Source organism: Callorhinus ursinus, unplaced genomic scaffold (assembly GCF_003265705.2).
Source record: "Callorhinus ursinus isolate GAN/ISIS: 27379988/994484 unplaced genomic scaffold, GSC_fseal_2.0 scaffold12, whole genome shotgun sequence".
Taxonomy (NCBI): Eukaryota; Metazoa; Chordata; class Mammalia; order Carnivora; family Otariidae; genus Callorhinus; species Callorhinus ursinus.
The window spans coordinates 22648877-22713184 of record NW_027397074.1 but is presented as its reverse complement, the minus strand read 5'-3'; the positions used below and the strand labels follow the sequence as shown (position 1 = coordinate 22713184).

General features: G+C 40.5%; 2 protein-coding genes across 2 annotated transcripts in view; both read left to right on the top strand.

Annotated features, from left to right (window-relative positions):
• Positions 1-16263: 16263 nt before the first annotated feature.
• On the top strand, positions 16264-43806 carry LOC112824918 (serum paraoxonase/arylesterase 2). Its single transcript, XM_025872917.2, has 9 exons — positions 16264-16408; positions 25775-25845; positions 32210-32265; positions 36587-36752; positions 37290-37416; positions 38885-39085; positions 41607-41688; positions 42430-42558; positions 43178-43806. Exons 1-9 carry the CDS (start codon positions 16335-16337, stop codon positions 43334-43336), a joined length of 1065 nt encoding a protein of 354 aa, XP_025728702.1. The 5' UTR covers positions 16264-16334; the 3' UTR covers positions 43337-43806.
• A 17384-nt stretch (positions 43807-61190) lies between these two features.
• The window catches only part of LOC112825302 (serum paraoxonase/lactonase 3), a 29219-nt gene continuing 26101 nt past the window's right edge, over positions 61191-64308 (top strand). The window contains exons 1-2 of the mRNA XM_025873372.2: positions 61191-61393; positions 62923-62993. Of these exons, the coding sequence (XP_025729157.2) occupies positions 61191-61393; positions 62923-62993 (274 nt within the window). The remainder of the gene's footprint in view (positions 61394-62922; positions 62994-64308) is intronic.

Below are 64308 nucleotides of genomic sequence, written 5' to 3'. Positions count from 1 at the left end.
TTTTTTGATGGCTGCATAATATTCCATTGTGTATATATATGTATATACCACATCTTCTTTACCCATTCAACTGTTGATGGACATCTAGGCTCTTTCCATAGTTTGGCTATTGTGGACATTGCTGCTATAAATATTGGGGTGCAGGTGCCCCTTCAGATCACTAAATAAAATCTTAAAAAAAAAAAAACCCAACCGTGACCTGGTAGAGTTTATCTTCATATTTTAATTGTTCTCTGTTTTTAAAAACTATATATGTAATTTTCCACTTTAACAGGTTAAAGTTGAAACAATATAATTATGTCAAATGATACAAGTAAAACTTTGGGTAGATTTCAATATTTGTGTATAACTTACTTTTTATTTTTTCAGATACAAAAGATCTAAGGAAAGACTCCCAGGACACACCATTAAGTGAAAGGGGGAAGGACAGGGAAAGGGAAGAAGTCAAGCATGGGTGGGATTTCATGTGAAGTCCCGGTCTCAGCCTGCTAGGCTTTTCAGAGAACGGTCAATCCATAAGTTTTCAGTGATCCAGAAATCATTTTCTTCAGTATTTAGGTGACTGATGTCTTCACTTATCCCTTCTCCAATGCTATTCCTTTCTTTATGTAGAGCTGTGTTTCTGACCTATATCCTTTTCTCTGAAGGACTTATTTTAACATCTCTTGCATAGCAGATTTACCAATGGGGGAAAAAATCCCTCGGTTTTTGTTTATCTGAGAAAGTCCTTATTTCTCCCTCTCCTTTGTTACTTTTTTTAAGTTTATTTATGTAAGTAACCTCTACACCCAACAACCCAAAGTGGGGCTCAACTCACAACCCCTAGATCAAAAGTTGCATGCTCTTCCAACTGAGCCAGTCAAACACCCCTCTCCTTCACTTTTAAAGATTAATTTTACAGGGTACAGAATTCTAGGTTGGCTGGGTGTGGAGGTGGGGAAGGTTCCCTTCTACACTTTAAATATTTCACTTCACTCTCTTCTTGCTTGCTGGTTTCTGAGAAGAAGTCTAATGTAATTCTGTAATTTTTTTAAAAACATTTTATTTATTTATTTATTTATTTATTTATTTATTTATTTATTTATTTGAGAGAGAGCCCTCAGTAGTTGTTTGGGTGTTGAGTTTGTTAAGTTCTTTATAGATTTTGGATGCTGACCCTTTGTCAGATATGTCATTTGCAGATAACTTCTCCTATTTCAAAGGTTGCCTTTTAGTTTCGTTGATTGTTTCTTCACGGTGCAGAATGTTTTTATCTTGATGAATTCCCAATAGTTTACTTTTGGTTTTGTTTCCTTGCCTCAGGAGATGTATCTAGTAAGAAGTTTATATGGCCGATGTTGAAGAGGTTACTTGCTGCCTGTGTTCTCTTCTAGGATTTTGATGGTTTCCCATCTCACATTTAGGTCTTTCATCCATTTTGAATTTATTTTTGTGTATGGTGTAAGAAAGTGGTCCAGTTTCGTTCTTTTGCATGTACTGTTCAGTTTTCCCAACACCATTTGTTGAAGAGACTGTCCCTTTTTTCTGTTGGATATTCTTTCCTGCTTTGTCAATCATTAGTTGACCATAAAGTTGTGGGTCCATTTCTGTGTTTTCTATTCTGTTCCATTGATCTTATGTGTCTGGTTTTGTGCCAGTGCCGTACTGTCTGATGACAGTTTTGTAATATAACTTGAAGTCCAGAATTGTGATGCTTGCAGCTTTACTTTTCTTTTTCAAGATAGCTTTGACTACTTGAGGTCTTTTGTGGTTTCATACAAATTTTAGGATTGTTTGTTCCAGCTCTGGGAAAAATGATGGCCTATCAAAATACCACTTACTATGTGATTCTTAACATCCTGGACTTGTGGCTTCCAACACCCTGGGGCTGACAGACCAAGAGCCAGCCCTGTCCTCTTCAACCTCTGTCCCTGGGTAAACAATAGCTTCATTATAATATATTTACACTGTGCTTTCGACCTTTCCCCCTCCCCCATGCCTCACCCTACACCCACAAGGGAAGATGGCCATGACATGTCCGGCAAGAATGTTGTAGGGCCAAAAACTCCCCCTCACAAGCAGTAGGAGGAGTCCCTCAGATGATTGGAAACAGCATCAGTTGGAGCCCACCCCTAGCTATGACCCACAACCTATGCAAACATGAAAAGAAAAGACACCCCTAACCCTAACCGTGGTGCAGTTGCCACCTCTGGGCCTGCCTGCTCTCCCAGCTTGAGAGTGCATGGTCCTTAATCAACTGCTTTGTGTCTGTCACCTTCCGTCTGGCTGTCTTTACTCAATCCTGGATCCCCGCATAAATCTTTCGTGAGGAATCCAAGAACGGAGACCTCAAACCACACTTTGCGGAGTCTTCCACCAAAAACAATTACTGCTTCAAATATTGTCTCTGTTCCTTTCTCTTTTCCTCCGGTATTCCCACTTTGCATCTATTAGTCCCTTTATAGTTGTCTCACAGTTCTTGGATATTCTGTTTTGTTTTTTCAGTCTTTTTTCTTTTTGCTTTCCAGTTTTGGAAGTCTCTATGGTCATATCCTCAAGCTTGGAGATTTTTTTCCTCACTGTGTCCAGTCCACTAATGAGCCCACCAAAAGTGTTTCTCATTTCTGTTACAGTGCTTTTGATCTTTAGTATTTCTTTTTGATTCTTTCTCAGATTCCCATCTTTCTGCTTACATTATCCATCTGTTCTTGCATGTGGTCTACTTTTTCCATTTCAGCCCTTAACATATTGATCATAGTTGTTTTAAATTTCTGGTCTGATTACTCTAACATCCTTGCCATGTCTGGTGCTTGTTTAGTCTCTTTAAAATGTGTTTTTTGGAGCACCTGGGTGGCTCGGTCAGTTGGGCGTCTGCCTTCGACTCAGGTCATGATCCTGGGGTCCTGTGATCGAGCCCCACATCAGGCTCCCTGCTCAGTGGGGAGTCTGTTGCTCCCTCTCCCTCTGACCTTCCCCAGCCCTGCTCATGCTCTCTCTCTCTTTCAAATGAATAAATAAAAAATCTTTTTAAAAAATTAAAATTTTTTTTTAAATGTGGTTTTTTGCCTTTCAGTATGTTTTGTAAATTGTGGCCTGATAGCCAGCTATGATATGCTGAACAAAAGGCTGTTGTGAAAAGGCCTTTAGTAAGGTTGTTGTAAAGTGTGGGAGGAGAGGAAATATGCTATAGCCCTATAATTAGGTGGCAGTCTTTTAGTAAGCCAGCGTCCCTGGACTATGAACATCAGTGCTTCTTAGTTTTTTTGCCTCTTACGTGAGACAGCATGGCTGTAGGGAGCTGGAGTTGGATATTTCCCTTCCTCCAAGTAGCGCAGGCTCTGATAAAACCCCAGCAAGTTAAACTCTGATAAAACAGTTTCTCCTGAGGGGGCAGGCTTCTTAAGAAGAAAAGAAGGCAATGGCATATTTTAAAAATGGTTACTTTTCTCCTCTCTCTGCCTGAAGCACAGGGGACATTCCTTTGATCCTTATGGTGAGAAACCGGTTGAGACCCTACCAAGGAAACTCACAAAAGTGTGGGGATGTCCCCCACTCCTACCCGGGACTGGATCCTCCTGAAATTTTTAACACTCGAACTAGTCCAGATGGAGCCTACATCAATTCACTAATTATAGTTCAGGTTTTCCTACCACAACACTGGTTCCAAAAGAGGTTTTCCCTCACAGATTTCTGTTCCAGTAAGTTGTAAATCTCTGTATCCCCCTGTTTGTCTCTCCAACTTGTGAGGTAGTGGTTTACCCCATGATCTCACTTCTGTGATAGATCTAAACAGAGTTGTTTATTTTTCAGTTTGTTCAGGTTTTTACTTGTTGTAAGGACGGAATGGTGATTTCTAAGCTTCTTTAACTTGAAAAAAGGTACCTACCAAAAACCTAAGCCATATTCAACAATAGAACTTTAGAAACACTTTAGTTAAAGTCATTTCCTCCCTCTTTACTATTATTCACTGTATCTTGGAGGCTTTACAATTTATAAATACTAGAAAAGGTGAAACAAAACTCTTTCTTTGCAGAAAATATTATTTTCTACTAGAAAATCCAGAGCGATAAACTAACAACTTTTAGAATTACAAAGGAAGTTTAGTTAGGCATAAAATACAAGATTAATTTTTTTTAAATATTTCCATATATCAGTAAAAATAAAGTAGAAAATACAATTTTTTAAAGACTCTTTCACATAAGCAACAAAATCATAAAGTATTTGAGATAAAGTTGATTTAAAATTTGTATAAGACCTTTGTGGAGAAACTATGAAACTTTATTGAAAAACATAAAAGAAAACTTGAATATATTAAAAAGAATTCAACATTTTATTAGAAGTCTTAGGCAATGAAAGAGATAGAAAAAACAAAGTATAAATGGTGGAAAGGAAGATTTAAAATTGGTCTTTTTTTCAGTCAATAATATTGATTGCTCAGAAAATTAAAGTGAATCCAAGAAACTGGCAAGACATTTTCTTGGATTTTCAGCAAGAGAGGATAGAAGTATGATCTACATGCAAAAATTAATACCCTCCCTATACTGACTTAGTAACTAATCAAAAAATATGTTAGAAAAAATTAAATTCCTATTTGTAGTAGGTTGAATCATGTCCCCCTAAAATTCATGTCAATCTGGAACCTCAGAATATGACTTTATTTGGAAATTGATTTTTGTAGATGTAATTAGTTACGGCTCTTGAGATGAGATCATCCTGAACTTAGGATAGGTCCTACATCTAATGACTGATGTCTTTATAAGAGAAGGGAGAGGGAGATTTTGGAGACACACGGAAGAAGGCTGCATGAAGACAGAGGCAGAGATTGAAATTAGGCTGCCACAAACCAAGGAACACCAGGGACCGGCAGAAGCTGAAAGAAGCAAGGAAGAATCCTCTCCTCAAGCCTTTGGAAGAAGTGTGGTCCTGCCCACACCTTGATTTCAAACTTCAAGGCTCCAGAACATCGAGAGAATAAATTTCTGTTGTTTTAAGCCACCAAGTTCGTGGTAATTTTTTATGATAGTCCTAGGAATCTAGTACAATTCATGATACCACACACACACACACACACACACACACAAACCCTATAAATACCCTAGGAATAATTCCAATTATAAATGTATACAATCTTCATGAAAAAAATCATATGTTTTTACAGAAAAGCAAAAAGAAGACCTAAATAAATGGGTAAATACCAAGTTCATGGATGGGATGATTCACCATTTTAACGATATCAATTCTTCAAAAATTAATCTATAAATTCAGTATGCCCCATATCTGAGATCAATAGGATTTTTTCATAAACTTTTCATGTTAATTATAAAGCTATATGGAAGTGTAAAATTTTAAGAATAACCAAGATTTTTTTGTTTTAAAGAAAAATAACTGGGTTGGAGAAATAAAATTTGTTCAATCTAATATATAATCATATTATAGATTTATAGTGATTAAAATAGTGTTATTGGCACACTAAAAAATCTATATCAATATAAAAAGAATAAAGATTCCAGAAACAGACCCATGAATGTATTAGAAAGCCAAATTCCAGAAGTATTGCAAATGACAAATGAATATCCAAAAAGGTATTTAGCCTCACAAAGATTCTTAAGAATACAAATAAAAAGGAAAATAAGATAATTTAATATTTGTGCTTCATAATTATTTTTTTTAAAGATTTATTTTTTTATTTATTTGAGAGAGCGAGAATGAGAGAGAGAGAGTACATGAGGCAGGGAGGGTCAGAGGGAGAAGCAGGCTCCTCGCTGAGCGGGGAGCCCGATGCAGGACTCGATCCCAGGACTCCGGGATCATGACCTGAGCCAAAGGCAGTCGCCTAACCAACTGAGCCACCCAGGCGCCCTGTGCTTCATAATTATTAATGAAACATTAAAAGAACTTTAAAATCGCCTATTTATAATTTTTTTGATATATGAGCTATTTAAGCACTTGGAAAATTTTTGTTGGTTAAATTAAATAATGTAGAATTTTAAAGGGAAATAAAATATATTAGTTTTATGAACACAGGTTGAACTTAAAAATTTAAATAATTTTATAAATTGGTTTTAATATTAACAAGGACCTCTGACAAGTGATTGTTAAAATTTTCTATGAACAGATATTTGTAAGCACTATCTTAAATATAATAAATAGGTTTCATAATCTGTAATTTCAATGAACTTTTACATTTTAAAACCAAAAATAACCTCTGGAGAGTTTTCTGTAGCAAAAAAAGCCAACCTCAAGGCACCAAAAAAAAAAAAGTTAGTTGACAATATTGTTTAGTAAACACATATTCATACAATAATACCATATGTTTCTATAGGTACAAATAATAGACAAAGAAAAGAATACATGTGAAATTAAGAATAGTGTTTTCCTTCAGAAAAAGGTCAGGGAGATTTTATCAGTAACTGTTGAATATTTTGCAGTGCAAAAGCATTCATGTATTGCTTACGTAAGTAAAAACAAAGAAAATTTTTGGTCAGGTCATGTGTACCCATTTTGGGTTCGATAATCAGGGTCAATACACTTCTGACTCTCTGTGTTGTCTCAAAATAAGTCTGTGTAAGACAAAGCTATTCTTGGTCCTTTTATAGCAACATAAACCCACTCTCCTAGCAGTAACATTTCCAACCACCTTCCTACTTGAGGAGCTTCATATAATGGGTAAAACTAAGCAATACAAACAAGACTCAGAGTGTAATTTTGGCACTAATGCTGAGAATTTAGTTGTAGTTGTCAATATTATCGTGGCAAGGAAAAAACATCCTTTAATGGCTTACAGAATATCAATGAGAGAAATAGAAAAGCTTACTCAAAAGAGGGCTCTGGGGTGGGGAGTTATTGACATACAAGACCTTATTTTCTAAGCATAGCCTGGAGAAAACACTTATTTCAGAGAGCTAAAGGTAGCATTCCTCTTGAGGGGCTAAGATTTTTGTTTGTTTGCTAGCAGAAGAACCCGCAGCCAGGTTGAGTGTGAAATGATAGGCTTTGAGGCAAGATCTGGAAGAGAAGGCAGAACAAAAGGAAGACTAAAATCCTTGGCATAAAGATTTCATCCTAGGGCAAAAATGGAAAGGTCCTAATATTGAAGCCGAACGTCCTTGGATCGAAGTCCTTTTAAAATTATCATCTACGATCCTGTCTTGAAGAGCAAATAAGCAAAATAAAGAGCTCAGATACAGAGGTTTTTGGAAGATGGGATGTTTAATTAAAATTGCTGTTACCTGTTAAAACCTTGTGCTTAGAAATTTTATTAGTTTGTAAAATTATAGGGTTTTAACATTGATTTATTTATTTTTCTTAAGAAATAGATCAGGAGTGCATATTGTCTTCTCTGGCTGAGGCTTTAGTAATATCTGAAAGGATTGCAAAACTCCTCAATAAAATTGTAGGTAAAAATTTGCCCAGCACAGGACATCCTTCCACCCTGACCTGGGACCTAGAGCCAGGAGCTGAAAGATCTACCAGACTTTCTTTATCCTACATGTTAGTTCTTAGAAGAGCAAGACCCAGGCTGTACAGGTGAGACACTAACCGCTGGGTCCAGAACCACCCCTCCCTATCCCAGGTGAGCAGTGACTCCCCCCAATGCCAAAGGGCAGTCTCTAGGGGTGATGGCAATAAAGATCATTTCTGTTCCTACATAGTCAGAATGTTAGGTACAATTAATCAATGAAAGGCCAGTTGGAATTATTTACAGAGAAACATCCTTCAGTGCTTTCCTGGGACAATAAAAAAACACAAAGAATGTTGTTTCTGCCCTTGGAAACCCAAGAGGGAGAAAGACATGCTGGAGAAATGGCTTGATGGGCCAGCAAAATGGCAGAACAGCTGGGCTCAAGGAGAAATAAGGACCAGAGAGAAAAGCGCAGTGATGAAGATGACTGAGCGCTAGAACAAGGACAGGTAGAATAAGGTAAAGTAATAGTAACTTTTACACTGTTTATTTGGCTGTGTTGTGATGCTACTTGTCTCCATCCGCTACTTACCCAAATCTTCAGTGCCATATGCATTAATGGCCTTAGTGGTTCTTAGTTGCTAATTAAAGGAAATGGAAAAGGAGCTACATACCACAGAAGGGAGGGAAGAGAAGAGCCACAGGGTACAAGACGCAGAGCAGAGATGGAACTGCAAGTAAACAAGAAAGAAGGGTGACATAAGCCCCCGAACGTCATGCCAAGGAATCTTTGTAGAGATTTAGTGTGCAGATTATGTGAGATGGGGCTTGAGCAAGTGCAAAAAATATGTTAAGGAGAAAGACAATCCCAAAGTTTGGTGGACCATCCAGGACTCTGTCATGCGGATTACATAATCATTGACACCAGACATGGAGAAATAAAAAGCTCAAAGAATGGTTCTATGTATTCCTGCGAATTGTGAGATTCATCATCTACCACTTTATCACTCCATCCAGTCCATCCATCACTGATTTTATCTATCAACTTGCTCACCCCCAATTTTCCTCAATAACATTTTCTATTTCCCTTAAGCTTTTAATGTTTTTTTTCAAAGTTTGAGAAATTCTTTTTTTTTTTTTTCCCTTGGTAGAACAGTGCATTCTGTGGCCACGCCAACCTAAATCTAAAACAAAATGCAAAATGCATGCAAGCAGGAAAACTGGGTAGAGTGAGAAAAAAGTACTTGCTGTTTCCTTCTTTGGTGGCAGGAGGTGGAGTACCAGAGATTTAGGAGATTGCCTGGGTGAGATTTTCTGTATCCCCTGCAGTGCCCCTGGGACAACTGTGAATCCCAGGTAGCTCCATAGCTGCCCTTGGGCTTGAAGGAGATCAGCAGTCAGCACTCTTGGACAATCACCAGCCTGGTCTGAGAAGACGCTGCTGTCCCTCACACCCACAGTCCCCTTTTAGGTCTTCCTCCTGTGCGTTGCTCACTGTCCAGTTCTGTTCAATTTCCTCCACTAGGAATTTTCCATTAATCCACTGGTCTGCCTGGACATCTATGATTTCTCATGGCTTATGGACCTGTAGGCAGTGCCTCACATTACTAGAATTGGCTTCATTTTCCATTCTTAGAACTCTCAAGTAACTTTGATTTCTTCTCACATAGAAGAGTCACAAGACTTTCTTTTAAGATTTATATATATATATATTAGTGTCAAAGAATGTACAAAAGTTTATTAGAAATGAAACAGAAGTTTACCAAGAATACAGAGGACTTAAGTTAGTAACCCTTCACTCCATCTCTGTAATTAATCATACTTCATGTAAACATCCATTATGTTTTTAAGTCGTAAAATGTTAAGTCAACATATATGATATCCACTCTCTATGTCTAAAATGAGAAATCGGCCTGCCCCTAACTCCCATGCGAAAAACGAACTCATCTTTCCCCTAAGGCACCCAGGCAAATTCAAACTCCACAGCTTCTGTGAAAAATAAAATAATGAAAAGAAAATGTACAGGCTTAAAAAGAAATAATGATAATAATAATAAAACACTGCTTGCAGGGATAATAGATGAAAGGCAGAAAATGAAATAGGTCTCCAAAGTAATTTCTTAAGACTCTCATGTCTATCCTCCTAAAATAATACATATCAAATAAAATCTAAATTCCTCCTGCTTGTCTGTGCTGTACACACATAGCTCACTAGCAGAGGAGATAGGGGTCCTGGAAATGGGGCCATGAATGCAGTGAGCATTTTCCTGGCCTGGATATCATTTCCCCTACCGAGGTAGTTCTTGGCCTCTCCCACTGCCCATCACTGTCCCTTCACTGACCCCAGCAAATGATGCCTTCAGCTTCCACTTGTTAACACGCTGCCTTGTCTTCCTGAGCTGCAGTCAGGTTCATAGTGTCCCTGACAATGTTAAGGACTAGCCCCAGAATCTGACAGTCGGCTGGCTAATCTTTACTCTGGTCCTCAGATGTTTCCTTGAATGGGCTTTAAGTTTCCCGTCTAAAACTGAAATCTGCTGTGATACTCTTCTTTTGTTTTCTGTGGCAGGCCCAGTTCTATCCCTGGCACTGCTTTTGTCAGCCTGGATGAGTCAAAGCTGTTCACCAGAACAAAGAATAAATGGCAGGAAAGGGTACTCAAAGGAAGAAATAATGCATTTTTTCAGAAAACTCGCCCACTTGAAGAAATTAGCTGAATAGTTTTTTGCTAGTTCTTACTAGATAAGTGTGTATGGTCACCCCCAGAACTTAGAACTACTACTCTAAATTTATATATATGCTATTTCAGTGAAAAGCCACTTTATAAAGAATCAGCACTGTGAAAAAACGAAATTAAATGGAGTACGTATGAGTGAGAGGCAATAGCTTTTAAGAAGTAAGACATCAAGGGGCACCTGGGTGGCTCAGTCGTTAAGCATCTGCCTTCAGCTCGGGTCATGATCTCAGGGTCCTGGAATCGAGCCCCACATCGGGCTCCCTGCTCAGCGGGGAGTCTGCTTCTCCCTCTCCCTCTGCTTCTCTCCTCAGCTTATACTCTCTCTCTCAAATAAATAATAAAAAAAAAAGAAGTAAGACATCAAAACAAGGTAAAAAAAATTTTCAAAAGTGGAGTGAAAGAATTAGCGAAAAAGATAAGAGGTGGTAGTGGTAAAAATGACATCTTAAAGTTGAAATTTTGGAGGTATTGTCATTATTGTTAATGGCAAAGTCTTAAAATGTAACCATAGGAGTCGGTGGCAGATTAGCGTGGAGACAAGGCCATTGGAGAAAAGGTCATGGAACTGAGAAGTTGGGTCTGGAAAAGTTACAGATGTGGATGTTAAGATTCCCAAGAATTGAATACAGGTAGTATAAAAGGGAGTGATTCCGAGCCAGGACCTGGAACCTTCTAGTACAGGTGGGAAAGTGTCCTGGTTGGGGGTCAGAAGATAATGCAGAAAGTTGAAGAGAATATTTAGAGAAGACAGTGAGGATATAGGGGATTTTGTTAGGACTATGAGTTCCAGAGCGCACAAAACAAAAGGGATTTGGAAGGTAGGAGGGAATAGGGAGATGGGAGAAAGTACTCAGCCAAATGGGAAGAGAGTCTGAAGGATAAAGATTGACTAGAGAGATTGGGCTTCACATAGAGAGCACATAACAGAAGGCTAAAGGCTCTGATGAGATTACATAGATATTTAAGGTAAGGCAGTGGGTGTCGAAGAGAGAGGTCTTGCCAGAGCATGTTCTTGTAACTCCTGCTATAACTCTTGTAACAAGCTCTCTTGTAACTCCTGCTAGTGGAGGTATAGAAGTCAGCAGAAGGGTCACCTTATGCCAAGTGGAAATAACTTTGGAAATTTCTTTCCAATCCCCCTCTACCTTCATCTTCCATGTGGGTCCCAGGCCCGATAAAGGGATAACAAATAGGTCTCATTTTCCATGGATAGGGAGTGACTGCCTGGAGCACCATGGTATGACCAACTTCAAGACCATGCCCAGATTCAGGAGAGCAGGCAAACAGCCACACCTATGCCAGTGTTTGTTTTCCCTAGTTTAAGGTAATTCCCTAAAGTTCAGTTCAATTCCTCATTTTCCATCCCACTTCTCACTTTGTAACCCACCTGCTAGCTACTTAGACACCCATAAAGCTTTTAGGACTTTAACATGCTACTTCACTTTGGGCTCCAACTGCCACCCTTCCTGAAGGTGATCTACTCAGCTTGCTGCACTGTCTGCTAATAATCCCCAAGTCTTCATGTCCAGACAAGACCTTGTTCCTGAGCACCAGAAACTTGTCTGCAAGTGTCTATGGGGCTTTGAGCACATCAGATGTGTTCTTCAAACCTCCCCGTCCTTGCCATCCTGTTGGTGTACCCCCATTTGCCCATTTGAACAACCCAAGCCATCTTCAATTCTCCCTTTCCCCCAGCTCATCCTGAGTCCCCAGTTCCTATGCATCTGGCCTCTGACATTCCTTAAATGTGCTCCCTCTCCTCTCTCCCCACTGCCTCTACCTTGTTCCCATCCGTCTCTTCTCTCAAACAGACTTGGGAAGTGCACTCCGGCTCCCCTTCCCACAGCCATCAAAGTGACCTTTGTAAAACAGAAATGTTTCTCCCTTCCTTAAAGGCTTCCTGGCTTTACATCACTCATGGGATAAAGTTCAAAGTTCGTAATCCTTGACACACAACATTGCATATGTTTGTCCAGGTACCTCTCTCTCTTGCTAGACTGTGACCGCCACCAGGGCAGGAATGTGCACCTCTTTTATTTTGAATTCCCACTAATGGCTTGGAGATGCAAAACATACTCAATCAAGGTTAAGTGAAGTAATGCAAGCAGGTAGAGGAAAAGTATAAAAACAACCTAGTTTTTTTTTATTTTTTATTGTTATGTTAATCACCATATATTACATCATTAGTTTTTGATGTAGTGTTCCATGATTCATTGTTTGTGCATAACACCCAGTGCTCCATGCAGAACGTGCCCCCTTGAATACCCATCACCAGGCTAACCCATCCCCCCACCCGCCTCCCCTCTAGAACCCTCAGTTTGTTTTTCAGAGTCCATCCTGTCTCATGGTTCATCTCCCCCTCTGACTTACTCCCCCTCATTCTTCCCCTCCTGCTATCTTCTTCTTTTTCTTTTTTCTTAACATGTTGCATTATTTGTTGCAGAAGTACAGATCTGCGACTCAACAGTCTTGCACAATTCACAGCGCTCACCATAGCACATACCCTCCCCAATGTCCATCACCCAGCCACCCCATCCCTCCCACCCCCCACCACTCCAGCAACATTCAGTTTGTTTCCTGAGATTAAGAATTCCTCATATCAGTGAGGTCATATGATACATGTCTTTCTCTGATTGACTTATTTCACTCAGCATAACACCCTCCAGTTCCATCCACGTCATTGCAAATGGCAAGATCTCATTCCTTTTGATGGCTGCATAATATTCCATTGTGTATATATACCACAACTTCTTTATCCATTCATCTGTCGATGGACATCTTGGCTCTTTCCACAGTTTGGCTATTGTGGACATTGCTGCTATAAACATTGGGGTGCACGTACCCCTTCGGATCCCTACATTTGTATCTTTGGGGTAAATACCCAGTAGTGCAATTGCTGGATCGTATGGTAGCTCAAAAACAACCTAGTTTTAAAGACTCTCTCTCATGCCAGTTGACATGAGATTATTTTTTACTAGCTCTCACCACCAGTTGGTTTATCTCTCTCACCATGAATAGCAGAAGCATGAAATTTTTTTATTTGACAATTAATAAAAGATATACCAAGGGTGGAAATGGGGTCTTGATAGGAATTTTCTAGTATTGGATTCTGGCTTCACCATTTTCCAGGTGTGCAACCCTGGGCAAGATACTTAAACTCTATAACCCTATAACCTCTATACTAATAGTATCTGATTCAAATGGTTCTTATGGGGATTAAATGAGGCAGTGGGTATAAAGTGTGTGGAATAGGAAATATTCAGCAAAAAGTAGCTGTGGTTGATACTCTGAAAGAGGTTGCATGCATGGTTCATTCACAGATAACTGGAAGCATTATTGCTGTTAGTTAGACAAGAAACATGCATGCATTTCCTAGAATGGGGGAAATGTGTCTTTACTTTTTCCATAGAGTTCAGGCCATACAGAGTCAGCTTCTGAAGGAGACTGGGAGGGAGTTTTTGTCTCTGGTCTCCCTGACTTTTTTCTCCCCCAGTGTTTTCTACCCCTCTGTCCTTTCCCTCCATGGTCCTATTGCTCCTGGAAGAGAGGCAGCAAGTCCTACAGCCCTCTGTAGAAATAGGCTTGGGTCTATGGGTATAGGTGGGCTATCTTGTTGACTTTCAATATTATCTTAGAATTTGTCTATCCATATGTCATAGGAATACCTCGATCTCATTGAATAACCTCATTCCTTTTAAACTTGAGTTCCATTACTGGACCACAAATTACATTGTATTTTGATTCGGGGTGTTTTTGACCTTTCCAAAAAAAAAAAAAGTTCATATTGTTCAACCTAATTACTGAAGAATGATAATTTGTTAACTATAAATATGAAAATATGTGTGTACCTTTCTTCTGTTATTGCATTTTTTCATTTTTTAACATATTGGATTCTCAAAAAAATGACTTGGCTTGGGGGAGAGGGTCTCCTTTACTCTGAGAAGCCATAGAGTGGAGCCATCTATAAAGCAATTCTTTCTTTTATTGACAAGAATTATCTTTTATAACATCTCCTTGATGTATTTTTGTGTTAAAAGATCTGTCCCCCTCTTAAAAGAGAGGAAAGGAGAGGGAGAAAAATAAAAGGCATACAGAGGGATCATATAGTATATAAAATGACAATAATCATGAGCCACCTATTTCACAAATTACCGGGGACATTACACATGATAATACAGGCAAAGAACTTTAAAGAGTTAAAAGTACAATCACGAAAGGCAGTCCACTTACACTGTACTCCAAAGACCATTTTTAATCTGTGAACTCTTTATTTCTGGTCCATGGTGAGATAAATATGAAAATTTGAAAGCAAGCATTTAGAAACTGTTATAGAAATTTGACAAAGTAATTTTATGTCTGTTGAATCAAATAATAAAAGATTTGGGCTTGTATTCTGTATGTCTGATTTTTTACTTCACTTCTAGTAATTATTTTCATTGTACTTCACAAAGGCAAAGAAAAACCTGTCCTTCACTATACATAGTTTGAGAAGCATTGATAAAAGGTATTATTATTTCTGAAATTTTGCTTAAGAACCATTAAATTTCTAATTATAAACTAGTTACATGTCATTATTTGAGAAACACTGTTTCATACCAAGTGTAAAGAGTTGCCAGCATACAAACAAGTTCCAGAACAAGTTTGTTTTGTGTTGGGTAACTTGGTTATTTAAGAGTTAGAAACCATTTTTCCCACAAAATTACATAAACCTGGGGTTATGTTCTTGGTGTTAGCCCAGAAATCCCAGTTATCTCAAAAGTTTGTTAAGCTACACTATAAAATTTAGTAACAGGTATATGCTATAGCCTTTAAAAACCAGTCTTCTCCATCCTCCTACAATGGAGAAAATAGACTTCTGATTTCCAGATCAGAAAATACCTCTCTTTCCCATCTGCCTGGGTGAAATGGTGATTCCCAGCCCTAGCATGGTGGTGGGGATTGGGTAAGAATGGGGCTACTTCTGCAGAAACTCTTTCAACAGCAACACTCAGAAGGAAGAAGAGTATGGAGCTACAGTACTCTTCACACAGAGGGATGAGGAAATTGGGAGTTGGAGTTTGAGGGAACTCACTGGTTGTGTTAATAATGTTAAACTAAAATTTCTCCACAATTCTCTGAGATTGAGATGACTTTGGCTTTGCTGACCTTGAAAGCCCCAGTTCTTTACCACAAATGCTTCTCCGCCCTAAACTCTGGGGTGTTGTTCCCTTGGTGGCCCAACACCAAATTGGGACTAGGCTTCATCCTGAATTGAGATTTGTCCCTGCCAGAGGGACCCATGACACGAAGAAAGGTAAGCCTCCTGTTCTTTCAAAAGAAAACTATTTATCTCTCTACCATTCAGCAGAACCTAATATCCCTTAAGACTGAATCAGAGATACACACAGGAGAGGGATCTTTTTTTTTTTTTTTTTGGCCGGGCAGATGAGAAACCAGAATCTGCTTTTACTTACTGATTGTTTATGAAACTGATGTTTGTTGAAAATTGGCAATTGTCGTGGCTTCTGCCTACATGCTGTAGGATGGCAAACCCTGGACATCAGTAGAAGCTTATTCCAGGCATACTCACTTGTTTGAACTGTCTCAATCTTAATGAGTAAGTTTCCCTTATACACTTCTTGTCTTTCTTTCTTTTTCTTTCTTTCTTTCTCTCTCTCTCTTTCTTTCTTTCTTCATGTTATGGCTGTTAAAGTAAAAGAAAAGAAAAATAAAAAAAAAATTAAATCAAAATAGCGTCCACGTCTTGAGGTCTCTGGTGCAGATGAAGCATTACTAGGAACAGAATGTCTCTTTCCTTCCTACACCCTGTCACAGAAAGGAGTTAATTCCAACATGAATTATTTACAAGAAAGAATCCTGAATCTTCTCCTGTAATGAAAAAGAGTCTTTCAAACTTTATCCAGAAGTTTCTTGCCGGCCTATGGAGTAAGGGATGTCTGTGAAGACTAGGATGAGAAAGGTCCGAGGGCTGCTTGAGGTTCTTGAGGGGGTCGTCCGTTTGGGAAAGGAGGTGGAGGAGTCCAAGTCTCACGCCCTTAACCCAAACTGGGGCGTCCGTGGGTGGGTGGGGGGCAGTGCCGGGGGAAGCTGGTGGTGACAAAGGCCAAGGGCCGGGCGGGGGGCGGAGACGGGGCGGAGCGCGGCCCGAGCGGGGAGGCGGGCACCGCCCACCGTGCTCCCCGACCGGCGCGAGCGAGGCGGCGCCGGCTCCCGCGCCATGGGGCGGCTGGTGGCTCTGAGCTTGCTGGGAATAGCGCTGGCGCTGCTGGGCGAGAGGCTCCTGGCGCTCAGGTAGGTGGGCCCGCTCGCACCGGGCCGTCGGCGCGCGGCCTGGCTGGGGGCCGCCCTCCCCGAGCGGCCCCCGCCCGCGGGGCCCCAGGCCCGGGTGGCCGCGGGCGGCGGGCGAGGGCGTAGGCCGTGCAGGGCTTCTCGGGCTGCGGGGTGAGAACTCCTGATTGTTCTCAGTTCCTCAGCTTTTGGTGAACACCTCCGCCCCCGCCCCCCCCAGCCTCTAGCAAAACCCAACACAGTTTGGGCTGAATCTGGAGACTTTCTGGGAAGTTGAGAAGCCTTTGCAGCTTACTGAGGTTTGACCAGCGAGGGCTTTGTAGTTACACAGGCAAACCCAACGCTTTAACTTGAAAGCAAAACTATTACTCATGCATCGAACCTTTAGTTACAAAGATTTATTTCAGGTCTTTGGTGCTGCTTCTCTTTGGTGCGCAAACCAGCCGCCGTCTTTTAATAAAGCTGCTCACCATCCCTTCCCTGCATAGTTGAGAAACTTTTCAGCTTTCTAATCTTGGCGCTGTAGATCGAAGATACTTGAAATACTCAGCTACTGTTCTTACATCACTTCCTTATTTATCTTCACTCAAGAACCCTGCAGCCAGAATGTCCAACAGCCCAAGCCTGGTTCATCTCCCAGTATTAATTATAATGAAAACCTCGATGGGTCGACATCAATAGTTTCTAAATTACCAACTCAAATTTTAGAAGCCTCATGCAAAAGGATTCCAGAAATACGGAGCACCTACTATGTATGGTGTGCCATCCTAGGCTCCTGTAATGGAGTGAGGCACAGTCCTTACCTTTAAGAGGTTCACCCTATTACAGGGGAGGAGAGAAATAAAGCAAATATATCCACTAGGATGTCCAGACCAGGTGCAAACAAACCCCTACAGGCTTAAGGGGGAAAGATTACAGCCCCCGAAGTTGGAGTTCAGGAGGAAGAGACTATTTGACATTGGCCTTGAAAGATGAGTGAAACACATATGGGGCCATCCTAGATGAAAAGTGCAGTGGGAACAGAGGGAAGAAGGTGGGGAAGTTTGGGGACTAGCAGTAGACCAACTTGGGGGAGCATAAAGTTAGGGGATGTGAATAGTAGGGGTTGGGGGAAGGATAGGTTTTGAGATGGTTAACTAGAAGTTCAAAAATTGGGGCCTGCTTTGATAGGCAGAGGAGGGTGTGTGTGTGTGTGTGTGTGTGTGTGTGTGTGTGTGTGTGTGTGTGTGTGTGTTTAAACATGAATCTGTTTAAACCATATAAAACATAATCAGTTGCTGTGCTATAAAGCATAATTAACTGTGCTGCTGTAGAGATGAAGCTGGAAGGATGGAATGGAGGAGAGCGATAGTTCTGGATCCTGGCTGGACATTAGAATCTCCTGGCCGGCTGATGTCTGGGCTGCACTCCCAGAGACTCTGATTCATCGGGTCTGCGTGGGGTCCCGGCATGAGTGGTTTTGATTTTTAAAAATTCTCCTTATAATTCTAATAATGCAGTTACAATTGAGAAGTAGTGGAACAGAGAGTGGGTAGACATGGGGAAACTAGTTAAGGTATTACAGTAGTTCGGAGAGAATAGCAGGACAGGGGCCCAAACTTGAGCCTCACTGATAAGGGTGGGGAGACTAAGGTGATACCAGGGTTTCTGTCTCTACTGTCCTGTAGCTGGAGCTTCATCTGCTGATAAAGGGATGCAAGCAGGAGGAACAGTGTATGGTGGAGGGAGGAAATGGACGTGTGGACCTTAATTTTCATGTTATGTAAATACCCAACCTGCTCTGCAGAACATTCTTGAGTTGGATGATTTTGTATGATCTGTCCAGCTCTCAGTTTCAAAGGCAATACCACTAAATTCACAAGCTCATTAAATTGTCCTAAAGTTCAGGAAACCACCAGGCTTTCCACAAATAATGGTTTTTTTTCTTCTTACTAATCTTAAAGTTTTAAATTTAAGTACCTTTGAATGATGTTACAGTTGCAAACCTAAGAAAAAGTAAATAAAGTTCACATACATAGAATGTACCTTATAGGTAATTCACAATTTAATGCATTTTTATAAAGATTTGACTGCAATAAGTTTTACTGAGCAGGGATTTTCTAGGTCGGTAACTTCATTGGACAGTTGAACTCCCAAATCAGGTGATGTCTTAAGAATGTTAATATGTGATAGGTGGCTAGATTTAGCAAGTAAAAATGCAGGATGCCCAGTTAAATTTGAATTTCAGGTAATCAGCAAATCATTTGGTAGTATAAGCATATCCCGTTGCAATATTGGGGCATAATTATACTAAAATATCATTCTTCCTTTGGAATTCAAATTTGGGCATCTTGTATTTTATCTGGCGACCCTGTGCTTGTGGAATATCAAGCGCCTGTTGTTTACAGAGTTACAGGTGGAGTGCTCAAATGCATAGCATCTCTCCTTTCAGACCCTTAGAGTCTGTTTTGAAAAGCAGCATGTTCCTACCTCTCCATAAGGAAAGGCTCTTCAAAACCCAGGCTTGTTTTTCTTTTTGTTTTTGTTTGTTTTTTGCTCTCATCTGGTGCCTGCTATTTCATTATCCTGTTTTTAGAGATGGCACTTAGGCACTCAAGTTATTTCTCTCCCCCAGGGTGCCCACTTAAATTTCAACTTGAATTTCAGATAAATAATGAATACTTTTTTTAGTATAAGTATGTCCCAGATGGATAAGTGGAATCAGAGCTGTCTCTTTCCTTCTGAACTGTAACTGGCTAAAGTTCCCAGGGGAGGATGGCATATTATACCCAACTTTTCCACTCCTCCCTGGTTGAGCAAAAGAGGGGGAAATAGAAATACACAAATATCCCCAGGCCAGTTACTACCTGTTGCAAAGTACACACCCGTGGATGAGTCATGAGACTTGAGCAGGAATCCCTAAAACAAGCATCTGAACGTTCTGCTTGTTGCCTGACCGATTTTATGACAGCTGTACCAAAAAGCTATCCGGTCTGCTTTTGAACACTTCTGCAAGGTCAGGCTTTATTTTTAAACTACCACCCTCCTTATCATTTATTCTGTGACTACTGTGTTCTGGTCACTGTGTCAAAAGTGTCAAAAGTTCTTTATAATAAGCCAAAATGTACATTTTAAAAAAGATTTTATTTATTTCAAGAGGTGGGGGAGGAGGGCCAGAGGCAGAGGGAGAGAGAGAATCTCAAGCAGTCTCCCTGCTGAGTGTGGAGCCAGATGTGGGGCTCGATCCCACGACCCTGAGACCATGATCTGAGCCAAAATCAAGAGTCGGACGCTTAACCCACTGAGCCACCCAGGGGCCCCTACACCAAAATATACATTTACTGACATTTGGAAAGAAAGCCCTTTTACATGTATGCCTTCATTCAGTCTTCATATATGTCTTCCTTTCTATATTAGACATGTTAAAACTGAGGCTGGAGGGAGTCAGCTAATTAGTTCAACAGGTAATTAGTGCTGAACCTGTACTCCATGCCAGGGCTTCTGATTCCAAATACAGTTTGCCCCAGCTCCCCCACTGCCTCCGAGCTTTTCTGCCTTTGGAGCAAATTACTCCCAGCCTGGGGCGCCTGAGTGGCTCAATCGTTAAGCCTCTGCCTTAGGTTCAGGTCATGATCCCAGGGTCCTGGGATCGAGCCCCACGTTGGGCTCCCTGCTCAGCGGGAAGCCTGCTTCTCCCTCTCCCACTCCCCCTGCTTGTGTTCCCTCTCTCGCTGTGCCTTTCTCTGTTAAATTAAAAAAAAAAAAATCTTAAAAAATAAAATAAAAAATAAAAATTACTCCCAGCCTAAGATGCCTAATCACAAATTCTTAGTTACTAAGTACTACAAGCATTACGGGGCCCGAGAGGTAAATTCCAAGGGGTGTTACAAGCCTGTACTTAAATGATAAAGCCCCTTCAGTAGTTGGTAAATTCAAAGGCGTGAAACATGGAACAAAGTACTGCCAGGTAGTAACACTGTGTTCCTAGTTTGCTGAAGATAAGGCAACATAATAACTAATTGCCCCATCTCATCCCACTCTGGATGGGTAATGCTGTCTCCTGAGTGAAAGAAACAGAAATTGAGAGGCACCTGGGTGGCTCAGTCGGTTAAGTGTCTGCCCTCCGCTCAGGTCATGATCCTGGGGTTCTGGGATTGAGCTCCACTCGGCAGGGAGTCTGCTTCTCCCTCTTCCTGTGGCCCCCTGCTACTGCTCTCACTCTCTCAAATAAATAAATAAAAATCTAAAAAAAAAAAACTTAAAAAAAAGAAAAATAGATTTCATGGTAATGATTGTTGGTTAAAATAAAACACATAGGATTCCAAAACAAAATTAAATACTATGTAAATTAATACTAATTTAAAAACTTAAATACTATTACCAGCCTATTTTTAAAATCTAATGTATGATGTAATAATCATGCTCAGTGGCCAGATAGCCTGAATTCATTTCTTAGCTCCACTATTTACGTGGGTTCTTGGCTTTTTATTTCGCCTTTCTATGCCTCAATGTCCTAATCTGTAGGATGGGAATATTAATACTACCCACTACATAGTGAGGCTATGAAAAATACCGGAGTTCATTCTTATAAAGTGCTAAAGCAACACCAAATACATGGTAAGTGCTCAATGAAAGTTACTTGTAATGACAGTGTTCAGGCAGGGGTTCTTAGACTTTTGTACCATAGATCCATCTGGCAGTCTGGTAAAGCCTTGGTTCCTCAGCATTATGCTTTTATGTAATTTTTTTTTTTTGTGGTGCCCCTCCTTTTTTTTTTAGTTTTTATTTTAATTCCATTTATTTAACATACAGTGTTATATTAGTTTCAGGTGTACAATATAGTAATTCAACAATTCCGTACATCACCCTGTGCTCATCACAAGTGCCCTCCTTAATCCCCATCACCTAATTCACGCATCTCCCCACCCACCTCCCCCCTGGTAACCATCAGTTTGTTCTCTATAGTTAACAGTCTGTTTCTTCATTTCTCTCTCTCTCTTTTTTTTAACCCTTCGCTCATTTGTTTTTTTTTCTTAAATTCCACATATAAGTGAAATCATATTTGTCTTTCTCTGACTTATTTCACTTAGTATAATACTCTCTGCTCCATCCATGTCATTGTAAATGGCAAGATTTCATTCTTTTTTATGGCTGAATACTGTTCCATTGTATAAATACATACCACATCTTCTTTATCCATTCATCAATTGATAGACCCTTGGTCAGTATCATGTTTTTCAATGCATAAAATAAAACACATAGGGTTCCAAAACAAAATTAAATACTATGTAAGTTAATACGAATTTAAATACTTAAGTACTATTACCAGCCTATTTTTAAAATCTAATGTATGATGTAATAACATGGGCTTCTTAATTAAAGCCTTAAATAGATATAAAGGTAGTTGAATATGTAGCAATAGATATTTTGAAGTAGCAGTGAGTACAAACGGTACTTTGAGATATCTGCAACTGAAATGTGATGTAACAATGTCTGATTTCTGTTATTGACAGACACAGGTACTGCTAGTAGAAAGTTCTGTGGTTTCTTGCCTGCACTCATCATCAAAGGAGATACTTAGTTTCAGCTAGGTTTAAATAAAGATGTATTTTTTTCCCATCCCTGTTCATGGATCCCTGAATTTTACCCGTGGACTCCTTAAAGGTCACTAGACCCCAGATTAAGAACCTGGATGTACATGTTTCCAGTGGTGTCATTTGGGGAAATGATTGCTGGCTCAATTGAAGGAAAACTGTATTTTCTTTGCTGTATTATACCTATGATATAGTTGTAACTAGAAGGAAAATAACCCAATTTTAATGAAAAAGAAGAGGAAAGTGAGAAAAGCATAAGGAACCTAGAGCAGTGGCGGTTGCCTGGAACACTGTATGTGAGGCTGGCTGTGGGTTAAAGGGAAGGAGTGCTGAGATTGATTCGCAATGTCTGCATGAGAGCAGACTGCTATCTCTGACCTAGTACATTCATAAGCATGCTAGGACAGAAAGTGCTAGGCAACAAATAGGCTATACCAAAATTATTTGTGTCTGTACCATTTGTTTATTTATTTTTAATTTGGCATGAATGTATTTAGGCCTCTTGATCTGCTAGTCCAAAGAGGTTTGTAGAGCTTTCTCTTGTATAGTCCCCCAAACTTCTTAAATCTCTTAACAGTTAGGAGTGCTTTCAGCTGCAAGTAACATGCATCAAATTAATTGTAACATATACAAATGAAGGCTTATTTTTCTCACATGGTAAAAACTTTGTAGGTGAGTCATTCTACAGCTTGTCCCTTGAGTCCATGATCATATCAAAAACTTAGGTTCTTATATTTTTGTCCCTCAACCCTTCACTATTGGCATTATGTTGTCATTCTTCTCATGTTAAGAATACCGAATGGAGCACTGGGTGTTATATGCAAACAATGAATCATGGAACACTACATCAAAAACTAATGATGTATTGTATGGTGATTAACATAACATAATAAAATAAAAAAAAATAAAAATAAAAATAAAAAAATAAGAAAAAATAAAATGTATGATACACAAAAAGTAGTCTATCCTTGTTAAAATAAATATATAAGATAAAAACAGATACATCTAAAAAAATAATAATAGTACTGAATGGTTGTTATAGTCCTAAGCACCGCATGTGTGGTCAAATCATGAAGAAGGGAGAAGGGGGGGTGATGCCAGTTAGCTCTCTTCTTGTGTCTGCCTTTTCTATCAGGAACAAAAATATCTTTCCCCAAAGCCTGAGTCATATGATTACCCCTAAATACAAAGGAGTCTGGGAAAGCAAATGTTTGGCTTGTCTGTCTCTGCAGTGGAAAGGAGTGAGGAAGAAAGGGGGTGAGGACGGCTTTAGGTTTGTCAGCTAAGAGGGCCTGCCACTCTGGAATACAGACGTTCACTAATGGGTAGGGAACTGGTGGTGCTTCTACCAGGTAAAAAGCCTACCAATTTTCCACCAAAAGAATTTGAAAGTCTTCATGGGCCACAAAGGTTGGAAATAAAATTCTGTCTTTCTTTTATTATAAAAGAGAATTAAGAAAAAGTGATTTGATTAGGCAGAAGTTAATGCACAGCCCTTGTGTAACTTCAGTTTTAATAGTAGGCAGTCTGCATATTTAGAGATGATACTGTATAACTAAACTAGTTAATAAAGATTGCCCTATTGGCAATGTGTAGTTATCAGTCATTTATGCAGACCTAAGTTGACTTTAAAAAATACCCCATATTAAACTGTTCAAACACAACTGAATTTTATTTTATCCATATAATTTATCTTTGAAAAAGGTAGATGACAGTCCTCATTACCCCTATTTTTGGACAGTTAAATGAGTATAATAGGAGGTTGTATAAAATTGACACCCAAAGCAGTCCATGGTAGAGAAACTTAATGAAACTGCAGCTGGGACCTACTGACTCCATCTGTTTCTGGAATCATGCAGTGTTCACTGAACTTGGGAAGCCATCTAGCCTCATCCTTATTTTATGCATAAAGAAGACTGGGGTCCATAGAGATTCACCTGCTCATGGCCAGGCAGGGCTTGCTGCTAAGGAACACAGATCTCTTCACCCTTTTGGAGAAAAATACTGGAGTGGGTTAGAGCACTGCCTCTGGAAGGTTCTTCCAAGCAGGTGCCAAACTTCAGCAAAGTTCCTTCACCTCTGAGTCACTTCCCCCATCCCTAAAGTAGGGACAGTGGTACTTACTTCTTAGGGTTGTTTTAACAATTAAATGACGTCATTCAGGTAAATCATATAGAAAATGGTGGACTCAATAAGTTTTAGCTGTTTTTATTACTGATTTTCTTTTGCCACCCATGGTCATCAGCAGCAGCATCCCCATCCTCACTAAGTATCACTGCTACCCATTAGTCTAAATATACATGTTTTCCCCCCTTTAAATCACTCCTGGGACTTGTAAATGGGAGGTTTATTGTCTTTTTATAAAATGCTTTACTTTAAAATTTAATTTTTAATTTTTATTACATCTATATATTTAATATATTTATTTGATTCACTTTAATTTTGTTTTATTGCACTATTGCTATGTTGTTTCAAAAAATTTTGACACTATTTGAATTATATGATTCAAAATAACATACTGATTTTTTAAAAAAGATTTTATTTATTTATTTATTTGAAATTGAGAGAGAGAGAGAACACAAGCAGGGCTGAGGAGCAGAGGGAGAGGGAGAAGCAGACTCCCCACTGAGCAGGGAGCCCGATGTGGGACTCGATCCCAGGACCCCAGGATCATAACCTGAGCCAAGGGCAGATGCTTAACCAACTGAGCCACCCAGGCGCCCCTCGAAATAACATACTGATTAACATTTTAATTAGAAACTTTATATATGATATGAGTTGCCAGATTATATAGTTGCTACCACCTCTTGGTAGTTCTGGGTTAGGTAGGCCTCGGCCTTCTTCCATGTTGGTGAGACCAGTAACCTTCCCCAAATTTGGTGTCTAGAAGTCAGACGCTGTCAAGGATATGAATAGGAGAGGGACAAGTGGCAAATGGTCATTTTTCTGTCTTAAATGTGGGGTACATTTGAAAAAATGTGAACTACTCTGCAAGCACTGTTATGACTTATGACTGTAGAGAACAGAAAGAGAAGGCGAGAGACAGCAAGAGAAGAGAAGGGAAAGCCTACAGCATGTGGCTTCCAAAGAAGAGCTCCCAGATGTGTTTGGCCAAACTGCTTTGTGGCCCTCTCTCAGGACAGGGCGGTGGGGAAGGTATTTCATTACAGTTCACCACTTCCTCATTATTTCTGCGCCTTTACTTTTTGTGAAACAACAGCAACAAGTTCTTTTGTTAACAGTAGTTGGCGTTCTCCAAAGTTCTCACCCAGTAAATATTGCGATGGGGATGGGACCTCCTCCACATGTTTCTTAACAGCTTCTGTGCGCCTGGCTCCAAAAAACGCCTGTTCTCTTGGCCTCACATCAGGCCCCGTGTCATCTTGCAGAGGGTCTGAGCGTTTCTCAGCTCTTCTGGGCCCTCAGCTTCTGCTTCTACATCTGGAGCTCTTCCGACCACACCAGAGCTGTGAGAAATGTGACCTGGTGCTGTGTTCGTCTTTGTTTGGGAACTTGCATTACAAGTTTTATTTGTTGAGTTATTGGCTTTCTTTTATGACCCACATTCACATATAGAACTCATATTCGCATTATAGAAAAGATGCATGGTGATATGCATTTTTATTTTAACTTCATTTCTGGTGCTATTTTATGTTCCTACCCTTGTTTTTCTATCTTTTCTTTTATGTGCTTTAGATTTATGCTGTGTTTTATGTATTGCTGTAAGCCTCTTTGAACCCTGTCTGCAACAAAGCGGGGAATACATAAACAGATAGATTTTTTTTTTTTTAAACAGAAATCGACTTAAAGCCTCCAGAGAAGTAGAATCTGTAGACCTTCCAAACTGCCACCTCATTAAAGGAATCGGTAAGTATGAGAAAATGCTTGTTATACACCTTACATTGTTTGGCCACCAACACGAAAAAACTCATTAACAGTATTTTGGCATGCTACTAGTGTTGATCAGAGGAAAAATCACATTAAATCAACAAAAACTCTTCAGTCAATCTTTTTTTTGATCTCATGCACCTGTATTTCTTCTCTCTCTCACTCTCCCTGCAATTTGTTAATTATTTGTGTAATCCTGTGTTTATTGTTTGATTTCTTGCCTGCTTAGTGACTTTTCTGAACTAGTTTTGTAAAGTCTGTATTCTTCGCTGAGTGTGGCCCCTGAGACCTGTGCTCTGTCAGCCTAGTTGTCGGCTAGTGAAGGTGTCAGAAGGAAGAGAAGTCACAAAATGGAAAATAAGAATCTCTCAAGAAAATCTCCATCCCTCACAGAAATAACTCCAGGGAGAAAGTTTTTCTTCTCTTTCCTGATATTTCCAGCTCAAATGCAAACAAATATATGCATACATATATATTTTTCACAAATGGCACCTTAGTATGAGATTATACTCTACAACCTGCTTTATTCCAAGTGCAATGTGAACAGCTCCCCACATCAACACATGTAGATCTACCTCATTCGTTGTCATGTTTGCAGGAACCATGGTGGATTTAATCATTTCCCTCTTACTGCACATTTGGATGGTTGTAGCTTTTTTTTTTTTTTTTTTTTTACAACTACAAACAAATCAGTGAACATCATTGTACATAGAGCTCTTGTATATCGGTAGGATAAATTCTTAACGGTGAGATTGTTGTTCGGGTAGCATGTGTGTTTAAAGTTTTGGATAGTCAGGGTGCCTGGGTGGCTCAGTCGGTTAAGTGTCGGACTCTTGGTTTCAGCTCAGGTCATGACCTCAGGCTCGTGAGACTGAGCCCTGCCTCGGGCTCCACGCTGGGTGTGGACACTTCTTGGACTTCTCTCCCTCTCCCTCTGCCCCTCCCCTCCCCCCCCACACACACTGTGCACACTCACACTCTTTCTCCCTCTCCCTCTCTAAAAAAATAACTAAATATTAAAAAAATGTTTAAAGTTTTGATAGTCATTGCTAAACTGCCCTGGAGTCGGCAATGCTAATAAACTCAGTACCTCCTATTTATAAACACATTCACTATAGACAGGGCTCAAAATGCTCTTTGAGCAAAAACAAAGTAGTGATCCTTTGCTGGATCACACACAAAAAGGCTTCATTTTCATGAAACCTATCAGTTTTCAGAGCAGCCTTCTCTACTTCAGAGTTTCTTTCCGGTTCTGTTATTTGCCTCTCCTTCACACATCTGTTTTTTATGTGCCCTGTCTCCTAGTTTCCATTGCCACTTTGGTACTTTTTCCCAGTCCTATCTCCCTGGGCCTAGACTCCTTGACTTCTTTCTCCTGGGGCTTCTCCTCTTTGTTACTGTTGCCCATACACTTAGCAGGAAGATACAAACTCAGGATCAAATAGCAGACTGGCTAGATCTGTGCCAGATAAGGCAGACAGTTCTAGAAATAAGGTTGTCTGGAGTCCCAAGAAACTCAGCCACTGCGCCCTGCCTTCTGACTGCAGTCATGAAGAGCCCCCTCAGAACTGGCCGCTAAGCAAGAGCCACATGGCATCTGTGAGGGATGTTGTACAAGGTTGGGAGGTTGAGTCCATGATCTCAAAGGTTACTGTTGCTACTGAGTTAATAATTGTCACATTATTAAACAGCCCTTGGCCCTGTGGTGCCCACCTCCTGTGAATTCAAGTCTCAGAGTAGACAGTAGGGCACAACCAGACACATTACAGGATGAACCGCCAAGTGTATTGCTGTTACAACTCACTGGGATGGAGGGCTCCTCGGAGAAAAACAAGCCCGAAGACATTTGTATTCCGAACAGGCATCTGTCTGTGTTTGTGACCTTTATGTTGTGATGTGTGTGAGCTGCTGTCTGGAATTGGAAAGAATGAGGAAATATGTCACCTATGGCCCTTCTTGTGAAGTGTTTAATGCCTCTGAGGCACTTCAAAAGGCAACAGAGCGAAACGATGAGTGATTAGAAGCACATTTGGGATACATTTTTAGATCTAATTAGAATTGTGCTTTTCTTCCTTTCTTTTTTTTGTTTTTGCTCTGTGGTTAGCATGCACTGTATGAACATTTGTTGAATGCTATGTTAGTGATGACTAATGGCTAGTAATAGCATGTGGTTATATGTTTTCAATAACAGTCGCCTCTTCAGTGGTCTTTTGATTACAAGGAGTAACAGTGTGCTGGGCATGTACATTCCCATACAGGCAAAAGCAACTTCTTATGGTAGGCAACAAGGGTAGAAGGTTCTCTTTTTTTAGTATGCACTTTGGAAACAGTGGTAGCCATGCACTTGAGGCCAACAATCCCTCTAAGAGTTAAAACCACTTTCCCCTACCTTTCCGTCCCCATCCACATCCATACTCACACACCACACACACACACACACACACACACACACACACACACACACACACACACACCACACACCCACACACCCATTCCAATGCTACATTCACCATGACTAGAAATGAACTCTTCGCAATTCTTCGGTGCTTTATACATATCATCTCAGGTCTTTCTGTTTTAATCAACAGTAGTCATCTACCACATATCATACAGGATGTGTGTGCCTTCTGTAGGAGCACAAAGTAGGCTCACTGTCCCATTTTTTGTATTCCTTCCCATTGTATCTTACAAGAAACCAAGCTCTCACCCAAGATTTGGCCTAATATCAACATCTAAATAATAAAAATTATAATGACAGGAGCTAGTTAAGTCTATTTGAGGCTTAAAAGCTTAAAACATTTTCTAAATGTCTTTGAAAATGCGGGCATTCAGAGTTCTGGACGAAAATAAAATTTTGAATGGATTGTCTCTTTGAGTTAATTAGTGGTTTTATACACTTGGCAATCAAGACCTTTACAAAATTGCTGCTGGGGAGATTTAAAAAAAGAAAAAAAGCATTGAAGTTTGCAGCCCTTGTGATCAGTTACTTTACAGTCTACCTATGAAGGGAAAACAAAATATACACTGCTGTGAGATTTAGATTTCTTTTTTCTTTTCTTTTTATGACAGAGAAGGACCCAAAGCTCAGAGAGGTTTAGTACCTTTTGCAAATTCTCTTTCCAATATAGTTACCTCCTCCCAGAGTGATTAACACACATACCTCACCAGTGAGCCAAAAGAGTGAACAATAAAAAGGTACATTATATCTCAGGTACTCTATTGGGAATGGCAAGGGCTGATTTGCTGTTATAAAGTTACACCTAGAGGAGAGAGAAATTTATCATCTCTTACTTGGCCATCCAGAGATAAGCAAATGGCCTAGGGTGATAAGATGACTACGGGCTCTGTGTGGCCAATCTGGTACAAAGGCTGATGAAGCAACATGGTTGTCTTCAACATATTGCTTCTTTCTTGGTCCAAGACTATAAAACTCCAGTTATGGCCACTTCCCAGCAAGAAAGGGTAGAAAGAACATTGACATGGCTATTATTTTTAGTTATTTTACCCAGAAATTGCATGCATAGTGTGCTCTCACATCCCATTAACCTGAACTGAGGCAAATGGCCTCACTGTTGCAAGAAAGGGTAGAAAATATCTGTGGCTATGTTGCCAGGCCCCTGGAGCTGAAAAGGAGGAAGGGGAGTATGGATAGTAGGGAGCAGTTAGCCATCTCTGACACAGGTCATTACCAAAGGAATAAGAAAAAATAAAAAATCAGATGTGCCAAGCTAGAAGACTTTCTAGCACAAGAGGGTTTTGAAAAAGTTTTTAAAGAAAAGTGCAGGGCACCTGGCTGGCTCAGTTGGTTAAGCGACTGCCTTCAGCTCAGGTCATGATCCTGGAGTCCCAGGATCGAGTCCCGAATCGGGCTCCCTGCTCGGCGGGGAGTCTGCTTCTCCCTCTGACACTCCTCCCTCTCATGCGCTCTCTCTCTATCTCATTCTCTCTCTCTCAAATAAATAAATAAAATCTTTAAAAAAAAAAAAAAGAAAGAAAAGAAAAGTGCAGACTATGGATTGGTGAAGATCTTGGGAGGAGGCATGGAAGCAGAACTTTTGGGGGGAAAGCCAACCTCTGGAATTGACCACAGTCAAATTTACAAAGTGTCTTCAGAGAGGAACCAGCGATGGTTCTGACAGAGAGAACCCATTCAGTGCTAGGTTGTCTTTTTTCTCTGTGCTTTTAAGTCAGAACAAAAGGACTTGAGTCCCAGCTTCCCAGTTTGTGACCTTGAGCAATTTGCCAAACCACCCAAAGGCTCTATATCTATATTCTTAACTTTAAAGTAAGAGATAATAATATTGCTTCTTAGGGTGTAGGAAATTATGTGAAATAATATATGTAAAGTGCTTACAAGGAGCCTGGCCCTTGGTAAACACTGTATTTTAGTAGCTATTACTATTACTACTCCTATTATTAAATTAGAGGAGAAAAAATTTCTCCAGCATTGACTACTCTCGCAGTAATCACACCAAAGAGGTGATACGAAATGATAAAATTCTCTTGTAGTAATGGATATAGAAATGAAGATGGGGTGGGGGATAGATCCGGAAAATATTCTAAAGAAAACTGCAGATAAGACTTTTTTTTTCTTCTTGGAATTAGGCAAAGGGGTTAAACAGAAAGAAGTTACAGTGTGGTTGAAATGAAAATATATTTTAAAAACGTTCTTTTCTTGATTACGAAAACAGTACTATTGTTTGTAGAAAATTTTAAACAAAGAAAAGTATAAAGAAGAAAATGAAAATCACTCATAATCCTACCACCCAAAGAAACCTCATTAATTTATTTCTATATATCTTTTCTTGCGCTACGTGTATGAGTATGTACACGTTGAAATTAAATTGTTTTAAGTAATTTTTCAGGAGCAACCAATTTTATTTAATTGACTTCCTACTAAATGGATCCAGAAAGTAAACCTTGGACTGACATGTGCATGTGAGTGTGTTTGTATGTTTGTGGTTGCAGGTACACAAACATGGTGTTGAGTTCCCCTGATCCCTGCTCATTACCAGTTGAGAACCACCATGGGACTAGAGACTAGGGATTCTTAACTTTTTTTGCCGTATTGCTGACCCTTTTTTAAACCTGCTGAAAGCCAAGGATCCTTTTCATAGAAAATTTCTCAGCTGAGCCTACAGATGACATTTTGCACTGCATAGAATTTTAACAAGTTCACAGACTCTAAAACCCATTTGTGGCTCCTTAGGAATCCACAGACCTAGATTAAGAACTCCTCCATTATGCCAGGCATAAGTATATATATATATCTTCTTGCCAAGGAACAGGAATTGCAGGTGTTCATGATTGCAGTCATCTTTACAAAGTGATGTTCTTGGCATTTGTATTTTCTTTTCCTTTTCTCCACTATGATAGAGCCAGTGACACTGGAGGCAATGAGCCAAATGCAAACTCATGAATCAAAACCAAAATGGCTGCTTAGATGCTGTTTGTTTTTGACAACCTAGAAATAATCTTGGAGAAAGCCTTTGGAGAGGCCTTAAAGGGGAAGATTGGATTTTGTGGATTCAAAGAATGTGTCATGATTTGGCTTAATCTAAGCCATTTTTATTCCTCTTTTCTTGTGTTTGGGTCTATTATCTGTCTGTGGAATTTACACAGTGAGACCACTGGGAAGGTCTTATGTCTAATTATTTGCTGTGCTGTGTGGAGTGGACTGCAGGCAATCAATAAACAATCAATAGTAATTGTAGCCTGCTCAGAGACAAGCGTTAGAAGATTCAGCTGGCTTAGGTGCATGGTATTTTTCATTAATTTTCTTTTGCTGGTTGTTTTCTATAGTTTAAAGCCTAAATTTAAAGATTAAATGGAAAGCTTTCTTTGCCTATGAGAACAAGCAGACATTGTTTTTTAAAGAGGGAATATATAATCCCAGGTGTTTTATCTCTGTTAATGAGAGAAATGTCTGTGTTTGCTTCAGATTGAATGAGCAGAGAAAGGGACAAGAATATTTGCATGGTTAAATGACTAGGAGCCCTTCTCTCTGAAAGTAATATTCCCCTGATGTCAATTACTTTTGTACAGACATCTGGATGTTTATCATAAGAGTGTACAGATGTCAACTTTTTCTGTATTATAGCTGGAAATGTAGTGATTACTTGACTTTGATTTGAGTAAACATAAAATATCTAACATTTAAAGTCAGAGGTTCACTGCAGGAAGGGATTTAGACTGACGTGTATTAAAGAGAGTGGTTGGTTCCTTGGAAAAAATTAGAACCATTCCTAAAAATGCAGGCACTGATAAAGTAAACTAAGTCCCAGTTATATCTAACAAATAACGGAATTTGAATGTGACATTTATCTATTTCTTGAACTTACAGAAGCTGGCGCGAATGATATTGACATACTTCCCAATGGTCTGGCTTTTCTTAGCGTGGTGAGTATCTCCTTCATTCGCCAGTCTCAGTGGAGGAGGTACAGGGGAGTTTGATGAGCCCTGCAGAGCAGTAACTTGTTTTTTAAATTCCTCACTTTCTTTTTTTCTTTTTTTTTTTAAAGATTTTATTTATTTATTTGAGAGAGAAAGAATGAGAGATAGAGAGCACGAGAGGGAAGAGGGTCAGAGGGAGAAGCAGACTCCCCGCCGAGCAGGGAGCCCGATGTGGGACTCGATCCAGGGACTCCAGGATCATGACCTGAGCCGAAGGCAGTCGCTTAACCAACTGAGCCACCCAGGCGCCCTAAATTCCTCACTTTCAAAAATATGTTCTGGAAAAAAAAAAGACAGTTTAAACAGGATTTTGGAAAATGTCCTCAAGCTTATCTAAATGTAGAGATGAAAAAGTCTTTGCCACTTGATTAATTGCTCTTTATGTCCCCACTGCATTGCACTAAAATATTTCAATGCAATCTGTGTTTTGAAAGTTTCTTATTAAAAAGCATACTTTGGGCATTGTTGTGGATATTCCATACTCCATTATACTCTTTTAAATACAGCATCTGTCTCTCTTTCCATTACTCAATTTTAAGCTCATATTCTTGCTGTTATTGTTTACTTTTAAACAGTATACCAACTTTCCCAGACCAAGGCTTTTTCTTTCCTTCTTTTTCCAAAAACCCTGAATAGCCTCTTGTGGAAGTCACCAACTGAATTTATTTATGCCCTTCACTTTTGCCTTAATTCTTAGAAGCTGAAAAATAACCACTTCCCTGGGCCTACATTAGACAGACTGTAAAATTGATTGGCCTGCTTGCTAGCCTACACCAGTCACCATCTAATTGGAAAACCGTGTAAGTGGGCGATTAGAAGTTCTGACCACCTTTCTTCCCTGGCTTGGGCCCCCAGGAGTGTCCTTGTATCGTCATGGGTTTGGCTTTTCTTGAGGAAGCCAGCCTGTGATGATTCTGTTCCCTTGCAGCATCCATTATTTTCAGGCTCTGAGACTCAGGTGTGAAAAGCATGGAGATGCTTTCGAAGAGTCACAGCATTAATAAAAGAGTCGTCAGACCTATGGGAAAGGTGAGAGAACTTGGCTTGGAGGAGACTGAGGGTTAGGATACCGGTCAGGCTCCTGACGGTTTTTAGGTGGACACTGAGCAGCTCGTTGTTACCACTGAGGGGAAAAAAAGAAACATTGCAGACTTGGGCAAGAACACTAATATTTATATTAAATTTTAAAAATACAGTCTCAAAAGACAAGGTTATGTAATTACCTACACAGAATGAGTAAAATGTTATTTCTGGTAGGACTGTCGGTTTGTTTGGAAGCACATGCTTACACATGTCTATAGGCTTCGGAGAAAACACTGGGACTCCTTGTCAGAGTTGCTCATAACTAGAGATGCAAAAATCCTGAGGAAAGTAAAAATCACTTGCTTTTTTTTTTTTTCTCCAGAAGAGGTATTCTCAGAGATTTTTGTAAGCCAGAACTCACATGTTTCAAGATCTCAAGCCCCATAGGAGTAAGTCTGGATTAGGAGAAATGAGGTCTCCTCCAAGCACATAAATCTATAGTCATTTCCACTAAGGGGCTGATGACTGTCACAATGGTCTTGTAGTCATGTCATAGAATTTCTTCAGCTTTTTTGTCCTTCCTTGGTTATCTGACTGTCTTTTCTTTTTTTCAGATTTAGAAACAATCCCACTGTATTACTGCTGATTTTTAAATTACTCAGCATTGTCTCTCCTGTTTCCCAGAATTCACTCCTTTCTAAACGAGTCACGTGTCTCACTGCAGCTGTCTTTCCCACTTCCAAGCATGTTAGCCCGTCTGACCCATCCTGTTCCACGGTTATGGGTATGAGGGTCAGCCCAAAACCAACATCACACTTCGTGAAGAATTGGATGACACAAAATAGAATATAAGAAAGATTTAAATGGCAATGTGAGTGTACTTAACACCGCTGAAATGGTACGCTTAAAATGGTGAAGATTGTTAAGTTTTGGTATGTGTATTTTACTGCAAGTAAAAATAAATAAAACTTTAAAAAAAAAGAAAAAACAGATTTAAATGATAGGGAGCATTAAAATAATCATCACCATCCCTGCTAGAGCTTTCTGTGCCTTGAAGTCATGCTCTTGATTATGGGACAGTGATACAAAATAGAGATTATCGGCCAATGGAGTGGGGCTGTCATGTAGGGATAGCCTAATTCCGGTTTATTGCGTTTACTGAGCCTGCCGGCCTCGAAGTTTTATCATTTGGATGAATTTTTTTAAATTGGAGATAATTTCTATTATGTCGAATTTTGTGTGTAAAGTGAGACTTAATTTTTGTATACTTTTTTAATCTGCATAAAATATGCCTTAAAAGATCCACAAGAGAAAAGGCCGAGATTATTTCAGTGAGTCCCGAGAAAACATTAAGTAAAATTCAACCTTTCATTCCTGGTTGGAAGCTCCAAGAAATCTAGAAATGGAAGGTAATTTCTCTGAAACCTACAGCCGACATCATTCTTAGTGGTAAAACATTAGCGGCCTTCCCATAAATGTTTAGAAAAGGAAGAAAATGTCCCCAAATATTATAACCATCAGTAATCTACTAGAGTTCTGCATAACCCAATAAAACAAGAAAAAGAAATAGGTAGAAAAAAAGGCAAAACTGCCATAATTTTTAGACATCATCATTACCTGCTTTTTAGATAATCCAAGACATTCAACTAACAGACTGTTCGACTCTCCCCCATGGGGAGAGTTCAGTGAAATGGTTGGAATCAAAATGAACATGTAAAACTTCACAGCTTTCCCGTGCACAAGGAAGAACCAAGTAGAAACTGTAATAGTGATAAAAAAATAATAATAATAATGTTCCATTCAGAACAGTAACTTAATTTTCAAAGTTTATATAGAAAAATCAATGAGCAGAACTATCTAAGGACTACTTGGTGAAAATAAAACAGTGAGGCGTGGGATATGGGGACTCGCCATAAATATATTGGCTGTATATATAAATAAAGCTATAGTAATTAAAGAGGGGTGTATTGGTACAGGAATAGGCATGAGTCCCCAAACAGATCGGTATACAAAGGGATCTTGTACATGATAAAGGTGATATTTGCAATCAGTGGGGAAAGGACAAACTGTATGCCAGGCATGGCTCCAGGCCCTGGGATGTAGGGTGAACAAACGAGACAAAGTCTTGACTCACGTTGCAATGGGGAGAGGACGAATCTGTGTCAGGTGGTAGCAGCACTTTAAGGAGAGGGACAGCTGTGCTGAAGGTGTGGTCAGGCTGCTGTTTATGTATGTCTTAATATGCATCTATGCCAAACAGCAATACGTGCCATTTGACACAGATATAAAGCATCTAGCAGCCCTAGATCTTGCCGGGCAGGGCAGGGCAGGGCAGGGCGGGGCAGGGAGCATTCCTAGGCGGAGGGAACAGTGTGTATAAAGGCCCTGAAGTGAGAGTGTGCCAGGTTTGCTTGAAGAGCATTAAGGAAGTCATGTGGCCAATAGGAGATGAAGGAGGAGACCTGGGGTGTTGGGGATGGGGAAGGTGGAGGAGGGTGCAGGACAGACCATACCGGGCCTTTAGTCAATCAGAAGAATTTCCACTTCGTAATCTGAGTGAGATGGAGTTTTGATCAGAGGTGTGACATCATCTGACAAAACCCGGATGCTGATGGGAGACTGGTCTTCCTTAGGGTAAGGCCAGAAAAAATCAGTAAGGGCATTTAATTGTGAGCTGTTGCCATAATTGTGGGGGTGGTTTGGACCGGGGCAGTCATAGCGGAAGTGAAGTGGTGAGAAAGGTTTGCATCCTTATGAAGGGATGTATTTTCAGGGTGAAGTCAACAGGATTTGCTGAGGGATTGGATCGGGGTGTGAGATAAGGAGGGGAGTCTTGACTGACACCATTCACCAAGACTTTGGGCTCTCTAGGAGCAAAGGGCAGGCCAAGGACTTGAGGGTCAGCAGCCCGTGTGTAAACTTTCACTTCTCCCCTCCCCCCCTCAACTCTGCTTGGTATCTCCCAGTCCTCCAACCTTCCGGTGACCACTTAAGAGACTACACCCCTAGTCTTGTGCCTCAACTCAGAAAAATCAGTTCCTATTCATCTTGCAGCTCACCAGCCCCCAATTCCTATTTTTTTCCAACATCTCCTCTCTTCTTTCTTGCTCTTTGTAGTTGTAATGCTGCCACCTTTAACCAAAGTCTCTATTTATCATTTATTTATACAACCCTTTTTAGCTCATAAACACACTGAAGCCTCAATATTTCCTCTATATTTAACTTTTTCCTCTGTTTTGAAAAGGGTTTAAAATGTCCAGGACTCCACAGCTTTTCCCCAGATAAGCCCGGAGGGATACTAATGATGGATCTAAAAAAAGAAAACCCGAGGGCGCTGGAATTAAGACTCAGCCGTGGGTTCAATTTAGCTTCGTTCAATCCACATGGTATCAGCACCTTCATAGACAATGGTAAGAGCTGATGAGCTCCCCACATTGAGAAACTTATCATGGTTTGCAAATGACGGTGGAAAATAGATTTGGATCGAATCTGTGGTTAAACAGAACAATTAACTCATGAATTATTTCTGTATTCTTCATACAAATAAGTTGATCATTTGCCTCTCCAGCTAGCAGCAACGTAGACTACATTTGGAATTTCTAACAGTTAACACCTGGGAGAATGTTTAGATTTCATAACCTTTTTCATATATCTGTGATTATTGCATTAAAAAAGAGCTATATTTCTGAATTAAACTATAAACAGATTATTCATGAATTCTGTATATAGAGTGGAAAACACTCTTTCTTAAAGGTCAGGGGACCAATGATCAGAAATAACACCAGCCAGAGAGTGATGGGAAGGATGGGGAAGAAGAATGATCTGTTAGGTCGTCTAACAGCTTATACATTCAACCTTTCCCCGCCTGTGGTATTTAAATGTCAGTGTCTGCCCAGAGGTCCTATGGTTCTATCTTGTAAATTAACTCTGTTCTTTCAATTCTTTAGACGACACAGTTTATCTCTTTGTTGTAAACCACCCAGAATTCAAGAATACAGTGGAAATTTTTAAATTTGAAGAAGAAGAAAATTCTCTTTTGCATCTAAAAACAATCAGACATGAACTTTTTCCAAGGTACTTCGCCCTTTTGTTCATTCTCCAGTTTATCTCTGGCACTCATGTAATACCTCATGATGGTCCTCTCAGCCTTGATAAGAACTAAAATAGGTGTATGTATACACATACATAAATGTGTGTGTGTGTGTGTGTGTGTGTGTGTGATTTCCTTGTAGAGCAGGGAAAGTCAATGTCACTCATAATAATCAGTGTTCTATGAGGACTCCCTTGAGAAATGATAAAACACTGGATTACAGGCGAGCTGCTCTTCAGGGCCATCTTGGGAGCAGAAGACAAGCCTCCCTGCTTTCCCTGCTGTCACCTTCCATCTCAGATGACTCATCACCCGAACCATAATACTTTGTCCTGCCAAGGAAGAGTAGCCTGCTTTAAATGAAGTCAGTGTGCTTTGTATGGGACTGCTACAAAGTGCTTCCAGCGGGGTTGTGGTAGCTAGGGGCTAATGGCCACACAGAGTTGGAGGGATTCAGACTGGGAGCAGGTCACTCCTACTTCCAGAACATTCAGCTGGTTGATCCTGTGGCTAAAAGAGAGTCATGTGTATCTCCCCGGCTCAGCTTGCGTTAGCCTACTGCTTCTTTCAGTTTGAACTTGGTGAATATTTTTAAATTTCTCCATCCCTGTCTAGGGCTTCTGCATGTAATATCCAGTCGTTCTTCCAAAAAATGCACTTCGTAATCAGTAGGAGCATAAATACTGTCCAGGCAGTCTCTGCATCGTGGTGAAGGGATGAGGGGAACTCACCTTCCCTGTAGCTATGTTTTTCATTTAACAAAGAAGAAAGCAGCTCTTTTCAGAAATTTTTGCATAGGGTAATCGGAATTTAAATTTAATAATGCCCTTGCCTAACTGGTTTTAAAAATGTACTTGTTTTTAGCATATAAATCTCTCACCTGAAGCAGTGTACTCTGGCAATTTCATCATCCGTCTCTCTGCAAGTGTTTATTGAGTGCCCGTTCATTCTCGGCAGGTCGGCTTTGTGAGTCAGGTAGAAATTGAACAGTCAACCTTAGTTTGACTAATAACTAAGCAAAGGAACTCAGGAAAATCCGGCAACTGAGTAAATGAGAGCTAGGTAAATGTTATTGACAGCCTGACCAGCTCTGCAGCCAATGAGGCTCTGTCCGGCTCTAGATAGCTATATCCTTTTGGACCCTTGTTAAACCCCACATTTCTTGCGGTCAAAAAACATATACGCTGTTGGCACCAAGTTCTTTTTTCTTTTATAAGAGTCCTGCCATAATTGCCAAATGACCTGTCTTCAGATTACCTGTTATCATGCAAAATTGTTCTCTGAAAAATCGTATTATAGTAGATTACATATGACTATAGCCATGTGATTTTTAGCTGAGCTTTTCCTGGGAAACCTCTTACCAAAAATTTAAAGCACAGATTGTGTATGCCTTCTAATAAAGAGACCAGCTGGCTTCTTCTTTTCTCTCACATGTTAATTTTTCTCTTTCAGTGTGAATGATATCATAGCTGTTGGACCAGCACATTTCTATGCCACCAATGACCACTATTTCTCTGATCCTTTCTTAAAGTATTTGGAAACATACTTGAACTTACACTGGGCAAATGTTGTTTACTACAGTCCAAATGAAGTTAAAGTGGTAGCAGAAGGATTTGATGCAGCAAATGGGATCAGTATTTCACCTGACAGAAAGTATGATTCCTTATAAGAGTATCTTCCTCTCTCCTTAGTAGTGGTGCTGGGTCAAATTCTTCACTTTGCTTTTTTTTTTTCCCCACATAAGAAGCTTCCTTGTTATTTTTTTGGCCTATGACATGCATAATATTTATAATACATGCATATAATATATTATATACATTGATGTATCTGTATAAAATGTTATTAAATAGATATAATGTTTATATGTAATATAAAATATATACTAAGCACATATATATTTACATACAATATCTAAATTTTGGTATATATCATTGTAGAATTTAATTTTGTAAATGTAAATTTTTATGAAGTGGGATAATATTTATATATACCTATTAAAGTGTGAGGTAGGTGTTTCTTTTTAAATAATTATACCTTTGTTTTATTGGCTGCATATTATTCCATTATAGGGATGATCCTAAAGTAATTTAACCAATTCTCTGTTAATGGATACATTGTTTTTCATATTTTTTTTTATAAAAAATTTGTTTCTCACTTACCACTGAAGCTTCTCCAGATATTTTTAAGGAACGACTCCTCAAGGGAGCATTGCAACATGATCCATCTTCAGGTTTGGGGATGATAACAGACAGACCTGGGTTTGAATGCCAACTGGGCATGGGCTAAAAGTGATGCTCTAAGCCCTTCCTCTCTGCACATTTGTACAATTCTTTCCATAGAACGAATCCCTCAAAATAGAACCACTTACTCAAAGAGTGACCCCTTTCAGTGGTAACTTTAATAGACATTGCCAAATTGCCCCCCCCAAATTATCTCTCTGTTTCTATGCGTCCAACCATAACATATAGAAAGGATATTAAATTTTATTAACTTCCCCTTGTACTACCTTAGCACACTGAACAATTTAAACTCCTACAAATATAACGTGAAATAAATTTGGCATTCCTTGACAACTAAATGTCTTTTTTCATGACACAATTTCTTCTTTCTTGTTGATTATAGAAGATGAATGGAGAATCATTTAAATTATCTCTAACTCTCCTGCCAAATCTGTTTTTCTCCCCCAACTCTCATCTTTCAATTATGAGACTCAAACTTTCCAGCACGCGAGCTGCAAATGATAATAATGAGAGAGGATTCAGCTCTAACTGCTTCTCTTGCACCCTCCCCGGCCAACCCGCGAGCCGGCAGTCCTCATCCCCCTTCCTTTCCCACTGATGCCTGCCCGCTTTCGGTTCTCATCCTCTTTGGCTAGAGTAGTAGACTATCTTCCAACTTGCTTTCAGTCCACTGACATTTTCTGCCTTGTTGCCAGTTTTGTCTTTCTGTTTTCCACAAGCCTTTAAGGCCCTCCAAAAGAGGGGGCTCGGCTGGCTTCATCTTTGACTCCTCCTGCTGAGCCCTGCCAGGTGCAAAGCAAATGCTCAGTACTTGTTGAATGGAACTGACCATTTGTTATTATGCCACTTTGTTATTCTAAAAATTCAGTGGAACCCAATTGCTTATCCAATCGAGGCAAGCTAAAGGGTTGGACTTGCTTTAATAGGCGAGTTTCAACCTCCCTTTTTGACCGGTTTCATACTTTCCCTTCTTTAGACAAAGAACTCATTATTTTGCAAATATGCCTCTCTCATTCTTGCTCCTGTGCCTTTGCTCACATGTTGTTTTTTTTTTTTTTTTCTGCCTAGAAGGTGCTTTGTCCTCATTTCCTCAAATCCAGTCTCTCCTTCCATAGCCACTGCAGATGCCTTTCCTTTGCGAAGCCTTCTGTGTTCTCAGGAGTGAGACATTTCTTCGGTCCCTGAGGCCTGAAATCTTTCTCGTGCTACCAGTCATGCTGTATTATTTGTTTCATGTGTACAAACCAGTCTGATCATCCCAACACACTATAAACTTTTTAGGAAAAGCCTGCCTCTTCTTTATGTCCGTCACCATACTGAGCTCATGGCTTTACACGTGATAATTGCGCAAGAGAACAGTTGCCATGGAACGGTCAATTCAATGAGTAAAATTACCGTAAAGTAGTCCATTAATTCATCCTCCCTAGATGTAGACAGATTGTTCTGAATAGATACTTATCTCTTACTCTGAAAATTCTCAGTGTGTTAATAAATATTTTATTAAGTATGAAGGACTGTTAATAAATAATAAAGTGTATTCTGTTCTGCACCATATATTTCTACATGAAGATGATTCCTAGAAATATCAAATTATATCGTGGAATAGAAAAGCTTTTTTCTCGGAAGCCAGACATTTGGTTTGTTGTCCTTTCGGTGGCAAATATCAGACTTTATATTCAAAATAATATTCTATGTTACTTTTCCCCTTCCAAACCTTTTGAGAAATAATTTAACAATTCCATGATTGTTTGTAGCAATAATGAATTGATTTTGGAAGCTTACTTTTTAAATAAAAATTGACCTTTATCAAGCATTCCTTGAGGGCCCCTCATTGATTAACTTCTTGGCAGGTTATTAAGACTTACTCTTCCATACTGTATTAATGAAGCTTTATATTGGCATGGAACTCTAACCAGTGTGTCCTTTCTGTGAAGGTACATCTACGTTGCTGATATACTGGCTCACGAAATTCATGTTTTGGAAAGACACCCTAATATGAATTTAACTCAATTGAAGGTAAAATATTTATTTTCATATATCAAGTGGACCTTAGCCTATTATACTTTGTAATTTTGTAGTTACACTGTATTATAACAGTACTTCGCTTAGAACAGAATATGATGCCAGGGTTGCTATTCTGGGTTTTTAAATATTACCTCCCTACAACAGGCCAAGCCTCCTGTCCCCAGCAATCACAAGGACCGACTGATTACATGCAGCGGAGGGTTGGGAGTGATATTTGTATCAGATTTAGAGCCCATTCCATGAAGTACTGATGGTACCCAATGAATTCCAATAAGAATTTTCACAATTGAAAAGACTAATAGATGAATTCTGAAATGAAGATTTATGCACATTGTCAGCTCTTTCAATAATAAATGAAGGTAGAAATTGGGTTCCACACCATTATTATTTTCTTCCTGCTTGACAACACATATTTTAGATTGATTAAGAATTTCCTATTTTGCTTTGAATGAGTTCCTTGAGCTAACTGATCATTGTGCATCTTTTAAAGGAAAAGGAGTTCATTTTTTAGAGAGATTGATCATCACCCTAACTTTCTTAATTTCAGGGAAGATGAAAAGTGGCTCTAAACCAGTTTATTAAATTTAGTTTAAGCCATATTTCTGTTAAAAGGGTGGAAGCAGGGAGCTGTGTATAATTTTCCCACATGTAGAGAGGCAAGAAAGGTTAGCCCTAAATTATTTAATCAAGTTTCTCAAGTCATTTAGATATTGACATTTTTTCATTTGGAAGGTACTCAAGTTGGATACACTGGTGGACAATTTATCTATCGATCCTTCCTCGGGGGACATCTTGGTAGGCTGTCATCCTAATGGCCAGAAGCTCTTCATTTATGACCCGAACAATCCTCCGTCATCAGAGGTTTTTCTGTTTTTTTAAACCTTAATTTTTCAACTTTAATTGTCCAAGTCCTTTTGAACTAATAATACAGAAAACTGTCACGGGGACAGTTTGTTCAGTAATTTTAAACCAAGAATACAGTAAACTTATGCAGTGACTTTGTAAGTGCTTTAAGCCAATAATTGGCAGAATTTCACTTATTCAAATACTTTTAGAAAGATAATCTTTTGATGTATTAAATTATGGTAGAAACTAGTCAAAAGGCCTTTTCTATAAAGACATGTGCCCTCCTTGTGTGGTAGACTGGCAATGTTTTTAAATACCTGGCTTATTGTCAGCTCCCCACATGACATGACTTCTGTTCATGCTAGCGTAGTGTGGAAGTATTTCCATTAATGCTCAATTACTATAATAACCCGAAATCCTGTGTTGGCATGCAGTAGCTAGATGGTTTAAGAAAGTACTTTCTTTGAAGGCTTAAAAAAGTACTTTAATTTAAACATTAAAAAGATTGGTAACCGCTGTTTTCAACAGCATGTCCTCTTAATTATTGTGTCGTTGTGGAAGACAGGGATTACTGGCGATTGAGTGACATGGGTGTATGGTGGTTTGGTATTAATTTTCTGTATCCCCTGAATAGGTTCTACGCATCCAGAATATTCTATCTGAGAAGCCTACTGTGACTACAGTTTATGCCAACAACGGGTCTGTTCTCCAGGGAAGTTCTGTAGCCTCAGTATATGATAGGAAGCTGCTCATAGGCACTTTATATCACCGAGCCCTGTTTTGTGAACTCTGAATTGTACTTTTGGCATGCAAGTGTGCTAACTTCTTTTAACACTTAATTTTCTATGAATTGCTAATTGTGTGGAGATTTAACTGGCAAAATGGGCCCAGAAATGTATGACCTGTATAGTTAATTTTATTTCAGTAAGGAAAGGCCCCTTCAGTTCTGATAGCACTTTTAACATAAAAGGCAAAGGGACAGTTTTTAAAAATGTGGAGTGAAGGAGAGAGAAGACAGCTGCTTCCAGTAAAGTGGATTCACGGAACAAAACGAACCTCGTCTCTGCCTTCCAATTGCCAGAGCGTGCATTCCACCGAAACAGGGTAGACTGCATTTCCTGAAAATGTGAGTGACCTCAGCTCCAACAGTGTGACCACTGTGAGTGTTCAGAACTACTGATAGGTAACATTTGGATGTTTTGTACTTACATCTTTGTTTACTGTTAATGCGTTGGAGTTCTATTAAAGGCTAACTAAAATTCACATTTGGCCTGTCGCTTCACTCCCAAGGCATGCCCTCAGGAGGGGAATGGGAAAGTGGCCCCTTCTTTGTGGGGTTTTCCTTGGGATAGGCAGGCGGGGCAGCCTTAATTTCTTTCATTGAAAGCTGAATGTAAATGAGTTCTTTGAATAAAACGGAACAAAGCATTGACCAAATATAGCGACTCCAATTCTCAGTGAGTATGGAGTGTTCCCTCAGCTCTCTTCCTTAATGGCAGCCCACCTTGCCTACAGAGAGGAGACAAAAGGTTGGAGCCAGCGGGTCATGCCACCTCCCCATTGAACACAACCGTGAACTTCATCGGGAGAGATGAAGTCAGGCATCTTGGGCCGCATGGTTAGTCCTAGCAATGCTGGGGTCAGGGCCAAGGGTGTCTGCCTCCCATAGGAGAGTTCTTTCCACTCATTAAACATCCTGTAAAATTATCTTAAGCCCTGCAGAGAGACTTGCGTGTGCTTCTATCTGTTGTAACCTACCAAGGCATTTCGCTCCTCATACTTTTTTTTCCATTTTCAGCATCAACATGACAGTATTTGCCAGTTCCTTAAATTTGCCAGATAATGCACTAAAAATGGCACATTCATTATCTCATGGAGTCCTAATTGCAGTCCTGAGGGAGTAGGTATTGATATTACCTAACGGTTAACATTTCACAGATGTTCGAGGTCACACACCTCACCTAGTGAGGGGTGGCTCCCCATCTAGTTCTGATGCCACAGGCTGAAAGGTCACCCACATGAAGGCACTACGTTAATGAGGATCTCCTTATTTACTCTTGTACCTGTTGTAGAGTTTCTTCTATTTTCTTAGGTATCGAGTTCTGCTTTTCGATGAATCCTTTAATGACTTTTAAATGTAAACTGTAGAACTGTTCTTAAGATTGGCCACTGTCTACTTGACCTGTGTTTTTATTTACATTTTAAAATAGTCTGTGACTAATGTATATTGGAACTCTTTCATGCTAAAATAATTACAGTTTTTTGCTGTTTTCATTATCCATAGGAAAAAATATGTCACAGACAAATAAAGCAAGATTAAATATTAGTCGCTAGAGATCCAAACCCAAGAAGCATATTAGATTTTGGATGATAATAGTGACCATCTAAAGACCTACATTCATGAAAAGTAGCAGAATACAACAGGTATAAAGTAAACTTGTTTTCTATTGTATTTGTTAGAAATTTTATTTGAACAAAAGTAAATATAATTTTAATGAGCTCATGTATTATTTATCTTAGAAATACAAAAAGAATTTTTGAAATAATTTTGGCCTCTATGGGTCAGGGATTTTGTTTTATCTAAGCATAAAGATTGCATTTATATATGATGATCCTATTGTGATTAAATATTGGGTTTAACAATTTGGTTGGTTATTAAGAAGTCAAGTCACTCCAAAGGACTGCAATTGGGATATGTCACCACTAGGTGGATACAGGTTTCACAGGGGTGTGAGTGTTTTCTTGCTTTTTAACCTGACGTCCTGTTCCGTGACAATAGGTTTATCTGAATATCCTTTTGGTTTTTCCAATTATTAAAAACTATTTTACAACAGCTTTTTTACAACAGTTAAATGTGAACATGAATTCCTAATACACGGAACAAGGAAAATTAAATATAAGCTGTAATACAGTGTTTTTTCTCATTTTGTATACAGATTAATTATTAATGATAACTACTCTAAGGCTAATCCTTTTTCTAAACTCATTTTGATTTGCTCAGTTGGAATCCTATCCTGGATTCACAACGTAACCAGGCTGGTGAGTGTCTCCCTGGCAAAACAACGAAGACTGAAATGGCACCCACTACCATACCACCCACTCCCACCTCTCTTGGGCTACTCATAATTTTCATTACTCACTTGGCCTTCCACACAAGGATTTCTGAGTGTGTAAGGAACAGGGTCGAGAGAACCCCAACAGCTCTCTTAGTTTTCTGCTCCTGGTTTTCGGGATTTTTATTCCATAAAGCAGAAGACTGAGAAGAAGAGGAAAAAAAAAGCCTCATCTAATTCTTATTATTGGAAAGGGAATAACTTTCAATTCACTTAAAAAATTTTTGAGGACACTGGCTTTGCTGTGGCCAGGCCTGAGCTAGGCATTATGATACAACAGTGAACCAGACACAATGCCTGTATTCTAGTGGGAGATTCAGCAAATGAGAAAATAGCTAGCTAGCTAGGTGATAGATAGATAGATAGATAGATAGATAGATGGAGTGATTAGAAGGAACTCAAAGAAATGTGATCAAGAAATAATTTGGAGAAACCTACTTTCCCCCTGCCACACACAACTTTTGAAAAGTTTAAAGTGGAGAAAAGTCGAAAGAGTAGTTCAGTGACCTATAGTCACAAATCACCTTTTTGCAACATTTGCTTTATCTTTCCAAGTATAGAGGCTTGCGTTTTTCGGAGAATCTATTTGGAAGCCAGTTGGGGATATCATAACCCTCACCTCTGCATGCTTTAGCTTGCAGCCTCTCAATACGAGGCCATTCTCCTACATAACCACCATGTAATCATAACACCTAAGAGCATTCGTGATGCATTTGTCATGCCACCTGATATCTGATCCGAATTCAAATTTCCTTTAATAGTTGCTTATCTGTACATGATCCAGATGCCTTTCATAGTTGCTTTCCCCCCCAACCCCAGCCCCGATCTGGGATCCAGTCAAGGTTCTCAGTTGCCTGTTGTGTCTCTTCACTGCCTTTTAATCTGGGACAGTTGCTCTGTCATTTCTTTGTTTCTTCATGACACTTTTTTTCAGGGCAGGCAAGATCTTATGGAAGGCCCTGCATTCTGGATTTATTTGATTGTTTCTCCCTAGAGTCTTTTTTTTTAAAATTTTTTATTGTTATGTTAATCACCATATATTACATCATTAGTTTTTGGTGCAGTGTTCCATGATTCATTGTTTGTTCATAACACCCAGTGCTCCATGCAGAACGTGCCCTCCTCAATACCCATCACCAGGCTAACCCATCCCCCTCCCCCCCTCCCCTCTAGAACCCTCAGTTTGTTTTTCAGAGTCCATCATCTCTCATGGTTCGTCTCCCCCTCTGACATACTCCCCCTTTCTTCCTCTCCTGTTATCTTCTTTTTCTTTTTTCTTAAAATATGTTGCGTTATTTGTTTCAGAAGTACAGATCTGTGATTCAACAGTCTTGCACAATTCACAGCGCTCACCGTAGCACATACCCTCCCCAATGTCTATCACCCAGCCACCCCATCCCTCCCACCCCCAACCACTCCAGTAACACTCAGTTTGTTTCCTGAGATTAAGAATTCCTCATATCAGTGAGGTCATATGATACATGTCTTTCTCTGATTGACTTATTTCACTCAGCATAACACCCTCCAGTTCCATCCACGTCGTTGCAAATGGCAAGATCTCATTCCTTTTGATGGCTGCGTAATATTCCATTGTGTATATATACCACAACTTCTTTATCCATTCATCTGTCGATGGACATCTTGGCTCTTTCCACAGTTTGGCTATTGTGGACATTGCTGCTATAAACATTGGGGTGCACGTACCCCTTCGGATCCCTACATTTGTATCTTTGGGGTAAATACCCAGTAGTGCAATTGCTGGATCGAACGGTAGCTCTAATTTCAACTGTTTGAGGAACCTCCATACTGTTTTCCAGAGGGGTTGCACCAGCTTGCATTCCCACCAACAGTGTAGGAGGGTTCCCCTTTCTCCACATCCCCGCCAACATCTGTCGTTCCCTGACTTGTTAATTTTAGCCATTCTGACGGGTGTGAGGTGGTATCTCATTGAGGTTTTGATTTGGATTTCCCTGATGCCGAGCGATGGTGAGCACTTTTTCATGTGCCTGTTGGCCATTTGGATGTCTTCTTTGGAGAAATGTCTGTTCATGTCTTCTGCCCATTTCTTGATTGGATTATTTGTTCTTTGGGTGTTGAGTTTCATAAGTTCTTTATAGATTTTGGATACTAGCCCTTTATCTGATATGTCATTTGCAAATATTTTCTCCCATTCTGTCGGTTGTCTTTTGGTTTTGTGGACTGTTTCTTTTGCTGTGCAAAAGCTTTTTATCTTGATGAAATCCCAATAGTTCATTTTTGCCCGGGCTTCCCGTGCCTTTGGCGATGTTTCTAGGAAGAAGTTGCTGCGGCTAAGGTTGAAAAGGTTGCTACCTGTGTTCTCCTTTAGGATTTTGATGGACTCCTGTCTCACGTTTAGGTCTTTCAACCATTTGGAGTCTATTTTTGTGTGTGGTGTAAGGAAATGGTCCAGTTTCATTCTTCTGCATGTGGCTGTCCAATTTTCCCAACACCATTTGTTGAAGAAACTGTCTTTTTGCCATTGGACATTCTTTCCTGCTTTGTCAAAAATAAGTTGACCATAGAGTTGAGGGTCCATTTCTGGGCTCTCGATTCTGTTCCATTGATCTATGTGTCTGTTTTTGTGCCAGTACCAAACTGTCTTGATGATGACAGCTTTGTAATAGAGCTGGAAGTCTGTAATTGTGATGCCGCCAGCTTTGCTTTTCTTTTTCAGTATTCCTCTGGCTATTCGGGGTCTCTTCTGGTTCCATACAAATTTTAGGATTATTTGTTCCATTTCTTTGAAAAAAGTGGATGGTATTTTGATGGGGATTGCATTGAATGTGTAGATTGCTCTAGGTAGCATTGACATCTTCACAATGTTGATTCTCCCAATCCATGAGCATGGAACGTTTTTCCATTTCTTTGTGTCTTCTTCACTTTCTTTCATGAGTATTTTATAGTTTTCTGAGTACAGATCCTTTGCCTCTTTGGTTAGATTTATTCCTAGGTATCTAATGGTTTTGGGTGCAGTTGTAAATGGGATAGACTCCTTGATTTGTCTCTCTTCTGTCTTGTTGTTGGTGTATAGGAATGCCACTGATTTCTGTGCATTGATTTTATATCCTGCTACTTTACTGAATTCCTGTATGAGTTCTAGCAGTTTTGGGGTGGAGTCTTTTGGGTTTTCCACATACAGTATCATATCATCTGCAAAGAGTGAGAGTTTGACTTCCTCTTTGCCGATTTGGATGCCTTTGATTTCTTTTTGTTGTCTGATTGCTGTGGCTAGGACTTCTAATACTATGTTGAATAGCAGTGGTGAGAGTGGACATCCCTGCCGCGTTCCTGACCTTAGGGGAAAAGCTCTCAGTCTTTCCCCATTGAGAATGATATTCGCTGTAGGTTTTTCATAGATGGCTTTTATGATATTGAGGTATGTACCCTCTATCCCTATACTCTGAAGAGTTTTGATCAAGAAAGGATGTTGTACTTTGTCAAATGCTTTTTCTGCATCTATTGAGAGGATCATATGATTCTTGCTCTTTCTTTTGTTAATGTATTGTATCACGTTGATTGATTTGCGGATGTTGAACCAGCCTTGCAGCCCAGGAATAAATCCCACTTGGTCATGGTGAATAATTCTTTTAATGTACTGTTGGATCCTATTGGCTAGTATTTTGGTGAGAATTTTTGCATCCATGTTCATCAAGGATATTGGTCTGTAATTCTCCTTTTTGATGGGGTCTTTGTCTGGTTTTGGGATCAAGGTAATGCTGGCCTCATAAAATGAGTTTGGAAGTTTCCCTTCCATTTCTATTTTTTGGAACAGTTTCAGGAGAATAGGTGTTAATTCTTCTTGAAATGTCTGATAGAATTCCCCTGGGAAGCCGTCTGGCCCTGGGCTTTTGTTTCTTGGGAGATTTTTGATGACTGTTTCAATTTCCTTAGTGGTTATAGGTCTGTTCAGGTTTTCTATTTCTTCCTGGTTCAATTTTGGTAGTTGATACATCTCTAGGAATGCACCCATTTCTTCCAGGTTATCTAATTTGCTGGCATAGAGTTGCTCATAATATGTTCTTATAATTGTTTGTATTTCTTTGGTGTTGGTTGTGATCTCTCCTCTTTCATTCATGATTTTGTTGATTTGGGTCATTTCTCTTTTCTTTTTGATCAGTCTGGCCAGGGGTTTATCAATCTTGTTAATTCTTTCAAAGAACCAGCTCCTAGTTTCGTTGATCTGTTCTACTGTTCTTTTGGTTTCTAGTTCATTGATTTCTGCTCTGATCTTTATGATTTCTCTTCTCCTGCTGGGTTTAGGCTTTATTTGCTGTTCTTTCTCCAGCTCCTTTAGGTGTAGGGTTAGGTTGTGTATTTGAGACCTTTCTTGTTTCTTGAGAAAGGCTTGTATTGCTATATACTTTCCTCTCAGGACCGCCTTTGCTGTATCCCAAAGATTTTGAACAGTTGTGTTTTCATTTTCATTGGTTTCCATGAATTTTTTTAATTCTTCTTTAATTTCTTGGTTGACCCATTCATTCTTTAGTAGGATGCTCTTTAGCCTCCATGTATTTGAGTTCTTTCTGACTTTCCTCTTGTGGTTGAGTTCTAGTTTCAAAGCATTGTGGTCTGAAAATATGCAGGGAATGATCCCAATCTTTTGGTACCGGTTGAGACCTGATTTGTGACCTAGAATGTGATCAATTCTGGAGAATGTTCCATGGGCACTAGAGAAGAATGTGTATTCCGTTGCTTTGGGACGGAATGTTTTGAATATGTCTGTGAAGTCCATTTGGTCCAGTGTGTCATTTAAAGTCTTTATTTCCTTGTTGATCTTTTGCTTAGATGATCTGTCCATTTCAGTCAGGGGGGTGTTAAAGTCCCCCACTGTTATTGTATTGTTGTCAATGTGTTTCTTTGCTTTTGTTATTAATTGCCTTATATAATTGGCTGCTCCCATGTTCGGGGCATAGATATTTACAATTGTTAGATCTTCTTGTTGGATAGACCCTTTAAGTAGGATATAGTGTCCTTCCTCATCTCTTATTACAGTCTTTGTTTTAAAATCTAGTTTGTCTGATATAAGGATTGCCACCCCAGCTTTCTTTTGGTGTCCATTAGCATGGTAAATGGTTTTCCATCCCCTCACTTTCAATCTGGGGGTCTTTGGGTCTAAAATGAGTCTCTTGCAGACAGCATATTGATGGGTCTTGTTTTTTAATCCAATCTGATAACCTGTGTCTTTTGATTGGGGCATTGAGCCCATTTACATTCAGGGTAACTATTGAAAGGTATGAATTTAGTGCCATTGTATTACCTGTACGGTGACTGTTAACTGTCTGTTGTCTGTGTTCGTTTCTGCTCTTTGCTGCTTTTAGGTTCTCTCTTTGCTTAGAGGACCCCTCTCAATATTTCTTGGAGGGCTGGTTTCGTGTTTGCAAATTCCTTTAGTTTTTGTTTGTTCTGGAAGCTTTTTATCTCTCCTATTTTCAATGATAGCCTAGCTGGATATAGTATTCTTGGCTGCATATTTTTCTCGTTTAGTGCTCTGAAGATATCTTGCCAGTCCTTTCTGGCCTGCCAGGTCTCTGTGGATAGGTCTGTTGCCAATCTAATGTTTCTACCGTTGTAGGTTACATATCTCTTCTCCCGAGCTGCTTTCAGGATTTTCTCTTTGTCTCTGAGACTCGTAAGTTTGACTATTAGATGTCGGGGTGTTGACCTATTATTATTGATTTTGAGAGGGGTTCTCTGTGCCTCCTGGATTTTAATGCCTGTTTCCTTCCTCACATTAGGGAAGTTCTCTGCTATAATTTGCTCCAATATACCTTCTGCCCCTCTCTCTCTCTCTTCTTCTTCTGGGATCCCAATTATTCTAATGTTGTTTCGTCTTATCGTATCACTTATCTCTCGAATTCTGCCCTCGTGATACTGTAATTGTTTCTCTCTCTTTTTCTCAGCCTCTTTATTTTCCATCATTTGGTCTTCTATATCGCTGATTCTCTCTTCTGCCTCATTTATCCTAGCAGTTAGTGCCCCCATTTTGGATTGCACCTCATCAATAGCCTTTTTGATTTCGATTTGGTTAGATTTTAGTTCTTTTATTTCTCCAGAAAGGGTTTCTCTAATAACTTCCATGCTTTTTTCAAGCCCAGCTAGTATCTTTAAAGTCATGATTCTGAACTCTAGGTCCGACATCGTACTAATGTCCGTATTGAGTAGGTCCCTGGCTGACGGTACTACCTCTTGTTCTTTTTGCTGAGGTGATTTCTTTCATCTTGTCATTTTGTCCAGAGGAGAATAGATGAATGAGAGAACAAAATGCTAACAGGTTTACAACGTCCCCAGCAAATGTACTGTATACAAATCAGAAAAGACCTGAAACCAGGGGAAAAGAAAGGGAAAGAAAGAAAAAAGAAAGAGGAAAAAAAAAAGGAAAAAAAAAAACAATAAAAACAAAAACAGAACAATACAAAAAAAGCAGAATGTGATCAAATATGATCAGGCTAGTGCATAGATCAGTGCCACACACTAGATTTTGGGCGTATTTTGGTCTGTTAGAAAAAAGTGCCTCCTAAAATTTTAAAGGAAGAAAGACATATATGTACAAAATAAGGGTTGATACAATGAAGGGATGGAAGATGACTGTAAAGATGAAAATTATAAAAGATTTTATAAAAGGACTTGGTAAGATAAGTTGTTTGAAAAAAGAAAGAAGATTTAAGAAAAAGAAAAAAAAAGGAAAAAGGGAGAGAATGTGATCAGGCAGGAGACTAGAACAAAGCCATACACTAGTGATTTAGGGTATATTTTGATCTGTTAGAAGAAACTGTACCCCAAAATTTTAAAGAGAGAACAACTTATATATATGCCAAAAATAAGGGTAACTACTATGAAGGGATAAAATATGACTCTAAAAATGAAAAATAAAAAATGTTTTTTTTTTTTTAAAAGGGATTGATAAGATGTTGGTTGAAAAAGGGAAAAAGAAAAATAAAAAAAAACAGTCAACAAAAATTAACTTTGATGAAATAATGGATTATGGTAAAAAAAAAAAAAGCCATGAATTCTATGTGCAGTATTCCCCTAGCGCTGGAGTTCTCCCATTCTCCTTGATCGATCAACTTGGTCTTGGCTTGCTGGCTGTTTGTGCTGATCTTCTGGGGGAGGGGCCTGTTGCTGTGGTTTCCAAATGTCTTTGCCGGAGGCGGAATTGCCCCGCCCTTGTTGGTCCGGGCTAAGGAAGCTGCTCCGGTTAGTTCTCAGGAGCTTTTGTTCCCTGCAAGCTCTTGGTACAGCTTTGGAGGACCAGGGCAGAAATGGTGGCCTCCCAATCTCCACCCAGAGGAGCTGAGAACTCGGTGCCCCGCTCCTCAGTGTGTCCCCAGAGAAAAGCAGTCACTCCCGTGTCCCCGGTCTCCGGCCGCTCTCCGTGCTCACCCGGCCTGTGACCGAGCGTTGCTATCTCTGGCACCCGACCCCGCACGGAGTCTCCAAACCCAGCAGATCCCTGCAGTGCGTTCCCGCACTGCTCCTCCCCGGGAAGGAAGGGGAGTCTCCCCGGATCTGCTGCTTGTTGGGTCCCTGCTGGGGGAGCCGTGCCCCGACTGGGCCGCAGATCACAGTTTATGGCAACCCCGAGCTGAGAGCCCGCGACTCTGCTCCGTCTCTGCAGCCGGCTTCCCCGCTCCGATACCTGGGAGCTCTGCCGCACTCAGGCACCCCCGGTCTCTCTGTGACCCCAAGGGTCCTGAGACCACACTGTCCCGGGAGGATTCCACCCCCCGCTTAGCCACTGCAGCGACGTCCCTCAGTGGAGCCAACTTCTAAAAGGTCCGATTTTGTGCTCCGCGGCTCTAGCACTTGCCAGAAGCGGCCGGTGGAGGCCCCCCTCCCCCGCCGTCTATCCTCCCGAATATCGCCTCGGATTCACTTCTCCGCACGTCCTACCTTCCAGTAAGTGGTCGCTTCTCTGTTCAGAGAGTTGTTGCTACTCTCCTGTTCGATCTCCTGTTGAGTTCGTAGGTGTTCAGAATGGTTTGATCCCTATTCAGCTGAATTCCTGAGACCAGACGAAATCTAGGTCTCCTGCTCCTCCGCCATCTTGCTCCGCCCCTCTCCCTAGAGTCTTTAGCTTAATTCAGTCAGTATCATTTATATTTCCTATGAAGTTTCCTGTGAAATTACTCAAGGCTCAATTAGATTCAGGTTAAGCAATTTTGACAAGAATATTTAACAAATAATGTTAATATTGTTACTTGTTAATAATTAGCAAGTAATCGCATTGCATCAGAATGTGTGGGCAGGTTGTTCCACTGTTTGTGAGGCTGAATATGAATAACTGATGCAGGTGGTGACCACCAGGTCCACGAGGTTATTTTTTCCCTCCATTTGTAAGTCCATGTGAATATTCTGTTCCCTAAAAAGTTTCCTCTGTTCAGTTGCAGCATCCATTAATGATTCCTTCCTGGATGATTATTATATCAGAGTTGCCTAGTGGTGATTTTTCTATCATTTCTAGCACTGATATTGGTAGTCAGCACTCTATTAAAAATATTCTCTGCTCTGGTCTCCCATATGCACTCTTCTGCATTGTCTCTCTTTGTTTTTGGAAATCATTTGCTATCAGATCACGGAGATACTCTTCATTCCTTGTCACAGATGTCTGTCTTAACTTCTATCTCTAAAGTCAGGATAATACTCGTTCTGTAGGAATTTAGTTAAATGATCTAATAATATTTTTTTTGCCTTGTTAAAAAACAAAATCCAACTGAGTAAATTTTAAAGATCTTACTGGCTTTATTCAATGAATCGTGAAGTGGGCAGCATCCCATCTGGCAAACAGAAAGGAGATCTGATGAGCTATACAAACTGAAAGACTTTTATAGGAAGAACGCAGTGGAACAAGGAAGTTATCCTAGCAAATAGATGACTTTTCAGGCAAGGTCACCTTTCTTTGGGGGATGGCAGTTATCTAGCAGGCAGAAGACCTCATGAGTGCTGACTGGTTAATTCCAGACGGATTTTGGGTTAAGATTACATTCCTGGGAGAGGCAGTTAGGTTAGGTATGAAGTCTCGGTTTGGTCATGTGAGCTTACCACAAATGACTCAATTTGGGGTCTGTTTCTTTTTTAACAGCCTCTGCTGGTTCCTGCACTTTGTTCGAAATAGAAGTGTAATGGTCTGTCAGGTCCAGAACTGGGTGCTCTTAACTCTTTCCTCTCTCTCTCATTCATTCCAGTGGTTGACATACCACCTGAGTGCTGATTGCTCCAAAATTAACATTGCCCGCTTGAACTTTGCAGTCATCTTGATTTTGTCTTTGCCAAGGGATTTCCCCATGGGCTCCTCTCTTCCAGGATTTGCTCGCTGTAAGCCATTTCCTACTCGGTAGCGAAGTACTCAGATCAGGTCATGTCCCACTTACAACCTTTGTGCTCATACAGTCTCTTTGAGAAGGCCTGCAAAGTGTTATGTGATCTGGGCTCTGCTTCCCTTTCCAACTTCATCTGGCACCACTCTTCTCCCTGGTACTGCCAAAGCCACACGGATGTTGCATGTGTCCTGGCATACACTGAGCAAACTCTTTCCTTCACCGGGACTGCTCCTCCTCCTCCTGCTCAGTTTTGTTTTGTTTTGTTAAGTAGGCTCCACACCCAGCGTGGAGCGCAATGTGGGGCCTGAACCCACAACCCTGAGATCGAGACCTGAGCTGAGATCAAGAGTCAGATGCTTAACCCACTGAGCCACCCAGGCGCCCCTCCTCCTGCTCAGTTTTAATGTCACCTCTTGAGAGTAGCCTTTCCAATTCTTAGAGATAGCAAAGGGCTGAGCCTGGAGCATGTCTCTGACAGGCAAACTAACCAGTCCAGAGCCATACCCCTCTGTCTAGTCTGTACACTCCAGGAGACCATATTCCTCTGCTGTAATCCTCCCAGGGCCAGGTGCCGGGCAACTAGAGACCACCCCTATAGCCCAGAGCCCACCGAAATTATTCATAGTGGCCAAACCTCAACTGTTCATCCTGCCCTGATTTGCCTTTCCTGTGGAAACCCCAATATGGCAGGAACCTAAACTTTCCCCTCCTGTCCTCTGCCTCCTGAGCACCCTGGTGTCTTTCCCAGGGGGCTCTGCATGGTGTGCCCTGCCTCCTGACTCTAAGACCTGTAAATACAATACATTGTTTCTTCCGGAGCCTCTCTGTCTTCTCTTGTGGCTACAATTGACTGACCACTCCATAAAAGAATCTGAAACAATTTGTTTACTTTATCTTTTTTTCCCTTCCTCATCTCCTTCTTTTCTGTCTTCCTTCCCTTCCCTCCTAAAAATATATCTCCCTCTCACCCCACACGTAAGCTCCTTATAGGCAAGGGTATCTTGTTCACAATGGGTCTTCAGTGCCAAATAAGTAGTTGTAAGTGCTCACCCAGTATGACTCAGTGTGAATGACAAGAACTGTTCCTTCGCTCACCTCCATCTCCCACGGCCCCATCACACACCGATCCAGAGCACAGGGTCAAGTGAGTGGATGCGAACACATCTGGAATTTTGTCACAGCATAGTGTTAACATGTGGTCTGTTTGTCTTTGAAACAAATGTTCACACTGATATGTGAAGCAATCGCAGCAGCATCTCCACATCGTGTGTGTGAATTTATGCATATGAGTCACTGTTTTCATAGGCATTTCTTCTTACATGTCTCAAAGATCAAACTGTTAGTAAGGTACACGTTGATAAGTCTCTTCCTGTCCCATTTGCCCTATTTACAGGAAACCAGTTTGTTAGTTTCTTGTGTGTATCTTTTCAACTTTTTTAAAGATTTTATTTTTAAATAATCTCTACACCCAACATGGGCCTCGAACTCACAACCCCGAGATCAAGAGTCACACACTTCTCCAACTGAGCCAGCCAGGCACCCCTCTTTCCAGTATTTTTATATAAATGCAAGCTGATACAAATATATCTTCTTTTCCCCCTTTATGTCATAGAAGGTAGCAGACTACACAGAGTTCCACATGTTCCCTTTACCTAAGGATAATTTTTGGACATGTTTTCATATCATTACAAAGAGATCTTCACTATTCTATTTTATAGCTGCCTAGGATATCCTAGTTTATTTAACCAGTCCAGGTACTTGCTATTACAAACAGTGCCGCAATAAGTAATTGTGTGCAAACACAACTTCCTAGGAGTTCTTCATGTGTAAAGGATGGAATTATTTTTCCAGTTCCTAACTGTAAATCATCAGTTATGCAATTCTTGATAGGGTTCGGAAGCACAAGAAAATGTTTCTCATTAGAGCAGAAAGCAGGACACAATTTTCAAGCTCCAAAATCATGGAACCCAGCTATCCCATCACTTGGGGTATTGAGCTGCAGGGGACATTACTCAGATGTCTCTTCAGAGAGAGCTAATGTAACAATAAACAAACTTATTTTAACAATAAACAAACAACAAATTTATTGTACGGACTCAGTTCAGAGCCTGAAAGTGATGATTAGGATAAACGTGACTTTTTGTCGCTCCACTTGGAAGAAAAGACAAAGATTTTTCCTCTAACATCCTAATTGAAATCAGAGCTTTCAATGGACTCCCTGCTTTTCTATCTATTGCTCTTGCCCTCTGGTCCCTGGATCCATGAATGGGTAACTCCACTGGATTCTTCACACCTAGACACCTTCCATAATTTGTCCCTCTTCCTCACCATCCCTCTGTTCCCATTCAACCAGTTGCCAATACTATCAGCCCCCCTTCCCAAATATTTCTCAAGCCATACAGTTCTAAGGACATTAGGGACTCATTAATCCCCATTGCTTCTCCAATTAGTCCCCCAATGCCACCAACTATTCTGCCCACCTCCAGGAGAGGCGAGCTCCTACCCCTCCTTAATCCATTCTTACTGCAGAGTGATGTTTCTAAAACATCTACTGGGTCATGTCACTCCAGTGGTTTCCCACGAACCCCTAGGATATAATTCGACTTCCCTCACTTGGCCTACAAGGCCCTGCCAACCGCTCTGGATTCAATTCTCACCATCCTCCTCACAGTCTTTTATGCTCTAGCCTAGGGGTCCTCAAAGTGTGCTTCCTGGACCAGTAGCAACAACATCCCATGCAAACTTGTTAGAAAGGCAAACTCGCAAGACCTACCCCAAATCTAACAAATCACATACTCTGGGGCTAAAGTTTGACAGTCTGTGTTTTAGCAAGTCTTCCAAGTGATTCTTATCACCCGGTTTGGGAACACCTGCACTGTCCTTACTGGATTTACTTCATTCTGGTTCTAATTCCCAAGGACTCTGTAGATACCATGCCACCTTTCTATGGGCCTCACCAACCCTTCTTCTGCCTGATGAATTCCTACTTCTCCTGGTCATGCAGTCAATCCCACTTACTGCCATGTATATGATCCAGTGAACATGAGGCTTAAACCCAAATCTGTCACACACAAATGCCTATTAGCAAGGAGGCATGAAAATCATCCTAGGATCTGCTGTTCTGGAAACTGAATGAAGATCCAGCTCTGTCTGTATTTCAGCAAGCTCTGTATTTCAACAAACATGTGACGAAAAGGTACCATCTGAGACAAAGTTTTGAAAGGAGGATTCAGTTCACCTCAGATCGAAAAGCAGAATCTTCCTTGTCAATAGGGTGGATACAGCACACAATAGTGTTCTAGAGTCAGTGCTGTGGTCTGAACATTTGCATCTCCCCAAACTTCCTATGTTGAAAGCCTAACCCCAAAGGAGATGGTATTAGAAAGTGGGGCCTTTGAGAGGTGATTAGGTTATGAGGGTGCAGCCCTCATGAATGGACCTGGTGCCCTTACAGAAGAAGCCCCACAGAACTCCCTTGCCCCCTCAGCCATGTTAGGAAACAGCAAAAAGACCGCAGTCTGGGAAGTGAGCTCTTACCTGACAGGGAATCTGCCAGCAACTTGATCTTGGACTTCCCAGGCTCCAGAACTATGAGAAATAAATGTCTGTTGTTTATAAGCCACTTAGCTCATGCTTTTTGTATTATAGCTCCCCGAATGGACTAAGCCAAAAACCCACTCCACTGGTGGGAGAATCCTGTTCTCATTCTTACTCGACACTGAGCAGGAGCTGCTTATACAATATGTCTTGCCAACTGGCTTCTCCATGAATAATTATCTCTAATATCTCGATCTAATGAGTGAACTCTCCAGGTGCAGATTTAAATGGTGACACTTGATACAGTGGTCTCCAAAGTTGGGAATCTTTTAATGCTACTAACAGGGCTGGGGATTTGAATTACTAATTATTGTTTTCAAACGACAACTAATCACCTCTAAGGTTTAAACTATGTACACACATGCACACGCATGCGCACACATACACACACACCCCTACCTCCGCCTAAAGTGAAGAATTTTAAACCAGATTATAGATGACACATCACCTGCAATAAATTGCCCAAGAATCTGCCTCTCCCCTTATCCCTGTCTTCATGCTATGCTGGGAGGCAGCGAACGCACTGATGAGGAACATGTACTTGAGAGTCACTTGATCTGAGTCCAAATGGAGTCCCTGACACTTCTTGGTTATGTAAGCAAGTTATTACTCAACCTCTCTAGGCCTCACTTATTTGTAAAGTGAGGATGGGAAGACAGAATATGAGAAAATATGCAAAAATGCCTAGCACATAAGACAATTATTACTATTTCATCATGTACCCTGTGTCTTTCTACGTTCCCAATTTTTCTTTCTGCCAAGTCCACATTTTGCACCCATCCATCTAATCAATTTTATAGAGCATCTATTAAGTACACAGTTCTATGCCTGGCACTGGAAGACTCCATAATCAGTGGGATGGGGGTCTGAGCCGACGTACTCACATGGAGGTTCAGATTTAATTGATGGTCAATGCTTATTGACTCCTCACAATATACCAAAGTGTAGCGTTGAGCACTTTGCACTCATCATGACATTTGATTTTAAGCCACCTATGAGGCAGTTATTCTTTTACCAAAGAGGAATCTGAAGCATAAACGAGTTAGTCGGGCACCTAAGGCTAGCTGGATCCAAACCCAGGCAGCTTGAGCCCCAAACCCTGCATGCATGCCTGTACCACACCTATGGACCCTTCAGCTTTGGGTACATTCCTTTCTTCATCTCTCTCCTCCGGAAGCCTTCTGAAAACAGCATTCAATTCTTCTTCTGCTTGAACTCTTAAAATTAGTCATCTTAAAAATAATTATCAATACAACTATAGATGTTACAGTCCTCCTTTTTTTTTTTTAAGATTATTTATTTATTTATTTGAACACAAGTAGGGGGAGGGGAGAGGGAGAAGCAGGCTTCCAGCAGAGCAGGGAGCCCGATGCAGGGCTCGATCCCAGGTTCCCAGGATCATGACCTGAGCCTAAGGCAGGCAGATGCTTAATGACTGAGCCACACAGGCGCCCCTACAGTTCTCCTTTAGTACAGATTTCCTTCTTGCCCAGCCTTCACAGAAGCAGCATGGTGAAGGGCACAGGACCTGCCACTCACCAGCTGTGTGACCTAGGGCAAGTGACACAGCCACTCTGTGCCTCGTTCCTCTCACCTATAAAACGGGGATAATGTTAACTTCCTCAGAGGTGGTCCTGAGAATTAAGAGTTAACATAGGCAAAGTACTAAGCACAATGCAAGGCACATGGTAGGTGCTGTGTAAGTGGTAGGCATTGCTATTCATGCCATAATTATGTATTCATACTGTAATTATGGTCCCATAAGTCAGGGACCAATTTTTCTTGTCTTAATATCTCCAGGTCTGGTAAATCCTGTTCTTTCAACAGTATTTACTCAGTTGAACTCAAAAGAACCATTATTTCTTTCTCTTGGTAAATAAAAACAGATCATGCTAGAAGATGCTATGTTGCTGGGTGTTAACTCCTAAAGTCTTCCCCTTTTCCCTCAACCTAATCTTCACTATGAGAGGGGAAAATTCATTCTTTGCGTGGCAGGAACTGAAGATCCAGAAGAAAGAAGAATCAAGGAGTCTTTTGAAAGGCTAACTTCCCTAAGAAACCATTTTTCCTTCCCTCCACTTTGCTCATCCTCTTGTTACCTAGCTACTTCTTTTCCTTCACTTCCCCTGATGTTCCCATGGACATTTACAAACCCACCCAGCCAACAAACGGAACCGGGCACCCACCATATTCAGCATTCTGAGACAGGGCAGAAGGGCCAGGAAATAAGGCCCTGCGCCCCAAATCTTGGAGGAGGGTGAGTTAAAGCTCTCTGCTGCGTTTATCCTCCAGTATCGCTCCGCCCAGTATCTCAGGATCAAAGCTCTGTCTCGTCTTTCGTCTTGCCTTCCAGAAAGGCGACGTTTCGGCTCCGAACTCAGCTCCCCGCGGCCCCCTGACCCTTCGGTTTCCCCTTCTGTTCATTGGAGGAGCTGAGGTAAAATTTCGCAGCTTTTAGCAGCAAACTTCCTCTATCGTCCCACCGACGGAAGGGTGTGTTCTTGCCAAAGCTGCCGTACCCCGGGCGCTCTCTCCGTACGTGGAGCCTTGAACAGAAGGAGTCCGCGAGTAAAGGGTTCCTTGGACCTGGTGCGTGTAAATGGCCTTGAACCCAGGGGGCGGGCGGGGCGGGCGCCAGCCAGGGGGCGCGGCCGGGAGCCTGGCCGCCACGCCCTCGGGAGTCCTAGGCGCCGTCTCGTCGCCACAGAGCGCCCGGGCACCGGAAACCATGGGGAAGCTGATGGTTCTGACCCTGCTTGGGGCCGCCCTGGCCCTAATCGGGCAGAGGTTAGTGGCACTTAGGTGAGTTGGCATCTTGATGCGGGCATCCTTGGTTCTTTCTCTCCTCTTCCAAGTTTCAATGTCTGCCCCGTGCCACCTTCCTAGCAGGTAGGAAAGAGCATTTTTGCAACCTCACTCCTCAGTTCCACCCGGCAAGCTATCCCTTGAGAATCACTGATGTGGAAAAGTGAGCTGTTTGCCTTTCCTAAGGTGGTAGAAATGCCCCCCATTTATTTTCTGAAAGTCGTGTTCCCCACCCCACCCCCTTTTCCAGGTTGCCCTCGGCATTCTGCTCCTGAAAAAAAAAAAAAAAAAATTGAACTCCGTTGGAAGTGCAGGACCTGGAGGGACCAGGCTACCAGCTGGATTTTTACAGACCACTCAGACATTGCCCAAGGCCAGTGCAACATTGATGAGTACTGGGGTACAGAGCTCATCCTAGATTAAAAGAGCTAGCCAGACAGCAGGGAAATGAGCTGAAAGTTGCAGGTGGTGACCAGTGGCGTTTTTCAAGTATTAGGACCTTTTGAAGTGGCAGATCTAGCGTTGATAGGCAGAAATATCTCAGGAGAAGTCAATATACTGGGCTAGAAAGAAACATTAGGTGTGATATGCATTTCCGAATGGATCTAAAGCTTCTGCTTGCCCTCACTTGTCTTTAAGTTGCTTTTATTTATTTCTCCAAGCAGAAGCTGATCTCAGAAGTTCACATTAGAATCTGTTGGGAAGCCTGATGCCTTTTGTGAACACTTTGTAGTTCAGCTTGAGAATGTTTATTGTTACATTTGTTCCCAGCGCATCCAAGTGAGAGAATCATAAAAAATCATAATTGCAAGGTAAATCCAAGGTGTATTTTTACAGAAGTGACAGTAAGATAAGTCTAAGTGTAGACTCTTCCTGCATACAATCTAATAAAAATTTAAAATTATCCCTGGTATTTAGAAGAATGGTTCACTGTGAAAACAGAAACACTATATTGAAAAATAATTTGGCCAATTGTTTATATTGTGGTCAGTTTGATGACTTTTATACACTTTGCCAAAGAAGTCAGCATAAAATTTTTTTAAATAATGAAATTAAAGCAAAAGCTACAGGGTTTAGCTATTAGGAGACACTTGAATTTGGGGAAAGCATTTTGGTGGGGGGTCAAAAGACAAGACTATAGGGGACCAAAGGGAGCCAAAGTGCAGATTTATAATAAATAATACTTTAGCAAATTACATAATACTAGTCTGTACATTTCAAGTAATAATACTGTTCAGTTACTTATTCTATGGTATCATTTATCGGGCAGCAACGTGCTGTCCATGTATAATGGCATGTTAGGCTTTCAACAATAATTGGGTGAGATGAGCTGATATAGGTGCATGACATACATAATGTCCACATTATGTAAATAAGTATAAAGAAAAGGAGGTATGTACTTACTTGTTATATCATCCGTAAATGATGAGTGACAAAGTTAATGAACAAGAAGGTGATTCAAGACGATGTCTAGACATTGATTTTGGGTGTTGTGCATCGTCCTCCAGTGTTCTTTTCTTCTACAGACAAAGAACTAATGCATCTCGGAAAGTGGAGCCAGTAGAACCCCGGTACTGCCGCCTCATTGAGGGACTTGGTATGTCTGTGACAGTGCAATTTCTTGCTCACCATCCACCCAACTGAGGCTGCCAACTACATTAATTCCCTGCTACTCCTTAGAGCCTCTTGCCGGGGGTCTCTGCCCCATTTTTTGACGTTACCTCATCCCAGGTCTCCAGGGGCCCTCCTGAATGTCAAAATCTGTGGCTTTTCCCCCAGTCTTTTTTTCCTTACTGATGTCTCCCCATCTTCGGAAGGACGTCATCTCCCTTACCGAATGCCCCTCCTGGCCCTGCTGCGCCATTTCCCTCCACTGTCTGCCTTCTTCCAGTGCCTATCTTCTTTCCTCTCTTCTTCCTTCTCCTTCATGGTGTTCCTGGCTTCAAATATCATTTCCTTCTAAATTTATCTGCAAGTACCAAAAAAAATATGACCTAGCCTTTACCCTGAGGAGCCTCACAGCCTACTCAGATGTCTTAAATAAAATTACTCAAAACTCCATAGCTGACTCCCTAACGTCTCAAACTGCAGGCCTTCTTTTCCAGACTGAAACCACTTTCCATTTCTGTCCTTTTCTCCCTCATACCCTCACCCACAACCAGCTCTTCTTCTAGACTTCTCCTATGTGTGGCAACCCCATTCTCAAAGGGACTCAGTTCCATATTTAGGAGCCATATGTTTTCCCCTCGTCCCTCATTAGAACATGAGACGTGTTGGTATCAACCTCTTCTGTGGCCCTGCACAGGGCCGAGCTCACCCCATTACTGTTACTGCCGTATCTGCTTATCTGGACTCCAAGCCCCCCCTTTCCCCCCATACTGCTACTAGAAAAGCAGTTCCAGGCAGATTCTGTTCACTGTTCATAGAATGTGCTTTTTCACTTTTTCATGGTTGCTCATGAAATCCCCTGCACTGATTCCTTCCTCTTTGCTTCCTGAAATCAGCTGCAAAGTCCTCTCCTGCCTCTGAACTCCCCAGTGCTCTGAAACTCTGATTCACTTAGGACATCTACCACACACTTTATTTTATGGCTAGCAGTGTTCTCTCTCTCACTAGCAGATAGGAAACTCCCTAGGGTCAAGGACTGTGACTTATTTATCAGTATGTGTCGGGATGACAGCATAGTTTATTGTGATATGAGTTTGTATTTTCTTTTTCTTGGTACATATATTTCTTTATATATGATATATTTTGACTATATATACATATATATATATATAGAGAGAGAGAGAGGGACAGAATAAGTCTTTTTGATTTTGGTTTTCTATCTTTGTTTTTCTCTCTTGATTTCTAAAAAAAGAAAAGAAAGAAAAAAAAAGAAAAAGAAAGAGAGAGAAAGAAAGAAAGAAAGA

What these genes read in the sequence shown, in the direction of transcription:
- LOC112824918 (XM_025872917.2), top strand. Translation starts at nt 16,335, where the DNA reads ATGGGGCGGCTGGTGGCTCTGAGCTTGCTGGGAATAGCGCTGGCGCTG. An exon ending in AGTATTTCACCTGACAGAAA is followed by an intron (nt 39,086 to 41,606) that starts GTATGATTCCTT and finishes CTTTCTGTGAAG; the next exon opens with GTACATCTACGTTGCTGATA. An exon ending in ACAATCCTCCGTCATCAGAG is followed by an intron (nt 42,559 to 43,177) that starts GTTTTTCTGTTT and finishes TCCCCTGAATAG; the next exon opens with GTTCTACGCATCCAGAATAT.